The sequence below is a fragment of the Nannobrachium achirus genome, assembly GCF_963921795.1.
Source record: "Nannobrachium achirus genome assembly, chromosome: 21".
NCBI classification, from domain to species: domain Eukaryota; kingdom Metazoa; phylum Chordata; class Actinopteri; order Myctophiformes; family Myctophidae; genus Nannobrachium; species Nannobrachium achirus.
Genome location: NC_137828.1, coordinates 13,614,608 through 13,686,696, shown reverse-complemented (window position 1 = coordinate 13,686,696; position 72,089 = coordinate 13,614,608). Strand labels below are relative to the sequence as shown.

The window sequence follows — 72,089 nt, the reverse complement described above, 5'->3', positions numbered from 1 at the left end:
CCACTCAAATAATTGCGATTAACAATTTAATTGTGTTTTTGTCGTTGACAATTACATTTCTGTTTGGCTTTTAGGCTTTGAAGTTGCACATGGCAGATATGACACATAACCTAAATACTCAAAGAAATTACAGGCATAGTTGACAACTTTACACTTAAAAAAAGAACATTGATAGTGGAAATAGCCGATCTACAAGCTCACAACGCGTCGCATCGCGTTGTGAGCTTGTAGATCTGCTATTTCCACTACTTCTTGAAAGTGTTTGAAACTATAGTAACATTTCTCAACATGGAAACGATTATGACAATTATGCAAAATAATTGCGATTACCTCAAATAATTGCGATTAGACGATTATGTAATAATTGTGACAGCACTATAAGAGATAAGAGGTTAATGCCCGACAGCAACAATATTGTCTTTAAGACTACAACAGAATGTTTTTTTTCTACCAAAGGGAATATAAATTTAATTTATTTTTATCAAACCAGCAGTGGTTGGTTCCCTATGGAGACACAAAGAGTCTCTTCAAATTACTGTCTTAGGAATGCGACAAAAACGTCGGAAACGAATTCAAGTCTCCTTGGGTTGAGTAATCGATAGGAAAAAGCAGTCATTCTGAGGGTGAACTACCCCTTTAAGGTTCAAGCCACTGATTATTTGTAACCTGATCTTCAAAGGAAAGGTTTGAAGTAATCAAGTCTTAGTGGTCTTGTGTGCTTCTACGGCTAATTTACAATGGCTTCAAGTACAGGACCTGCTCAAAGCGACCATAAAAGGAGCTTTTCTTGGGGACGGCTTGTAGAATGCAGATTTGGAAGCTTTGCAGTGGATCGCAGCACCCACAGGGACGGTGCTGTCTAAACAGAGCGTGGCTTCAGCCATTGAAGACGTCTGGGATGGGGATGCACAGTGAAATGACCGACCGCGGGCTAATTTTAGGCTGGTATTTCACACGGGGTGATTTAGCCCCAGAGAGTCACTAAAACAAGCATTTTTAGGTTTTCTCTAAGGAACCGAGGCTGAGCCACTTTCCCACATATCCCGCGCTCTCTTGCTGTGTATGCTCTTTATATCAGTGGTTCTCAAACCTTTTCATGCCACTGCCAAGGACCCTCAAATTGGTATGCATTTGGCCGCAGACCCCCCATCTGAACATGTTTTAATCTAAATGATTACAAATATTATATATTATAATAATATGTTATTATTAATAGTATGTCTGCTATAAAAATAGCAGACATACAAGCTTGCAGCATGGCACAAAGTGACACGCTTGTGAGCTTGTACATCTGCTATTTTTGAATAGCCAGGTTAAAATGATTGTTGGGGACCCCCTTGTTTTGGCCGGCTGCCTGGAAATTGTCACTCATTCATCGGTACATTGCAGCGTAGTATTATGCATTACACAACACCTGTGGGTCGTTTCAAGGTGCTACTGGTTAATGATTCAAATCCTAAAGCAACATACAGTGAGAAAGAGGCTGGGGGACACCACTGGCATGAAGTCACAGAGAAAAGTAAAAAAAAGTCCTCCTGCTCAATAGACTGCTGCTGCGGTGAATAACAGTGGTAGTCTCTATTTATGTATTTATTTTTAAGATTTAGTTTTTGGGCCTTTATGGCTTTATTGATAGGACAGTAGACTGACAGGAAATGGGGGGAGAGATGGGGAGTGACACGCAGCAAAGGTTGTCGGGATTGGGATTCGAACCCGCGATACGCTGTCATGGATCAGAGCCTATGTGGTTTGTGCATGGACCGCGCATGAACCCCCGATGTGTATTTTCCAGACTTTGACCACATATATGCTGGGGTTCAAGTGGTTAGTTTATTTGTATTTTTGAGCGGTGGTCACAACGCTCCTATACGTGGCAGTGTGTGTGGGTATGTCTGTCTGTCTGTCTGTCTGTATCCGTGTCTGTATGTAGCCTACAGTACCTTTTGTGACCACACATGTTAAGGGAGGGGCGCTGTTGTTCAGGCCAGGCCAGACACACACACACACACAAACACAATATATATATAGTGTGTATATATATATATTTATTTGTTTTGCTGTTGCGCAGCCTCCACGACCACCGCTCAGTTCACACGGGTGTGATTTTTTTAAAGAGAGAGAGAGAGAGAAATGTCACATCGATTTGGTGGACCCCCCCTGTAGTAACTCTGAGGAGCCTCTAGGGGTCCTGGACCACCTGTTGAAGACCCCTGGCCTAATTTATAAAACAATGTAACATCTTTCTCATGCACAATGTCAATCATTATGTCCCCTCTGAACTAGAGCCCCCGATGCCGCATACATTTCTGGGTCTGATGATGATGATACCCACCAGTCCACCAAGATCCCCCCTTTGCAGGTGTTTTGCCCATTAATTTTGAATTTGAAATCAAGTTGAAAAAAAGAAAACTTAGATTTTGATTTATAAGTTTCGATTTGAGAACATTTAATTAGTAACCAACCACAGTAAATAAGTGGGGAGAAAAAATGTAATAAAATAAAAACACCTCAACAATCAACATCAACCGCATTGCGCGCGCGCGCGCACACACACACGCGCACGCACGCACACACACGCGCACGCACACGCACGCACGCACGCACGCGCGCGCGCGCGCGCGCGCGCGCACACACACACACACACACACACACACACACACCCCTGAGCGCTGTACTAATTGCAAAATATCCAGACAAAAATGTCTCCACAAATAGATGTGGGGGCACATAATGGGGGTTAAACTCACATTTCTTTTCTTTTTTTTCTAGCCCACACCACATCTAGCCCGGTTGACGATCAGGAGCCATTGAGGCAACAAGTGGGCATTTGTTCAGTAGGAATGCTGGGTATGTGGGAGGGGGATGGGGACGGTGCAGCAGTGGATGGATGGATGGGAGGGTTACACAGCTAGTCTCCTGGAGGCACCAGTACAACCAGCGGTTCTCAAACTTTCTCATGCCGAGGATATAGGGATGGGACAATGTCAGAAATGTCATGCCACGATTATTGTGACCAAAGAAATTGCGATTTACGATATTATCGGGATGATCAAAATATCCCCGACGTCCATTATCCTGGGGTGGAACGAACCTGGAAATAATGTACTTGATACATATGTAGTTCTGCAAATAAAAGGTGAATTGATCGCAGTGCATGACGGAGGATAATTCCACGATGAATTTAAATCTCCACGATACGATTATTGTGAGTGTTTTCTATCACGCAAAACGATAACAACGATTATCGTCCCATCCCAAGCCAAGGACCCCCAAATGAATATGTATTTTGGCGGTCGGACCTCCCCATCTGAGAATGTTTTGTGCCGAGGACCCCTGCCCCTCCCCCAGACCCCAGAAGAGAGGTTTTGTGTAAACAAACCCAAAACTAAATTATTCAAACATTTTCAATTGTTATTCGAAAAGAGCAGATGTAAAAGCTCGCAGCACGGCACATGCTGTGAGGGACCACCATTTGATGAGAAGTAGCCTCTCAGACCCTAGATGTTGTGTCGTCGTCGTATAAGATTTTGTCAACAATTCCATGCTGTATTGATGTGCTACCATATAGAGACAACAGGGCAGGCAAACAATTCTTCTCCATTCTCCAATTGTGTAGACTTCTTATACTAAGTAATGCACATGCTCAACAATGATACAACCATTTGGTTTCGTTTTTACGTTCTCAAGAGTTAAAGATCTATAATGGTCCAAGGTTTGGTTACTCCATCATTTAGCTGGGGACCACCTGGAACCTCCCCTCAAGGCAAGGACAAATGGTGGTCCCCGGACCACTAGGGCTGTCACGATGTGACATTTTACATGACGATTAATTGTCACTCAAATAATTGCCGATTAACGATTTAATTGTGTTTTTGACTGAAATTGCCCTTACCCGTTCAAAGATATGAGCTCCGAAATGATGTGCAGTGTGTGGGTTATGGGATGTGCACTGTGCACACAGTATATGAGGGATGGAAAGTAACTTTAACTGGTGCTTGCATGCTAATATGTAGGAGCATCAATGTAAGAAATACCCGTTCCATTTAACGGCTACAGAGATACTGTGTACCGATCTGCATGATTTTTGGACAACATCTGTAACAGTGGCTCCAGCCACTGAGGAGAAACGCTGTTTCAGACAGACAGACAGACAGACAGACACTCACTCACTCACTCAGACAGACAGACAGACAGACAGACAGACAGACAGACACTCACTCACTCACTCAGACATTCGCAAAATTATAGTATAGATATACAAAAGAATTACTGACATATTTGACAACTTTATACTTAAAAAATACATTGATAATGGAAATAGCCGATGCTATTTCCACTATTTTTTTCATTTTTTAAAAATATATGAACATTTTTCAACATGGAAACGATTATGAAAAATAATCACGATTATTTCAAAAAATCACGATTAGACGATTATGTAGTAATTGTGACAGCTCTACGGACCACTGACTGAGAACCAGTGCACTACTAGACAGTCAGGGGGAGAGAGACCCTCCAGCGGTCCTTCCCCCGATCACAATGATTAGCTGGCCCTGGCTGTGGCAACGTCCGCAGCGCTTTCAGGTCAATATTGATAGAGTGGTTAAAGATACACCCAGGCTGTGTGCGTACTGTAGTGTAGTGTAGGGCATTTGGTGAGGCAAAAAAAGACACTTGGAATTTGGGCTGGGGCAAACAACTGAAAAACACATCAAAAGTAGCAGATCCACAAGCATCGAAGCGCGGCGTGAAGCGACACACTTCTGATGCTTGTGTGTGACGCTGTAGTAGGGTGTTGGTTTTACGGAAAAAACGCAACACATTTAGACCTGAACGCAAATCTGTGTCACTTTAGATTTGAACCACTTTAACCATTATTTTATGCTTTAACTAAACAATAGTAGATAGGATCTACAAGCTCACAGCGCTGCGAGCTTCCGCTATTTTTGAAAGATCGTGAACACTTGTGCAAGTATTTTTTACCAGATTCTATGAATGTCTTCTTCTAAATCAGTGGTCCTCAAACTTTTTCATGTCAAAATTACATGTATTTGGCCACGGACCCCCATCTCAAAATAAGTTGTCCAGGGACCACCCAGAAGCAAATATTTGAGTTACAAATCAAGCTTGTATATCTGCTATTTCCAATAGTTAGTAGTATAGTCTTTAAACTTGAAAAGCCAGTTCAGTGGAGTTCATGGAAAACAGGTGAAGGTCAATAATAATGTTCTGTGTGGAACTGAACGTTCCTGAACGTTTTCTCCTACTAAATATGTGTGATGACTGTGTGCCCAGACGGCAGCGCTCCCATCTTCCTTTACTGTAACCCTCGCTTCCTTTTTTGGAATGTGTTTTGAACATTACTGTGTGCGTGCGTGCGTGCGTGCGTGCGTGCGTGCGTGCGTGCGTGCGTTCAGATTCCTCTACACATAGATGTGAGCGTTGTGTGACCTACCTTAACTCACAAACAGCCTGACATTATCAGTGGGAATTAAATTAGTGTTTACTACCCTGACTGGTGTGTGTGTGTGTGTGTGGGGGGGGGTTGGGGGGGGTTAGTTTTACAGCTAGGAAAAGCACACATATTATGGTCATAAATGCACAGAATAACAATGGAGACAGATGACCGTGATGAGGGAAGTACAGATAAACACGGCGTACAATGCAAGTACGTAGGTGGTCTGAAAAAATGAGTTTCACACAGACTAATAGTCCACACAAAGTCAAGACTTCTGCAATATCATGACATAAAGCCCCATTTCAAAACAGGCTGCAGTACATGATCGTCAGCATGGCACAAGATACGGTATAGGCAGGGGTCATATATCACCATGCTGGCTGGTGGATATATTTGTTAAAATGATACTCTGCCACGGACATATAACATAGCAGACATAATATTACCCGATACTCATAGAGAGCTAGCCCTTAACATACCGTATAGCAAGGGTCCGGGACCCCTAGGGGGTCCTCCGAGTTACTACAGGGGGTCCTCCAAATCTTTGAGTGATAGAAACTTTTTTCTCCTTTTTTATATTAAGCACCTTGAACCCTAGCGTCCATATTCTGAGAACTTTAGCCAAAAGAGCAGACTAAGTACAGAGTGAACTGGTCAAGTTTATTAAAGCTATACTATGTAACTTTTTTAATAAAACAAATCTTAAAATTGTCCTAATTATTAAATCGCTAAAGTTTTAGAACACCCACTCTGTTCATTTCAGCTCCCAAAGCCTTTTCTTTATATGTGTTCTACTGAGCCCTGGTGGCCGTGACCGGGGCTGTTTTTCCCGGCAAAATTACGTCATATGCATCATTCTGTACACGTGTCTCCCTACCGGCCAATCAAAGCCCAGATCATACACTGCCGAGATTTTCAGGAAGTACACTGCAGTGTTTACATTGGGCTAGGAGTTTAGCATGTAACTCCCCAACCGAGGCTCGTAGAGGGACACGAAAGACCTCTATGGATAGGTCTCGGCGAGGCGAGGCGGACGCGGTGGTGGCCCGGTCCGCGGCGAAAAACGGACGAAAAAAGCAGACGCGACCGCGGTTTGCTATAACGCTACTGACAACTAGTTGAGCAACTTACACAGTATAGCTTTAAGTATTGACAGGTAAGTGGTTAAATATCTGAAAACACAAATGAACATGAATCCAAAATACACTGATGATTGTGCTGTCAAACGATGAAACTATATGGAATCTATGAAAAGGTTGTGGGGGTCCCTGCTTCATCTCTCTCTCGGGGTCTTTGGCCTGAAAACGTTGAAGACCCCTGCCATATAGTACAGTGGTCAAGGGACCTTCAGGTCTGTAATGCGTACAAATGCTACTATTCCATCCATTGCTACACTCAGCATTATGGGGGCCCTTAAAGTCTAAAAAGTCTGTACTAGTGGACAGAGTAAATCAGTGTCATACTGTACATATTCTGACAGATTACTGACATTCAGTAATTGGGTTTTATGGTCAGCATAACATCATTATAATGTGAAAACAAAATCGTAACATTATGCCCCAAGACCAAAAGCAATGTAATGACTTTGAATGCGGTTCATAACCAATGGACGGATTTCTCAGAGCCGCAGCTACATGGCAGCGCTCTGGAAAAAGGCCATATGTTGTGTGCCCTCTCTATACTGTACTGTAGGGATCGACCGATTATCGAAACGGGCGATAATCAAAGTCGATATTCATAACATTTATTAATATCGTAAAATATCAATATTGGGAAAGAAAAGTTGGTTACTGATTTTCTGCAGAACACGTTTTTAATGCTGAATTTAGAAGACATATTACACAAACAGCACCAATCCATGAATCGGTACAAAACCCATTGCATTACCCAGTAGCAAATAGATAGATAGATGATAAATAGATAGATAGATTATAGATGATAGATATAGATAGATCTTTGCCAATGTCACCAGCTGCTATCAAAAATAACAATAATAATAGTAATAATAAATGTGTTAAATAATGACAAATATTAGTATATATAGCCTATATTCTAGTATGTGGCGACTAGATGTGAGCCTCTCTAGAACATTTAGGATGGGAAAAAATATATAAATTAACCACTTAACCACTATTTCAAATTGGGGGATATATATATTTTTTTTTTTCTTTAAAATGCATATCGGTTCATAATATCGGTTATCGGCCTCTTTGATCACAACTTATCGATATCAAAATCGGACATGAAAATCCCATATCGGTCGACCCCTACTGTACTGTGAAATAAAAGCAAATCGTGCCATAAAGTAATCTCTTGAACAGTACTAATAATGATTACACAGGCTAAACCTTGGACTACGTAAATATGCTGGCAAACAATGGCTTATTATGCAGTCTACAACACCGGTCAACAAGTGCTCCTGTTCAAGGAGAGCAGCTTCAGCTTCACCGAGTACATTTGCACGCTGGTGTTGTTTTCTATCATAAACGGCTGACGCACAAAACAAGCAATCATTCTGCTTCGCCGCGTGAAAGAAGATATAAACACCAATGACACACCTGACCCTAACCAAGCAAGCACAAACAGTACAGTGCAGTACAGTACACACAGAGGCTCTTAAAATAGACCATGCCATTAGAAGTACACCACACAGCTCCTGAATACTCTGAAGTCTGGGCTGGGCAGTTAACTCAGAAAAAACGTATCAAAAGTAAACGTATCACCAACCGACTTATACCCCAATAACTGATAAGCAAGGTTTTTTTTATATATATTTTTTTCTTACGTACCATGAATGGACACAGAGAAATGCCATACAAAAATAGCTGGTCTACAAGCTTGTATGTAGATCCGCTATTTACAATGTTTAAAAGAAACGTTCATTAGACGTGATCGAGATAACAGTTTGGAATAATCGAAGTCATCTGAAGTCGTAATCGCCCAGCCGTAGCCATGCACACCAGGGACTTGCAGAGAATCTTAGAGAGGCAGGGGCTGACTTTTCTAAAAGGGCCTTTTGGTGAAAATATCGAAGATAGCAGACCTTCCAGCTCGAGGTCGGCTATTTTCGATGCTTGATTTCTACACATTTCTTGATTTCAACCTAAGATGCTGCATTCAAGTTCAGGAGAGTTTGGACAAGGCAATTCTCTTGAATGCAGCCTTCAGGTAAAGCATGGAAAGAGGGCATTTGCATTTCTTTCACCATAGTGAAAACTGCATTCATGGTCTGAAGAGCACTTTTTTACAGACAGATAAAAGGGCAGGGGCTCAAGCCCCCTTTGAGTCTATGTGTGCATGTGCCTGATGCACACAGATTGCACAGATTGCTGAACACAAAAACAGTTATTTGGTGAACTCCAGACCTCCTGACAAACGCTAATCTCCTGATGTAGACTCCATTCTTTCTTACCATGGACCACGGAGCTGACCTCCACCTCTCGTCGTCATCAGTTCAGCGAAAGTCCTTCGTGACCTCCAAAGCTGAGACGAAGCAGCTCCACAATAATCCTGTGCAATTACCCACACGTCCCTCACGCGATTGACCCACCGCAACAGGGTTCACGACCTTCAAAGCAATTTAAAAATGGGCCACGGTGTGTTGGAGACGTCATTAAAGACAGAGCTGTCAGGCCCCTCAACTCAACAACGGCGGGTCGGTCTGACAACAATGAAAATCCACACACCCACACTTGCACACACACACAAAAATACAGTCTTCTTCTCAGACAAGTGGCAAGTAGACAAAATTAAGACATGCGTCACTAGCTCGCAGACCAACTGATAATCGCCATTTAAGGTCACCATGCACTGGAGGGAAATAAAACAAACAGTTGCTTTAAAAAAAAAACAAGTCTGGCTGGAGGAACCCTTCCACCCCCCAGAGAGCCACCCCAGGGGCTACAGCTATTCTTAAACATGGGAAAATGTATATTCAGCCCAAAGCCCACCAGCTAGCTAGCTCGCTAGCGTGGGCCTGCGCTGCGTTCTGGGGGACAGTGGGGAGTGGGGATGGCGTGCTGTGACAATGAGTGTCAGCCCTCACATCGCTGGCTGTGAATGCAGGCGCCGTCGTGAGGGGTGAGGGAGTTCTCAACTGAATATATTGGGGGTCTCTTGACCATTGATCTGCGTGGCAAAAGAAAAGAAAAGACCCCCCCCCATCCCACCCCCTCTCAAATGCACGACAGGGTGATGAGATGCGCAGACTATTGTCAAGTGTTGCAGAGACAATATGGTCGTAAATTAGAGAAGGGCGGCGGGGGTTGCTTTGGGGGGTTTTAAATCACTTCCAATCACGGCATAAGCCGGTGATTCCCAAAACAGTGTGTTGTCACGCTCCGCTACAGCCCCGCCCACCAGAGAAAAACCCTTCAGTGCGGCTGGCGCTTTGAAGATGTTTACTGACCCCAAGGTTTTAATAGTAACACCAATCACCCTGATATGATCACCGCCATTAAAGCCCATTTCCTTCTTGTGTCCATGTGGAGCACATGCCACCATCTTTGACCCAGTGTGGTTCTCTCTAAACCAGTGGTTCTCAAACGTACACATTTCAAGGTCTTCCCTTAACTTTGACAGTGTACAAATGGAACCAAATGGACCCTAATGGGTCCATTTGGTTCCGTTTGTACACTGTCAAAGTTACAGACTTGTAATGGTCAATTCAGACCCCCATAAGGGAACCTAGAGGGTCCCTGAAGTCCACTTTGAGAACCACTGCTCTAAACCGTTTCATGATGTCAAGGACCCCAAAAATAATATGTATCAATATTCTGAATATATTTTGTGTCAGGGACCCCCATACAAGATTTGGGTTGTTATTTATTTCGTTTTTATATATTTTTTTGTTTTGAAAATAGCCAATCTACAAGCTACAACCTGTCTCCACACGCTTCGTTGTGAGCTTATAGATTGGTTATTTTCAAATAGTCAATGTATAGGGTTAAGCTGTCTTTGATGCTATATTAACTCATTTTGCTGGGGACCCCCTGGAACCCCTTAATGGTCCCCGGACCCCACTTTGAGAATCATTACTTTAACTAAAGTGTTAGGACATATGATACACATTATTCCTTCTTCTATCATAGAATAGGTAGTTAATTTAAACATGCCAAGCCTTTCTTAGGAATATTAAGCAAAAGTGTCATCCACAAACAAAATAATATATTGTAATAATTATGTCCTTGCGGTCTCTTTTCCTCAACACTGACTGGAGTGCTCTGTATTTACTTTCCTGCAGGGCAATTAGTTGTATTTCCCAAATCTGCCCTTTCCTGTATTTAGCCAATGTGCCTTCTTACTGGAATACACTATTTACGGTCACATGCAGAGGTTTCGGTAACTGCATCCTCATTATCTGGCTCAGTGTTTCTCAAATGGGGGTATGTGTACCCCTAGGGGTACGCGGAGGTACTGCAGGGGGTACTCAGAAAATGCCCCCCCAAAAGAAAAATAGAAGTATAAATCATGATAATATTATTCATAGTTAAATAATTTACTTCAATTGAATTAGAAAAAGAAAAAATATTTACTGTCATGTTTAACTCATTCCCTGCCAGGCCCGATAGTCCCGAGATTATTCCAATGTCTTTCCCCGCCAGGCCCGATAGTCCCGAGAATTAAAAAAAAAAAAAAAAAAAAAATTCAAAAAATTTTTTTTTCAAAAAAAATTTTTGACCCCCAAAAATGGAGTAGGCATGATAGCAATCGCGAAATTGCATGTTTAACCCCCATAGCAACCCCATCTTTCAAGCATGGCAGCCATTTTGGCAGCCATCTTTGTTAAACATAGTGGCTGTTATCTCATGAATGCCTGAACGGATTTCCATTCGGATTTTTTTGTTTGAAAGCTGTGAGCAATGTGGACACACGTGGTGCATTATCTAGGCATGGGTGTGCATGATCCGTGCACACCCAATTACATGGAAGTCTATGGAGACGAATGGCAGGTGGGAGTACGGAGGTATGTTAAAATGGCGGTCAATGTGTTAATGATGACACTTGGAGCCTGATAGATGCTAATAACACAAATTACATGGTACCAGGCAACTGGGATGTGTTTGAATGCAAGTTATTGACATGAAAACTGGACTGAAATGTTATGGCCAGTGTTGAAAATAGATCTGTTCAGGAGGCACCGTTTGAAACTCTCACTCCCTTTCTTATTTTTTGTGATGTTATATTCTTGAAAAGGGGGTTCAACATAGCATCATATACCAAAAGTTATGGTTTTAATTGCAGTTGTATAAGGAAAATGTTGTTGTCGGGTAAAGGGGGTACTTGGAATAAAAAATCAGGGAAAGGGGGTATTCAAGCCAAAAAAGATTGAGAAACACTGATCTGGCTCATGCACATTGGAGGTGTTAATATGTGGACTTTGATTGCGCTGTCAAAGGCAATTAAACGATTAATCAGTAGTTGATTTACAGTATTTAATTTCTTTAACATCACCAACCTGAAATGGTCTCTGCATGATCGTACGCAGCAAAACACAATTTTACAGTACAGCAAATAGAAGTAGATGTTTCAATCCAGATTACAGATTTAATTATTGAATCAACTAACCGATCAATCAAGAAATAATGTTTTATAGTTGAGGACACACCGTAGGTAAAGTAGAGATAATAACACCAAAATAGTTTTATGACAAGTTAGTCATAAACATCCCATTCATTATGTGGTTTTCAAATCACATGTGGTGAGAGGCGCTGCAGACTATTGTCAAGTGCTGCTAGACTACAGTCAAATGTGTTAGCTAGCCCTACTGACAGTGCTATGTTATTTCTGAAAGGGCAGAACAGAACACATACAGTAGTGTGAACCGGTTCTCTGACTGGCACATTGTAAAATAAAATCAGTGAACAAGCAGCAATAACATTTGTAGTATGACAACGATTTATAACACCTGTGTTTGACGTGATGTGCCAAAGGCTAGACTGCGCTGCCAAACAGACTAAACAAGTTATCGCATACAAAGCGGCCTTATCCTAACCAAAATGTAAGCCAAACCAGACCATTCCATGTACTGTGTGCTTGTGTGACACCGAAAAGGCAGTGGTGTAACTGTAAAATAACTAAGTACATTTACACAAGTTCTGTACTTAAGTACTATTTTGAGGTAGTTGTACTTCACTGGAGTATTTCCAATTTCCAATACTTTTACTTCTACTCAACTCCACTACATCTAGGCTATTGTGCCACTACAATTATTTGAAAACTTTAGTTACTAGTTACTTTGTAGATTTGAATTATTTACAAAACATATTAACCACTTCAGCCCTATAGTATATACCTTTTTAGTTTTTAGTTTTGTTTTGTACAATTGAAATGGGACATTCTGCATAATGAATACTTGTACTTTTGCTACTTTTTTGATTCCATTACTTGTGTGCCAACTCGAGTACATTTTGAATTCCCAGACTTTTACTTGTAACAGAGTACATATGCAGTATTGATACTTTACTTAAGTTAAACATTTGAGTACTGTTTTCCACCACTGCTAAAACTCTGAGGGAACCAGATGCATCTCTTCTATCTTGTAAATCAAGGGCTTTCTTCCACCCCATAAACGGAGAGCGCTCTAATGCTCCGGCACATTAATTTACTGCCCGGGAACTCTGGGACCAGGCTGACAGGCCACTCAAAGATCTCTCACCCTAAAGAAAAAGGGCTGGTCACAAGTCCAGCTCTCTGGTCCTCCCAGGCGGGTCAAGCACCCTAACTGACCTCCCTCAGACAAAAAGCCTGGGATTTGTTTCTCGCCACAGCATAGCAGCCAGTACTTGACTAGTGCTAATGAAGGGAAAGGGTACCAGGCAGAGCCTCACCCCTCATCTGACCCCCTCTCTTTCCAAACCACTCTATATCCAGCCTATGAATTAGCAGGACTGCTTTGGTCTGATCCAAAAAGCGATCCCCCACTGTACCAACTAGAGATGCTCTGATTGCGATTTTTGGGGCCGATACCGATCAGCGATCAACTGGAATCAGTATCTGCCGATACCGATATTCCCGATCACAGCGTCAAATCCATAAATTCTTCTATTTATTGTATTACTGTAGCAGCATTTATATATTTAATGATTCTTCTTACAAAACATTGACATTGTATGCTGATCTAGCTTGTAGATCGGCAAAGCCGAAAGAGGCAAAGCCAATAACGATCAAAGCCGATAGAGGCATTATCGTCCGATCGCGATCACTCACCGATCAATCGGTACATCTCTAGTACCAACCAGGCCAGGAATGCGATAATCACACACAAATACACTATAGGGATGGGACAATATGAGAATGTCATGTCACGATAATTGTGACCCAAAAAAATTAAAAATAAACGATTTACGATATTATCGTGATCAAAATATCCCCAACATCCATTATCCTAGGGTGGAACATCTGCCAAAAAGAATAGCAGATCTACAACCTCACTATGGGGCCTTTTCCACGGGCAAAGAACCGGTTCTGGTTCTTTCTCCCGCCTATGGGATGAACCAGAGGTGAGCTTTTCCACCGAGAACCGGAGTTGGTTCTGAACCACCGAACGGGAACCACAAAATTCTTGGTTCCTCTGGTTCAATCATGGTTCAATCTGGTGGAAACGCAAGCCGGTTCGCAAGAACGAACCAAGGTTCCAAGAAAGTTAAACTGGAACTGGTTCTGCAACCGGTTCTTTGCCGGTGGAAAAGGCCCCAATGTTTCCCAACTACAAGGTCACGAATGCAGAACGTGAGCTTGTAGAGAATGAAGTCCCTCAACTCGGCTTAAGAGATTTGGTAGAGAGATACTGAGATACTGATAAAATACTGTATCAAGTACGTTATTTCCAGGTCTGTTTTACCAATTATAAGTGGTACCGGATATGCAGCTCGGCAAATAAAATGTTACTTGATCCCAGTGCATGACAGAGAATAATTTCACGATAAATGTAAATTTCCACGATACCATTATTGTGAATGTTTTTTATCACGATAAACGATAATATTGATTATCGTCCCATCCCTAAAATACACACACACACACACACACACACACACACACACACACACACACACACACACACACACACACACACACACACACACACACACACACACACACACACACACACACACGTCTAGATTACAGTTTACAGTTTAGGCATTTAGCAGACGCTTTTAATCCAAAGCGACTTACAATAAGCAGATACAACATCGCAATAATAAACAAGATAATAGGTCAGTACATTAACAGCAATATAACAATGTAAATGGATATCTATCTATAGAAAAACACAATATAATCAAGTTCTAAAGAAACCTAACAAACAAAGTTAACTAGCTTCATGTATGGTCATTGATTTTACTGTAGTGCTAAGGGTTTAGGTGGAGTCTGAAAAGGTGAGTCTTCAGTCCACGGCGAAAGGTAGCGAGTGAGTCCGTTGTTCTAAGTGCGACAGGGAGTTTATTCCACAACTTGGGAGCCAAGAGGGCAAACTGTCTCGGACGAGTGGATTTTTGCCCTGGAGTTTTTAGCGAGGGTTCGGTCAGCATCCCTGTGTTGGCTGATCTAAGTGAACGAGTGGGGGTGTAGGGGTTGATCAGCTTTTGGAGGTATGGAGGAGCCATACCCTTGATAGATGTGAGAAGAGACTGTATAAAACCTAAAAGTACAACTATGGGGACCACGTGCAAATTTAATACATACAGTCAGTAAGTAAGTATTGTCGGAGTGGCATATTGTCGGTATTGGCCCGAGAACGAGGGACCGGGGTATGTCTGTCCCCTTTTCTGTGTGCTTGACCATTGGCTCTCAAAGTGCGGTCCGGGGACCCCCCCAGGGGCCCTTGTGGGGGCAAATTGAGTTAGTGCAGCATCACAATAACTTTAAGCACTTAATCAATGTACTTACTGTATATGTTGGCTATTCAAAAATAGCAGATCTACAAGCTGACAGCACAAAGCATTTACAGATGGGGGTCCGCCGCCAAATACATTACAAATACATTCAGTTTGGGTGTCCTTGACATGAAAAGCATGAGAACCACATCACTAGAGAGTAGACCCATGGGAGATGGATGGCTGAGGTGCAACAACCTACTATCCTAAGCGGCATTAAAAGTCCACTCGCATCGCGCCACATGTGGCCATGGAATGACTGTAAAGTAAACGTTACCATGCATTCCGTTTCAGGGACAGAGGAGAGAGTGGTAGAGGGAGAGAGAGAGAGAGAGAGAGAGAGAGACAGACAGAGATAAACTAGAGAACGGGAGAGATAAGATTGGTTGACTGACCGCACAGCCAAGGCCAGAGCAGGACAAAACAGGTGTACAGGAGAGGGAGAGACACAGAGAGAGACTCCAGCAAACACTCCAGGCAAACGTTGATCAAAAGAACAATTCTTCTGCATTCTCTAATTGTGTAGACTGCTTGTAAATTAAATAATGCAGACGCTTAACTATAATCAAACTCTTGAGAGCGTACGGGTCCATTTGGTTACCAACTCCCCATCATTTAGTTGGGGACCACCTGGAACCCCCTCATGGTTCACAATAAGAGTCGGCTCACTGGGCGGCTACAGTCCTACAAAACAAACGGCGAGCTGGTGGTTCATATAACATTTCAAGGTCTACACATACCTTTAGAGTAGAACACCTCCTTGAGGTGCAGCAGGACGTCGGCAAACTTGCGCACATCGCTCACTAGCTGCATGATGTAGTCCGGGTCGGCGCCCGTAAAGGGGCCGGGGCTACTCTCCAAGGAGCCCACCACCGAGCAGCTCCTCCGGCCCCCTCCCCGGCCCACCACCCCGCCACAGGGCCCCCCCGAGGAGGAAGCGGCGGCAGTGGTGGTGGTGGTGCTGGGGCCCGCCGATGTCGGGAAGAAATGGGAGTTGGAGAAGCGAGAGATAGACATCTTGGCTCCTCCGCCGCCTCCGCTGCCCGCGTCGCTCCCCGCGCTGCTCTGGCGCAGCATGGCGGCGAGCATGGCTCTTAGGTTTGGTGGTGATGATGACCCCCTATTATAGGTCCCCCCCTTCTCCTATTCCTCCTCCTCCTCCTCCCCAGGTAGCCCGTGGCGGTGACCACCCCGCTGTTTCCGAGACCGACCTCCTCTCAGATGCAATACTTCACAGGAGCGAGGATGGATTGCCCTGTCAGAAACGAAAAGGGAGTGCAAAAAAAAATAATCTCAAAGTCACTTTGAAAACTAGGAAGGAATACGAGTGTTGATTCGCACGTGCAAGTGCAACAGTGTTTTACTGCAATACCAAATTGGCTAAATGATCAAATATTATATAAAAAAAGAGTCAAACATTATGAAAATAGCCGATCTACAAGATAACAATGCCTTGCTGTGCGAGTTCAGAAAGAATTCCACGAAAAAAGACATGTCCCTTTAGGATATTTTATTATTAGGCATAGGCAGGCTCTATTACATACAGATATATACTGTAACTGTATATATAATTGTTCTTCTTTTATTTGTATTTTCAAATATTTCACACCAAACCTCATCTGCAATTTCAACCCAAGACAAGATCTCTACTGTCCCGTGTCCTGGGTGTTAACAGTAGAATTGGATCTTAACAGGCCATAGAAAATGCCAGCAAACCATTGTAATAAAACCATTGTAACCATTATAAAATCCATTGTCCGTGCTCTCTCAATTGTAGAGGCATGTATATTAGTTGATAAGTTGATATGATAAGTTGAAGTGTTGCGCGCCAGAGAATGAAATTCCTCAACTGTAAAAATCTGTAAAGGATTTTTGTGAGGTAAATCATATTTTTGTTGTATTTGATCAATAGACATGAGTGTAGGTTCTAGCAAATAAATACCCTAATCTTGTTATACCACCATCTCTCCAATAACTAAACCCAGGGTCATTGACCCATTCGAACTGGGAAAGCATCCATGTCATTTTAGCGCTGGCTTGCAATGCCACGCTGAGCCACGCTGTGAGCTTGTACATTTGAACATTTGTGATATCGTGAAAGGGTTTGAAAAATGTTGAATCATTACGAAGGCTACCGACTTAGAAGGCATTTGGAGAATCTGCCTCAGGTCAGGGAAGTCTGGATTCCCTTGAATTGAGGTGAGACGACTAGGCGACGTTCATTTATTGGCTCAAGGCCCAGGCAGCAATTTCTGCAATTGCAAGATAACAAACTATCCTACAAAACGGACTTGAAGCGAGTGCTGGTGATCTTTTTTTTTTTAGTAAAAGGAAAATGTGATCCACACCAGGGCATTCACCAAATATTCGAATATCAAAGTCACTATTCGACGTTGTTCACCGAAGTCGAATATTCACTTATTTTCTTTTTTTTTCTTTTTATTGTCAATGCCCCTGGTGGATGAATTTATTAATGCTCTAATACCAGGGCTTCTCAAACCTCTTTAGGCTGTGACACCCAAAATAAACATATTTGAACTGGGGACCCCACCCTGACAAGCACTTGGAATTGTAGGTGACTCGATTCCACAGATAAATATAGTGAAAATAGCAGATCTACATGCTCTACAATGCGAGGCGTTGTGAGCATGTAGATCGGCTATTTTCACAATGTTCGCCTCTTGCTTACTTAATATTTGACAGTTTGGACAGTCCTGTCGAATATTCGACTATTCGAATACTTTGAAGTCGAATAATTCGAATACTAAAAATCACTATTCGTTAATGCCCTAATCCACACCAGAAGAACCTAATGGAATTTCATCACATCATCCTCTCCCAGTCATGACACGTCTAACTTTTCAGGTAGTATCATCAGACCAGCTGTTCAGATAAGGACCCATTAGTCACGCATTTTATTACCTATAAAAATGAACAAGTTGTAGGCTAGTAATTAAGCACTTACTGGGATAGCAAAACAGTGAATCAGAAGTGTTTGGGTTTCAGGGGAAACTAGTGCATTGGTTCTCAAAGTGGTCCAGGGGGTCCCCAGCAAAAGTGGCTAACATAGCATCACAATCATCTTTAACAACCTTATCCATTTATATGTTGGCTATTCAAAAATAGCAGATCTACAAGCTCACAGCACGTCACTTCATGCCACGCTGCGTGCTTGCACATCTGCTATTTTGGGAGTTTCTGGAAAAATATATATATTTGGAAAATTTGGAACAAATTGCCCAAATACACATCATTTTGGGGAATCCTTGGCACCAGAATGTTTGAGAACTAACGGCTAAAGGGAATGTGTGCTTTAAAGCCAGACAGGTTATCAGAGCAGAGTCTACTGTAACAGAACAGGTCAAACAAATGTATGTCTCATCATGAACTCTCTCTCTCTCTCTCTCTCTCTCTCTCTCTCTCTCTCTCTCTCTCTCTCTCTCTCACACACACTCACACACTCACACACACACACACACACACACACACACACACACACACACACACACACAGCTCGAAGTGTGACCCTATGGCCGATATTGTTTATCATTAGACCATTTCAAATATAGGCAAACAGCAGGAATGACCTTAGCAAATAAAGTGATGCAGTGATATTAATCTGTGTGGGTTCTACACGAAATGTTAAGAGAAAACCACCATCCTGAATATGTAGATCTACAAACCTACATTCACTTGTACGTTTATAGCCTCCTGTCCTGGTTGATTTTTAACAGTCACTCAGGGATTGATTGATCATGGGAGACTGCTGCATTGAATGAGCATGGAAGGAGACTGACACCAAAAATCCATGAGGATTGCAAAGTGGATAGAAATATATAAATATACTTGTTCATAAGGATATTAAATGTGCTGCCTAAAAACAACTCCCCAATACCAATTCAATCACAAGTAAAAGTGTAATTAACTATTACTATTGGGGAACTACCTTGAGGTAGTTCCAGCCAGGGGATCCCCAGCTAAATTAACCAAATGGACCCTTATGGGTCTGTAACTCAGAGTGTACAAATGGAACCAAATGGTCATGTGTAGCCTGCTCTGTCAGAGTTAAATTAACATTAACATATTTTACAATATATAAACTGGGGTCTCAGAGATAGAAATGCCATTCAATGACGAGCCGTAGCCTTATGCATGTCAAACTGGGGGTCCTTGAAATTAAAATGGTTGGGTATCACTGCTAGTCTAGAGCCTTAAACATCTTCTCTTATATGAGGGTCCCTACTCCCTGGCATATCTTTGCAAATGGGGGCTAATAAGTGTCCATTTGGGGGTCCTCGATATGAAAACGTTTATTGGAGAACTGCACCAAAGTGTTCATTTAACGCTGAAAGTGCGAACTGCTAAAGTACTTAATCAATAAATCAGTGTAGCCAGTAGCCTTACAAAAATGTAGGCTAACATTTGCACATTGTCAGAGTGACAAATGAATGCATACTGAGGATTAGAGGATCCACGCATAACAAACAAACAAAAATAAGTGATAAAAAACAAAACACACCTGCAGTTGAGTCCTGAAACATTGTAACCAGTCAGTTAGTTATTGATCCCCGGCGGGACGGGTTGCCCGATGTCTGTACACTCCACTGCCCTGGACGATGTATAATCCACTTAGAAAGCCATGTTATTCCTTTGCATTGAGAAGAACCCAATATGACCTGACTGCCGCCTCCCGTCCCATGGAGGTGGAACTTTACTTTAGCATGGATGGGATGGGACCTGTGTATGTGTATGTGTATGTGTGTGTATGTGAGTGTGGACAAAGTGACTGTGAGCTTTCCTAAACTAAACCTCCTCCTCTCTCCATGTGATGTGCAGGGTGACTTGTGATTGGGGGAGGTGATGGTGACAGGCCCCTCCCCTGACAACAGGTGTCTAGTATGTTTGAGTCTGTGTAGTAGACCTATTAGTACAGAGCTGTGATTCTTTGATTGATTGATCGAATACTTTATATTTATTAGAAGTTGGCAAGTGAAAAGCACAGCACAGGTTCAGATACAAGGTCAACCAATAGGATTGAAACCCAGGAAAGCACAATGGCTTGTTTACATTGGGGTCCTTGACCGTCCTTCCTTTTGTAGGCTACTCAATTCATTTCATTCTTAAACTTTTTCGTGCCAATTAGGAAATTGATGTGTATTTGGCATCTGGATTCCCCCCATATCTAAACAAGGGAGTGTGCCAGCAGGGATCCCCAGAAGATAAGTTGTAGGCTATGTAAAAAACAATTGAATATAATTAGAAAGCTCGCAGCGCGGCACAATTAAAGAGACTGTGAACTTGTAGATCTGCTATTTTTTTTAGCCGCAGACCCCAATTTGAAAAGATGTTCTGCAGGGACCCCTGAAAGGATTGTTCTTGTTAAAATCGAAATATTTTCAGAATTTGACCATTCTCCCAACAAGAGGTTTCGAAAATTGTTCGAAAATAGCAGATCCTCCTCCTCACATCGCTATGCTGCCACAGGTTGTAAGCTTAAAGGAGTAGTTCACCCCAAAAATTACTTTCTTTCTATCGATTGCTCAACCCATGGAGACTTAATGTTTTAGTTTTTGTCGTATTCCTAGGACCATAATTTGATTATAATCAAATCAGTGGGGGTACATTTATTATAATCAAATTTAGGAATGCCACAAAAACAAAAAAAAGAATCCATGAATTCAAGTCTGAATGTAGTAAGGGGAACATAAGAAAATCTGCAAAGTAAATCGTTACCAAGAAATGTCTTCACCAATGTGTTTCTAAAGGTGTGTAATAATATATACTAAAAGGTTGAAATTCAACTTCTGGGGGAAACCTCATAAAAAATGATTTGTGTTTGTGTCCCATTAACTTTACTAGCTTTACTAAAAAAAATACAAAAAATAAATATGCTTTAAGTAGCATGTGAGGGGCCAAATTAGGGGTTTTTCATGATGCTGAATCCATTGCAAGCATTTTGCATGAAAAACATTCCTTGGGCTAAAAACGGACCCACAAAACGATGGTTTAGTGATGAATCATCACTTTTCGCCGTTTCGTAGGGGCCATTTGTAGCCCATGGAATTTTTAAAAATGATTTTTTTTTCGCATCAGCATCATGAAAAACCCCTAGTTTGACCCCTCACATGCTACTTAAAGCATATTCATTTTTTGTATTTTTTTTCCTGCAGTAAATTAATGGGACACAAACACAAATCAGTATTTTTATGAGGTTTCCCCCAGGAGTTGAATTTCAACCTTTTAGTAGCCTACATATTATTACACACCTTTAGAAACACATTGGCGAAGAAATTTCTTGGTAACGATTTACTTCGCAGATTGGTCAAATATCTTATAAAATCCCCTTACTAATGGGGTGAGTAATAAAAAAAAAAGGATGAACTATTCCTTTAAGTAGACTATCTGCTATTTTTTAATAGGAAAGTAGGGTAAATGGGGTTAGAATGGTATAACTGCTATATTAATTCATGATATATTAAATCTCAATCAAATGGTGGTCCGAGGCTCAAATGCTGAATACAGTCAATGGACCTTGATATGAAAAGGGTTGAAAAGCATTGTGTACTTTAATGGCTGATGCTTCAGGGTTTAGGTTGGTTGGATGGATATGGCTCATCACACACATGGACCATGGACTCCATCAGGTGGTAGAAATTGTGCCGTTTTCACTCAGCACTAGAAAGGTGCCTGTTTTATGCCTGAGTTTGGCAACCAGCAGTGGTGGGAAAAGTACTCTCATTTTTGAGTGGTGGTAATTACTATGTTAGTATGTTTGTAACTTTGTAGCATGAGCTGCAATACCCTGGGTGACCAAATGGCACTGTTGAGTCACACACACACACACACACACACACACACACACACACACACACACACACACACACACACACACACACACACACACACACTGACACACACACACACACACACACACACACACACACACACACACACACACACACACACACACACACATGCAGAAGACCCACGACCCCCCCCCTCCCTCCCTCCCCGCGCACGTACATATTCCTCTCTCACACACGGTGCACCCACAGGGTATACAGGCCAGGCCTATAGCAAATAATGAAATTAACTGCTCACATCCACCGCTCACTTGGTTAGATTTTTGAAGCGGTGAAAGCCGCTTCCAAGGTGTGGCTTTGTCTGTCCCGTACATGTCCCGTGCATGTAGAATTGAGGATTGGTCAAGCTTCACATGACAATTTGACCCTCCAGACAAAATCATTCATTCATTCAGAATTCATGAAAATATAGAAAAGCACATAGAAAGTATAGATCTAGAAGATATAATGTATAGATCTAGAACACAGATCTCATAGCTCTAAAAGTTGTCTAGAACACATAGAATAAGAATTCACCACTTCACTTCAAACCGAGGTTCGATTTTTTACTTAAGTAAAAGTATCAATACTGCCATGTAGAAACACTCTGTTACAAGTAAAAGTCTGGAATTCAAAGTGTACTTGAGTAAAAGTACAAAGGTATTGGTATAAAAATGTACTTTAAAAGTACCAAATATACATCATTTAAATATTTATTCATACTGTCACTGTGACATCACAGGTGATATCACAGTGCAGTCCACATATGGGTATCCCTTTTATGCCCATATATGAAGATCCCTGATGTCATCACTGATATACAGTATATATATATATATATATATATATATATATATAGATCCCTGATGTCATCACTGATATATATATATATATATATATATATTAATGGTGTCCAAAATAACGCGTTATTAACGAGTTAACGCACTAGCCTATTAACGGCGTTAAAATATTTAACTCAATTAACGCAAAAAAAAAAAAAAAAATGTTTTTTTTTTTTTTTTTTGCCTTTTTTTTGTAACCTTTGAGGCTTCCGTAGCGCTCCCTATAAGCTCCGCATCTGTCATTTGTCAACATTAGCTTGGTGAGCCCAGACCCAGAGCAGAGCTCAGCTCAGCTCAAAGTCAGGAACGGAGCTCAAGCTCACTGTGTGTGTGAGACCATGAGTGTGTGTGTTTGTCTGGAAGCTGGGTTGAATGAATGATGAAAAAACACAGTGGAATTACTCATCTACAGGTGCCTTTAGGATGCAACCTTCCCCTGCAGTTAGCAAGTTCGCTAACAGTTAGCCTCCAGATAGCCAGGACTACACTGTAGGAACGAAATGGTGTGTGTGTGTGTGTGTGTGTGTGTGTGTGTGTGTGTGTGTGTGTGTGTGTGTGTGTGTGTGTGTGTGTGTGTGTGTTAGTTATTTAGTCAGCATTTGAGCCACAGACCACCATTTGATTAGATTTATTCTCCCAGACCCCCAAAATAAGAGTGAAAGATCTATGAGGGTCCATTTGGTTTACCAACTCTCCATCATTTAGCTGCAGTGGTGGAAAAAGTACTCACATATTTTACTTGAGTAAAACCAATACTACAATGTAGAGATACTCTGTTTCAATTATAAAAGCCCAGAATTCAAAATGTAAAAGTATGAAAGTGTTGAAAAGTAACTAGTAACTAAAGTTTTCAAATAAATGTAGTGGAGTAAAAGTGCAATATTTCGATCTGAGATGTAGTGGAGTAGAAGTAAAAGTATTGGAAAATTGGAAATACTCAAGTAAAGTACAAATACCTAAAAATTGTACTTAAGTAAATGTACCTAGTTACTTTACACCACTGTTTAGCTGGAACCCCCTCAAGGACCACTGGTTGAAAACCACCACTGCCTTAAATTATGTAGTGCAGAGGGGTTATAATTTATAATATAATGGAATAAATAACATTGAGTTTATAATGTATTGGATACATAATAAAAGTATAGTATAATTATTTAAAAAAAATACATTTATTTGGATGCATCCTGCACCAAATACACAATATATTATGCAAGTTTGAGCCAATAAAAAATATATTTTTATTATGCGATTAATCGCGCGATTAACTACAGAAATCATGCGATTAATCGAGATTAAAAATTGTAATCGTTGGACAGCACTAATATATATATATATATATATATATTAGGGCTGGGACTTTAACTGATTAATTGCGATTAATTAATTACAGAAAATTAACACGATTAAAAAAATTAACGAATTTTAATCGCACTTAGTTTTTGCACCACAGAACCTTCAGTTTTGGGCATACTGATCATAGCGATGCACCAACCAAGAAGATAAAAACAAACGCAAAGGGAGAAGTAGCCAATCAGAGCGCTTTGCTTGGCCCAGTGGATCAGAATTTAGATTTAAAAAACTCACTCGTTGATTCACTCATACAACAAAATGTGTTTTACTTGAAAAAAAAGCTTCCCAGGTCAAATATCGATGTGCGATTAAAATGCGATTAATTGCGATTAATTAATCACAGAGCCTGTAATTAATTAGATTAAAAATTTTAATCGCATCCCAGCCCTAATATATATATATATATATATATATATATATATATATATATATATATATATATATATCACTGGTCAGATGGCAAAGGCATGGCCCATATCGTGGCTGGTTCAGATAGGGATCTCCATGTATGGGCATAAAATATATTGTATGTATATGGATACATATTATTTATTATTAATAAAGGATGAAATAAAATAAAAAGGCCATATGGTCATTCCCAGAAAAAAAAGAATACCAGAAAACTCGCCCTAAAACAAACTCGCCCCAAACTCGTTTCCCAACGGATCTGTGGCCTTAAAGGGATAGTCCACTTTCAAAAAAACGTTTGGTCATTTTATCGTCTAATCAGGCTTTTATGAACACCCTGAACAGATATTTAGTTGCTTCATTCAATATTTATATATTTGATGTAAATGTTATCAGGCCCTCCAGGCCCAGGGCCTCTCCCCATACACACCCATTGTAACTTCAAACTCCATTTTAACCGTGACAGATTCAATAAAAACACCCTTTATTTTTTCTGGTGACTCATACTACCCTCCTAATACGTGAGCAGGACGTGTTTTTTCGATAACTTTTTTCATTTATCTTTAATAATTACGTTTTGTATTAAATATTTTTCACTTTCCCAAAGAATTATTACAAATAAATGAAAAATGTTATCGAAAAAACACGGCCTGCTCACGTATTAGGAGGATAGTATGAGTCATCAGAAAAATAAAATGGGTGTTTTTAATGAATCTATCATGGTTAAAATGGAGTTTGAAGTATGGGTGTGTGTGTGGAGAGGCTCTGGATCAAGCCTGCTGATAACATTTACATCAAATATCTTAATATTGAATCAAGCAAATTAAAAACTGTTCATGGTGTTCATAAAAGCCTGATTAGACGATAAAATGACAGAAAGTTATTTTGAAAGTGAAATATCCCTTTAAGCTAGATGCAGATTAGACTAAAATCAAATCTGTGCTTCTGGGGGTCCCTGGAACAAAAACGTTTGCGATACGGGTCCATCCGTGGAACAAAATATTTTGAGATGGGGGTCCACGGCCAAAAACACATTTTGGGGGTCCTTAACCACTCTACAAATGTCTTCTAAATCATAACAATTTTCTGAAAAAAACTTATGTTGCCATCAGTGTTTCTCAAACTTTGTCATGTGAAGGACCCCCAGAATGATATGTATTTGGCCACGGACCCCCATCACAAAATATTTTGTTCCAGGGACCCCAGAAGCAAATATTTGATTTTTAGTCTATTCTGCATATAGCTTAAGGCCACAGACCCGTTGGGAAATGAGTTTGGGGCGAGTTTGTTTAAGGCGAGTTTTCCGGTTACCATTGTATTAACATAGGCTACTCTAGTCTAGCATACTTCGACAAAATTACATTTTATTCATTCAGTAAATGTTACCTATTGAGGCTTAAACACGTTTATTTCATCAGTTCAGTCTCCCCCAGTCCCACTGTTCCCCATATGTCTTATTTATGTTATGCTGATTTAACCTACTTTTTATCATATTATTGTGATCCTGCAAGAGACTTGGGAGGACTTTGACCTCAGTGTAACAGGAGTGACAAAATAATGAACCATTGAGATGTACTATTCTTTCAACATACTGCATTCCTTGTTTAACAGCGCCCTCTTCTGGTGGAGGTTGTGCATGCTGCGTTGTTGCCCTTCCGTTTGGTAACCATGTGGCGCCAGGGGGAGATTGTGTTTATTGTGACCGTAGGTCGCATTTACTACCAAAACCTCCACCGGCTGTCTGTCAGTCTGTCCGTCATGTCACACTTTTCCCCAACTCATATCTCCGCCACCGTTGCCCCAAGACATGCCAAACTTTGCACACACACTCCTTGCCTGCCAATCCACAACCTCCACCTCTCACGTCATACGGGCAGCCATAGTTACACCTGGAATGTTGAATCTCCATATATGGAGATAACCTACGCATCACACAAAGTCTGACCTCACCAGCCCATACTTGGGCATGGACGACTTATATGACATCACAGAGTCCACAGCTGATGATGTGGCGTGATGTCATACAATACACAAACAAGCCCTATATAAAGGGGCAATTCTCACCAGGGAAGAGAGCATTCCCTACTAGCTGAGTATCTTAAGATGGTTGGATGTGATGATAAGCTATAAGCTTAGTTGATCCTGGCGATAAGGTCTGAGTCGAGGAATGCTCTCTTCCCTGGTGAGAATTGCCCCTTTATATAGGGCTTGTTTGTGTATTGTATGACATCACGCCACATCATCAGCTGTGGACTCTGTGATGTCATCGTATCTCCATATATGGCCATCTCCGTATATGGAGATATAAGTCGTGGTCAGACTTTGTGTGATGCGTAGGTTATCTCCATATATGGAGATTCAACATTCCAGGTGTAACTATGGCTGCCCGTATGACGTGAGAGGTGGAGGTTGTGGATTGGCAGGCAAGGAGTGTGTGTGCAAAGTTTGGCATGTCTTGGGGCAACGGTGGCGGAGATATGAGTTGGGGAAAAGTGTGACATGACGGACAGACTATGGGCAGCCATAGTTACAACATTCCAGGTGTAACTATGGCTGCCCGTATGACGTGAGAGGTTGAGGTTGTGATATTTGTGGAGATAAGCGACCAACGGTCGCTTATCTCCCGATTAGGGAGTCTTACTGGTAAGCGTAGGAGATAGACTTGAGAAAACTCAATTAAAATGCAATTCAGCCATTGCTGAGACACAGATGCAACAGACTTGTACACAGTCATAACTAAACACTTTGCAAAGTATTTACGTAGCTCCTAGTAGGCTAGACAATTCAAATCCACCTGAAACAGACAAAGCTACATTTTGACAATTACCCAGGGGGCAAACCAGCCTTTTTTTAGGAAACCTGCATTTCCCCTGACATAAAAGGTTGTCCACCAGAAATATTATCTATGACCCAGTAGGATCACAACCTATATGGACAACCCGGTCAATTTGTACGGAAAAGTTCCAATATGGCCGCCTCAATATTAGCCCCTATTAGTTTTAATGGGGGGTGAATAGGGAACATTTTTAAACTGAGGGATATTTCCACGAAACTTCACAGGTTGATCAATGGTATACATATGAACATTTTTTGTATTGCAAGTTTCCATGAAATCCAATATGGCCGCCATAATGTAAGGACCCAGAAAATAGGTTTTGCCTCTAACTTCTGAACCAGATGAGCTAGAAACGCAAACTTGGTGTCTATTTCATGGTGTCTGACCATGGGAGACTCAATGGAATAGCTAATTTTATTATTGGGTGTGTCTGGACCTTTATTGTGCATATTTGCAAGATGGTGGATTCCCAAAATAGAGCTTTAACATAATTTCTACCATGATTGTTGACTGCTTTTGCAAATACAAGCAATATGAATCCATTTGCTAAGATTTATGGCACAGAAGGGACTTATACCTGTATTATTCTTGAGTTTGCATGTTGTCAAAAACGAGATATTATATTTCCTGTCCGATTCTACTGTATGTAGTTGTAGCAATGACTTCAGATAAAATCAGAGACCAAAACAATGTATCTTAGAAAAAAAAAAATATTTAAAAAATTAATAAAAAAAGAGAGAGATTATCTCAATGAAATGAATGCAACTGCCTTTTTGGGTCTTTCACACATAGACATGCACATGCTTTCCAACAACTTCAGCTTCAGGGAAATTATAATGAACACATGATTAAAACAGGCTGCATTATAATGCAAATAATTGCTAGTCACTATCACGGTCATGTGTACCTATCCTGCTGCATCGTCTCCAGTCCTTGGCAACGACACCCCAAGTAGCATGCAATTCCCTTCTTCGCACATGAAGTTCAATCACCCGAGAGAGACTTGGAGTAGAACCGCTGCTCCTTCACTTGGAAAGGAGTCAGCTTAGGTGGTTCGGGCATCTAGTACGGATGCCCCCGAGCGCCTTCCTAGGAAGGTCCTCGATGCACGTCCCACTGGGAGGAGACCCCGTGGCAGACCTAAGACCAGATGGAAGGATTATATCTCCAGACTGGCCTGGGAACGCCTCGGTATACTCCCAGAGGGAGTGGAGGAAGTTACGCAGGATAAGGAAATCTGGAAGTCTCAGTTGGAACCGTTACCCCCGCGACCCGATTCCGGATAAGCGGTTGAAGATGGATGGATGGATGGATGGCACATGAACAGTTTTTCTGGCAGCCTTTGATACAGCTACATGATATTGCCTTGTCCATTGATATAGGCCAGGCTGGCTCTGTAGATGGACAGGGGACTGCCTTCCCATCACTGAGAGACCATCCATATTCAGTGAAGCAAGGGATGTCTGGCTTCGCGATGTGTGCAGTTTTATCTATTATGGCTGCAAGAGCAGCTCTTTTCAGGTGCAGGCCAAAGGCATTTTCTGTAGGTGGCAGCAGCTTCAACAGGGTTGATCGGTTATTTAGGAACTTGTACACTCTCAGCTTTGCCAGGTCAAAGTCCTCCGAATGGTCAGCTTTTGATGCATATACAGCTATCGTGAGGTCTCTAGCCTGATTCTTGACATCCTCTGAGAGGGAATAAGAGGAATTTTCACCAAACTCCTGAAGTGCAGGGAGATCTAGACCCATGCTGGTCTTGAACCATGCCTTCTTTCCAGTGAAAAAGGGATAGCTGGTGGTATCTCTGCCACTCAGGCTGTGAATAAAGGGCAGGGCACGACACTGTGCGAGTCCAAGGGCTGAGACCATGTGATGGATAGGAAGATATGCATCCTGCTCTGTTCTCACCCACAGCTCTGGAAGGTCTAGGAGGTGGGTGGCAGCATGATATAGATGCCTATATCATGCTGCCGCCATGGGAAGGCAGTCCCCTGTCCATCTACAGAGTCAGCCTGGCCTATATCAATGGACAAGGCAATATCATGTAGCTGTATCAAAGGCTGCCAGAAAAACTGTTCATGTGCGAAGAAGGGAATTGCATGCTACTTGGGGTGTCGTTGCCAAGGACTGGAGACAAGATGCAGCAGGATAGGTACACATGACAGTGATAGTGACTAGCAATTATTTGCATTATAATGCAGCCTGTTTTAATCATGTGTTCATTATAATTTCCCTGAAGCTGAAGTTGTTGGAAAGCATGTGCATGTCTATGTGTGAAAGACCCAAAAAGGCAGTTGCATTCATTTCATTGAGATAATCTCTCTCTTTTTTATTAATTTTTTTAATAAAAGAATAATTTCTAAGATACATTGTTTTGGTCTCTGATTTTATCTGAAGTCATTGCTACAACTACATACAGTAGAATCGGACAGGAAATATAATATCTCGTTTACAGCCATTTTGACAACATGCAAACTCAAGAATAATACAGGTATAAGTCCCTTCTGTGCCATAAATCTTAGCAAATGGATTCATATTGCTTGTATTTGCAAAAGCAGTCAACAATCATGGTAGAAATTATGTTAAAGCTCTATTTTGGGAGTCCACCATCTTGCAAATATGCACAATAAAGGTCCAGACACACCCAATAATAAAATTAGCTATTCCATTGAGTCTCCCATGGTCAGACACCATGAAATAGACACCAAGTTTGCGTTTCTAGCTCATCTGGTTCAGAAGTTAGAGGCAAAACCTATTTTCTGGGTCCTTACATTATGGCGGCCATATTGTGGCGGCCATATTGGATTTCATGGAAACTTGCAATACAAAAAATGTTCATATGTATACCATTGATCAACCTGTGAAGTTTCGTGGAAATATCCCTCAGTTTAAACATGTTCCCTATTCACCCCCCATTAAAACTAATAGGGGCTAATATTGAGGCGGCCATATTGGAACTTTTCCGTACAAATTGACCGGGTTGTCCATATAGGTTGTGATCCTACTCAGCCTACTGGGTCATAGATAATATTTCTGGTGGACAACCTTTTATGTCGGGGCAAATGCAGCACACCTTCCTTTGCCCCCTGGGTAAATGGACATTATAGCCTACATAGGCCTATAATTATTTTTAGAACATAGGCCTATAGGTTCTCAAACATTTCTTGGCACAGGGAACCCCTGAAATAATGTTTTCATCCATGCACCCGGATTCTTACTTTAAAAAGTTATGTGATATTGATCAATTCCAAATCATATCAAAGTATCCCCGACTCGAGGCACCCCTGGACTTGCATCATAGCAGCCACTTTCAGAAACCATGGTTTAGAATACTATGTTCAGTGCTGCTGCACAATATAGGCCGGGGGTCAGCAACCTGTGGCTCTAGAGCCGCATGCGGCTCTTTAGCGCCACCCTAGTGGCTCCCTGGAGCTTTTTAAAAAATGTATGAAAAAGAAAAAAAGATGGGGGGAAAAAATGTATTTTTTGTTTTAACGATTTTTTTTATCGTCACTGTCGGGCAGAAACCAGGTATCTCCAAGTTTCAAATTTGTATGTTTTTTTTCGCAAAGTAAAGTCCTGCTTCATCATACAAGACTGACGCACAAAAGTAGTGAAAACAGCAGATCTACAAGCACACAACGCCTCGCGGTGCGAGGCGTTGTGTGCTTGTAGATCGTCTGTTTTCACTAGTTTAGTTCATTTTTTAAATGATTATACAAAACGAAATTTTGGACATACAAGGTTTCCACCCGACAACAACGATTTATAAGGCTTTTATAATTTTTTGCAGCTCCAGACAGATTTGTTTTGGGGTTTTTTGGTCCAATATGGCTCTTTCAACATTTTGGGTTGCCGACCCCTGATATAGGCTATGAACTACGGACCTGACCGTGTCCTCCTCAGTAGCCTACTGAAACGCTGAATAGTAACTATTATCTAAAGTAAAAGTGCAATATTTGGCCCAGAGATGTAGCGGAGTAGAGATATACAAACTAGAAAATTGTTAAATACAAGCTCGAAAAGCTCTGCTACTTGTGATGTTTCTGTGTGCCGCTGTAGTTGGTCATTCATGCATTTATGAGAAAAAAAAAAGTTAGAATATGGAGATAAGGTTTCTGCCCAACGGCGACGAGATGTTACATTGCATCAGTGTTGACCCTTTACACACATTGCCAAGTGTCATGTTGTCACCTGGGACCTGGACGACGACACAAAGTCGAGTTGACAACCTCTCCTCTCGTCACAATGACTGACACGAGTCTCAGATTTCACCAGGAAAGGTTTCCTGGTCAAACAATGTCTTGGAGAAAGAAAGAAAAAAGCCTCAAAGAAAATGCACTGTTGAGTTTATTTTGCAGGTCCATGCGCGAGTGCAGAATCACATCATTAATACCGTAAATCATTATTCATACAAAACCAGGGAGTTCTCTACAAGTTGCTTTACATTTCAAAAAAATAATAGTGTTATCTTACAGTGGCAAACAGAGAAGGATGGGGATGGCAGGGTTAAGGAAAGGCTTTCGGCCACACATGTGCCTCTGAGAAAGTACTGAACGATCCTAAACCCCAATTCAATTACATCCATTGGCAACGTTTCACCCCCCCCCCCCCCCTAAATCCCGGAATAACCTGATTCCATTACCCAAAGTACACACACACACACACGTTAATGTAAATATGTTATATAGTCGCTGTTGTGCGCACACCATGTCACAAACTGTCTTGTGTGCATATAATGAATGTAGTTATTTAGTTGTAAGCTCTTGTTAATACTGCTCATAAATAGCAGATCTACAAGATCACACAAGCTGTGTGTGTGTGTGTGTGTGTGTGTGTGTGTGTGTGTGTGTGTGCGCGTGTGTGATTCTATCCTCATTAGACAAACATCCTATCAAACACCGATCAAATCCTTCATACAGTTCAGAAAACAGCTCAGACAAAGAGTTGGCTCCTGTACAAGGCTATTCGGTAACTGCAGGGAGTACCGCACCGCCTCACTGGCAGAGACTTTCAGCTCTATACAGTTGGCAGCAGTCACACACGTACACGCACGCACACGCACACACACACACACACACACACACACACACACACACACACACACACACACACACACACACACAGAACGCTGGCTATAAGAGACGGCACTTTAAAATGGGGTTTCACAGATTAAACCATTATATCCCCCATGGGGGTTACAGTAGCCAGCAGAATACACTTGTGCAACTGGAGCAGCGAAAACAAAACAAATCAACAACATTTCATCATGTTGCGCTTCTTTCTTGCATATAACTATTGTACTGTGATCAGGACCACGACAACAACACGTGATTCTGAGGGGTGACCTGTTGCTTTTGCAGAACGATAGGGCAGGCTAGCTCCACCTAGAGTTACATCGATTGAGACATGATTTCAGTCCTCATGGCGTGTGTGTGTGATGCAAAAGAATTATTCTAGATTTTAGCCCCTTGCGTCTACAAGCTCTACAAGTCTGGTCCAGACTGACCACTAACAGGCCGTTACATTTCAAAGTTACATTCTGTACAATCAACTTACATTTATTATCAATAATCTATTAATCACAACTAAAGACTCTTTTTTTTTTTTTTAAATAACATCTCGTAAAACAGAGTTACGGTTGATTAAAAACGGCACAGTCTATGATTTCTTTTTTTAAAGTTTCCGAAATTTTTGAGTGCAGGGGATTTGTGGCTGTGAGAGCTGGGGTCGAGGCATAGTGAAAATCCACTAGGAGCCAAACTCCACCGTCTCCTCCGTGATGGGCTTGAAGTCGTAGTTCCCTCTGCCGTCCATGTGCAGGTAGTACTGTGTGAGACGGAGGACAAGATGTTGTCAGTATCAAGACGGTAGGGATGGGACGAGAATCGCTATTATCGTTTATCGCGGTGTTTCTCAAACTTTCTCAAATTTCAAGGTCTCCCCTTAACTCTGACAGTGAACAAATGGAACCAAATGGACCCGTCAGGGTTCATTTGGTTCCAGTTGTATGCTGTTTAGAGTTAGAGACTTGTATGGGTCAATTTAGACCCCTATAAAGGAACCCACAGAGTCCCTGGAAGACACTTTTGAGAACCACTGGTGTATCGTGATAAATAAATACATTATTTATCGTGAAATTGTCCTCCGTCATACACTAGCATGAATTCACTTTTGTTGAGCTGCAAATTCAGTAATGGTTACAGTTCCAAATAGGCTGAAGAAACTGCAGAACTGGGCAGACCCAAATTACGCTGAAGAAACTCAAATCAAAGCCCGGAGGGACCCAAATTAGGCTGAAGAAACTACAAATAATAGCCTTCGCTTTTATTTGGGACCCCAGCAGCGTTTATTTGAACCGGCATTTAATATGCAAAATGGTGTCAGACCCTCCCGCTACTATTTGATAATACGGTAGTGTTTATTAGGAGTTGTGAAAAGAATCACTGATAAAGGAGATCTCTTACCTTGTGGTGTTTCCACAGAGACTTTCTGTGGGACACAGTGAACAGGGTGATGCCAACCTGGGGACCAAACAAAAAGTGAAAGACATTAGAGCTTCTCCTACTGTAGCACCATTCAAACTGCTGTCACTTTCATAACGGTGTCCCTATGTCATGTCTAAAACGTGTTTTTTCCCCCCCTCCAAAATAGTGAAAATAGTCAATCTTGAAGCTCACAAAGCATCACAATGCAATGAGTTGGGAGCTTGTACAGTAGCTATTTTCACTGGACAACAGTGTCATGCAAGAAAGTATAAATGAAGTGGTTAAAACGGTTCAAATAAGTGTTTACATTGTTTTAACAACAAAAAGTGGTTATCCACTTAAACCCTAGCATCCGTATTGTAGGGAAAGCTTTCGCAGAAAAGAGCAGATCGACAAGGGACGCAGTCACGCGCTGTGAGCATGTCGTCCGGCTACTTTCAGCGAAAGCTTTCCACAAAATAATGGAAAACAGAAAATACACTAGTATAAAGCCCTGAAGGACTCCGCTCAACGATATACTGTAGGGTTTAAGACGTGGTTAAGTAAAATCCGTCTTTCTAAGGCATGTGTAGAACCTACTGTTTTGCAGTGGCTGTAGATGAAGTCCTCCACGTCGACGCTCACTGCGCTGGTGCACTCGTCCAGGATGGCAAACTGGGGCTTGTGGTAGAACAGCCTGGCCATCTGCACACAAGAGCCATATGGGAAGAAGCAAAGTTGAATATTACTTGAATATAACTTCAACAACACAGAATAAATATTAACACGAAAAAGACATGAAAAAGAAGATCGTTTTTGGCACAACGCTAGAGATACACAGATCCCCCATTACTACTCATAGTGAACAGATCAGCCAGGTATGTTCGTATACATGCCTAGGAGTAGCAATAGACCACCTTTTGTCATGGCAAGAGGAGATTGAAAACAAAGCAAAGATTCCATTTTCATTGCTGTCCAAGATATTTTGGTGCTAGCAGACAGATTCTTATGAGTGTTCTTCAGTACTGTAATACCGCCTGGTATGGATGTTTGTCTGTAACCTGAAAGTCCCAACTGCTGCAACAACTGAACATTTGTTCAAAGCTTGTTGGGCAACCACTTCAGAGGCTCTATAAATCGCAGGATGGCAAGGAATATCACCTCAAACACTAGCCATGAATGGAGATTATAGGTTGTGCTTTCAGGAAGGAGATACACTGTTCCAGCATACAATAAGGTCACGTCCATCAGACGACTTTGAGGCTTAATCAGGAGTTTGGCCAGGGAGTGGTGGACATTGCTCTTGTCTTTATATATACAGATCCTTTTATTAGAATATTGTATAAAAGTACATTTTCTTGAAACGTTCATATATTTCTTGAAACTTTCATATATTCTAGATACATTGGACAGTCATTGAATTATTCCAAACCTTTTTTTGTTAAAACTTTGAATTTTTATGGCATACAGCTCATGAATATCAAAAGTCCATATTTCAAAATATTACAATATTACACGAGACCACTCAAAACAAGGATTTATAATAGAGAAATGTCATCCTGCTGAAGGCAGAGTTGCTTGAACTCCAGTGGGAAGTTTCTGAAGTCAGTTATGATTTGGGGTGCTAAGGCATCTACAATGCCTTTTTACACAATATTCAAATTTTGTGTATATTTTTTATGCATGTAATTTTGTTTTTGTTTTCAGTGTTATGTCAAATGTGTGTATATGTCTTGCGTACAGGGCTGTGAGCTGACAATAAAGCACTGTGGCATCGTAATAAAATAAAGAAAACCGGTTGGACAGAATTGAGTCTTACAGCCATCCTCTGCTTCTCTCCTCCACTGAGCACGTCCATCCAGTCCTGGACGATGTCCCAGTTGCCCTCTCTCTCCAGGATGTGACCCAGCTGGACGTTGTCCAGATACTCCTTCAACACCTACCCCACACACACACACACACACACACACACACACACACACACACACACACACACACACACACACACACACACGCACACACACACACACACACACACACAGAGAGAGAAATAAAATCACTTAACAAGGAATACTAAAGGACGTAGCAGCTTTTTCCACAAGGGTTTGTGATTTGTGATTTGTTGTTGTTGCTACATAGTAGGGCATTCACCAAATATTCGAATATCAAAGTCACTATTCAACGTTGTTCACCCAAAGTCGAATATTCGCTTTTTTTCCTTTTTTTTCTCTCTCTTTAAAAAATATATATAGTTTATAAAGCTTGGCTAGATAGGAAGTCATAAGAATGTGTTGTCAATGCCCCTGGTGGATGAATTTGTTAATGCTCTATACCAGGGGTTCTCAAACCTTTTTAGGCCGTGACCCCCAAAATAAACCTATTTTGAACTGGGGACCCCCACCCCGACAAGCACTTGGAATTGTAGGTATTACATTTAATGTGACTCGGTTCCGCAGATAAATATTGTGAAAATAGCAGATTGTTCGACACTTGCTTACTTAATATTTGACAGTTTGGCCAGTCGTGTCGAATATTCGACTATTCGAATACTTTGAGGTTGAATAATTCGAATACTAAAAATCACTATTCGTGAATGCCCTACTACATAGTGTGTCGCGATTTGCACCTGATCAGAGATGCCCTTCCTCTTCTGTTCTTCGAATGTGTCTGGGTAGATGACCTGGTCCCTCAGTGTGCCTATGGTCATGTAGGGCCTCTGGACGGACACACACACGGACACACACACACACACGGACACACACACACACACCAGTGTTAATTTCGACGACTATGGCGAAAAAATGTTCGTTGACTACTTTTTCACTGGGGAAAAAGAAATAAATACTAAGCCATGGTAACTAAAACTATGACTTAATATATTGACAATTCCGTCAACAACTTAAAAAAACTAGATTAAATGTTATGGAGGGGCTAGTGGAGAAGAGATCCATTAGAACACGGCAGATTCAATTGTAATGGTACTTATGTGCCTCAGAGAGGCGCTGTGGGACTTCGACAGATAGAGAATGTCATACTTGGATCTGAAACAGACATCTTATCTGAAGTCATTCTATAGAAAAATGGCTAAATATAAAAGGATAAACACTTTCATCGTCATGTTCAGGGCTCTCACAACAAGACCACAAAGAAGAGTTTTACCTGGGGAACATAGAAGAGCTTTCCTCTTTCAGGTTTAGTGAGCTGCCCTCCAAACAATGGCCAAAGCTGAAAAGCACACATATATACTGTACATTAGAAAGATGCAGTTCAGATTCTTGCCAGTATATGAATATGGATTAGGGAATGGGTGAAAACATTCTGAAAAGGTCCTAACCTCTCCGAGGACTCTGAAGAGTGAGCTTTTGCCGCAGCCGTTGGGCCCGCACACCAAGACGTTGGTGCCTGATGTCACCTGCACATGATACACAGACAGTTACATCTATAGGAAGTCTCATATGTTATATGTCCAATACTTGTACTTTTCAGCAGGATTCAAATTCAAAAGTAGAAGATCCACAAGTTTGAAACGCTGTTAGGCCTTACCTCAAACGTCAGATCTCTGATCAGGATGTCTCCGTTGGGTGTAGCTAGTGGCGTGTGATCAAACCTGACAAAAAGGGACGCACAGCCACTTAATAACACAGAACTTGTGAAAAGAATGTTAAATATTTGTTACTTTTCAGGATTCAAAAATAGCAAAAGTAGCAGCTCTACTTCTAGATCTACCTCCAGCATATCTTGTCAATTATTGCTCTGAGTTTCGAGCTTGCAGATCTGCTACTTTGGATAGTGTTGTGACGCTGCAGTATGGTCAAGTAGGGCGTTGACACAAAAAGCTAGAATATGGAGATAGATGAGAGGGTTGCGTGTCACACGTACTTGATAATGTGGTCCGCATTGATGACCCGGCCACTTCCTGGTACCAACGTCAGTTTCTCAACGGCGTCCGAATCTACGGCGGAAACAATCGCAGAGGATTCGATTAAAGGTTCACCGCTGCACATTAATCACGAAGATACCATACAGCAGTGTTTTTCAACCAGTGGTCCGGGGACCACCAGTGGTCTTTGAGGGGGTTCCAGGTGGTCCCCAGCTATAGCTCTTTAACTCTTGAGAGTGTAAAATGAAACCAAACGGACCCTTTACGGGTCCATTTGGTTTCATTTCACGATTAGACAATTAGACTTTTATTTTCCTTTTTGGGTCATCGTTTGCCTGTTATTTCTCCTATAGTACCACATCAAAACAGCGTGGAATTGTGGACAAAATCTTATCCAATGATAACAAAATATTCTTTCCAAGTGTTGGGTCTGAGAGGCTACATCTCATCAAATGGTGGTCTGTGGCTCAAATGCCAAATAAATAACGGACCTTGATATGAAAAAGGTTGAAAAGCAATGCCTTACAGTAACTGCTCAGCGACTTTCTTCTATTCTAGATGGAGTTACCTCTCTCTTGGTGGGTGACCATAGTACGCTCGTATTTGCCACTGTTGAGGTCCTTCAGCACCTTCATCAGTTCAGTGATTCGAGCAGTAAATCTGGTGGGATAGTAGAGACATAAGTTAATTCTAATATAAGGATGTCCGATATTGGCTATTGCTAATGATTATAAATTATATTTGTCACACACTTTATATTTGACACAAATCTTATGCTTATTATGCTACATTGCATAATATGAGGGTCATCTGGTTTTTCCCATACTATAGTCCGGTTCTTTCATTTAATACCACAGTCGTTATGATTTGATAGGAGTGAGTGCTCACCCTGAGAGGCGGGTCATTTCCCTGCCAGCCAGGACGATCCTCCCCAGGGCCTGGGACATCCGGAGCAGCATCCTACCACTCTGGTAGTAGTCCTGCAAGAACAACGTCAATACATACTGTTAAAGAGGCTTTCAAGTCACACCATACCATCGTTGGAGGTCGCTACTAGTTACCCTCTAGATCAGTGGTTTTCAACCTTTTCAGGCCACGACCAAAATAATCATATTTTAACTGGGGACCCCCCCACCCTGACGAGCACTAACTTAACTCATTTAATGCCAGCCTATCACCACTAGAGGGCGCCCAGTGGCCAGAGAATAATAGAGATATGCTGGTAATGCATGCCCAAGCCCTGGAGCCATGACTTGCCAGAACACTTTCCTTTGTGCATGTACAGGAAGAGGATGAAGTTAGCTTGAAGTTAGCTATTGGCTACCAAGCATTTTAGATTTAGATTTTCGTCAACTTAGCCATGATTAAACCTTGCACACCTCATGCATGGGAGAAAAAACAGAGAAAATTAGCTCTAAAGATCCTGGATTGCATTGGAGTGGATGGTAAATATCAGCAAATATCGGCAAATATCGTCCTCTGTAAACAGAGGACAAAAAAAAAAAATTGAAAAAAGATTTTTTTTTTCAATTCTTTTTTTAATTAAAAAGCCGAACTAGTTCGGGATTGGCACTCTGGGATGCGATAATAAAGCCGAACTAGTTCGGGATAGGCACTCAATGAATTAAGACATTACAATTTGTATAACACCGTTCTAGTGTGAAAATATCTATTTTCACAATTTCTGTCAATTTTGACAAATTTAACATGTCATTTCAGAGGTATTAAAAAGTCCTTAAATTGTCACTTTAGAAATGTGCAGAATGCAGATACCCTCTATACACTTAAACTTTATTTTGTTGTTTTTCTTTTTACTTTTGAGAGAGAGAACAATGTTTCACATTAAGCTAATCATCTGGGGACCTCACAAAATAATTTGGGGACCCTCCTGGGGGTCCCGACCCACAGGTTGAGAACCACTGCTCTAGATCAGTGGTTTTCAACCAGTGGTCCGGGACCACGAGTGGTCCTTGAGGGGGTTCCAGGTGGTCCCCAGCTAAATGATGGAGAGTTGGTAACCAAATGGTCCCTTATACAGTAGATCTTTAACTCTTGAAAGCGTAAAATGAAACTTTATTTTGATCAATGTGTGCCTTTCATCTCTCTTATTGTGCCACATTAATTATATCATGGAATTGTGGACAAAATGTTATCCATTGATAACAAAGTATTCTAAGTTTTGGGTCTGAGAGGCTAAATCTCATCAAATGGTGGTCCGTGGCTCAAATGCAGAATAAATAATGGTCCTTAATTTGAAAAAGGTTGAAAACCACTGCTGTAATTATTTGCTGGTCCTTTGCTTGGACAGTGGACACCATTGCAGCGGGTCTCGTCTTAAGCCCCTTATCAGAGTCGGTACCGCGGTGAAGAGCTATCCACCGCGGTGTAGTCTTTTTGAGTCATAAAACTACAACGTTACGTCATTCCTCGGGGTTAAGAGCTTTCCACCGCGAGTCCCGACACATCTCTCTGTTTTTACTTTCAGACAGATAGGCTCTTCACCCCGTTCACTGATTGGTCGATCTAGACCAGTCAGTCACAGTGAATAGGACTTCACCGTGACTGACTATGATGGCCTTCACATATTTTCTGACTTGAGGTGGAAAGCTTTCCACCTAAAATTTGCGGTGGATAGCTCTTCACCCTGGACTCTGATAGGGGCTTTAGGCTTAGATAACCAGTCGAGCTTTGGATCTTTTTCACATTTCACAGTACAGCAAAATCAATCTGCTAGTAAACCTACAACATCAATAATACGTACAGTATTATCCCTCTGGTAGTAGTCCTACAAGCACAACAGGTTTTTATGGGAAAATGTGTTGGCCCATGAGCAACTATTATGGGGATGTGTGTGCAATTGCTTTGCATTTCCTTGTTAGAAACAGAGCAACAGCCTGGCAGAGCTGACGTGGTGGCATTTTCTGTTATTTACCACCCCGTTTTTTTCCCCACTGTTGACCTACTGCCATGTATTTCCTCAATGGAGGCAAAATATGTCCAATAATTGGCACTTCAAAGCTTAAGAGCGTAGCTGGTCACACCCCTACTCGTAAAGCGTCATCGTAATATGTTCAGTGATCAAAATACTTCTATCTCAGCGCCAACAGGATATTTGGTTAGCGGAGAAAACAATGCCATTGGCAGAGTGTGCCAGACGACAGGCCTCAGTCGTGTGTGTGTGTGTGTGTGTGTGTGTGTGTGTGTGTGTTCATTCTGACCTCCAGCAGCTCAGAGTGTTGGCTGTGAAGGTGTCTGGTGCTGTTCGGGTCCAGGAAGGGTCGACTGACCACCAGGTAGCCCACCACCGTGGCCAGGTCTGTGGGAGGAGCAGGAGGAGGTCGAGGAGAAGTCAAGTCCAGTTTATTTATGCAACGCATTTCATATGACTGGCATAGATTCAATGTGCTTCAAAACAGAAACTAAATATAGGTAAAGCTCAAACATGACAAAACAATAAAGATAGGTGAATAGGGCTGTTAACATTCCCCAGAAATTAAATTAGAATATTGGTCTTAGAAATTGGCCCGAATATCTAATATATTTGATAGACTATAGTACAACTGACTCTGTCCCTCTTCTGCTGGTATCCAAAATAAAATGTTTTTTTTTTTTTTTGCATTGTATTAAAAAATAAATATATACAAAAATTAAAAAATAATGGAATATAAATTGTTATATTGGAATATAATAAATGTATTCCTGAATATTCGAAGATTATTCAAAATTAGAATATTCGTTAACCAGCCCTAGTAGATGAAAGAACATGTATTATGCGTCTGTCTGTGTGTCGTCATCATAGGACTGATGGGAAAAATGTATTGCTGAATGATGGACCCAAGTGGGAGCATAATAATACATGGTGCAACAACGCATTCACCTGGAAATGATATCGCACAAGCAAGCCAGGTGTACATTCAACATTAACCTACAGCATTTACCCACTTCAGCTTGGCAAGTCCAAGCAAAAAATTGTACTGACTCCACGACACATTGGCATTGGCAACAACGGTATGTGACAGAAGGCACTGGCAGTTGTGGAGACTGGATGGACTGGACTTACACTTGGCAATGATGCTGTCCACGAAGCCCATTGAGAAGCGGAAGAAGATGAAATTATGCAAGTGGTCGACCTGAAGACAAAAGAACAACATTCACTTACTGAAATTGAGTGACGTCTAGACCTACTGCACATACAGTATAAACCAGAGCTGCTACCTTTAACACATTTGAAAATCGGAGGCTTTTTTGTATACTATTTAAATCCTTTTGAGAAAAGAAATACTGCTATTTGTCCCAAAGCGACTGCAAAAGATTGCTGCCATTTGTTTCAAAAAGCTTTATACCCTGTATATAACAAAGACATTTGACAGATCTCTTGTTTACACAACCTCCAACTGTATATACGTTCCCCCTTTTCAACTGTTCTTAATATATTTTGACACTTGCTTTGGCAATGTAAACATATGTTTTCTCATGCCAATAAAGATCCTTTGAATTGAAATCAAACATGAGACCCATGAAAACCAAGCAAACAAAAACGTATAACCTACCAGTTTCTTGAAGGTGCCATAAATGGTTTGTTTTTCTCTCAGGTTCCCGTTGTAGAAGGCGATCTCCTCACTGAGGCAGTGAACACAGAACATCCACACATCAGATATTGCCATTGATGGGGGGTTGGAGGACATGGAATTAGCTCTAAAAAAAAGGTATCACGGGTGGGTTACCTGTTGGTGATGAGGCGGGAGTTGACATAGCGGTACTCTCCCTCGTAGCGTTGCTCTATGACTGTCATCTTCCCTATGGGTCTCCTGACTCTGGTCAGGATCAAGCCTGAGATCAGCAGATAGGCCATCATACTGGCTGGGCCCTGTGGGGAGGAGGGGAGACGGTGACACCAGATGTCCTGTTTTTGTGAAGAGGGCCTGGAATACATGTGGGTTTGTAAAGCTGTACGCTACAATCAAGTTAACAGTACCTGGGCACCGATGGCACTTGTCAGCTTGAAGATATACAGTCCAATGTCCAACAGAGGCTGAGGGATAGAGAAGACATGATAATAAACTCATTGACTGCTTTCATTTAACTTCTGGTGCAACTTCTGGTGCACGGATCACGCACGATCCTCGCGCATGCCGCGGAATAGAGCCGAAGGGAAAAATAATCCATGTTGACGTGACCAAATGTTCCACAGCTACAAGCTGACTAGTACATGCTACAGGACATGTGGCAGGTTGAGGAAACAGAGAAATGGGCGTTTTCCTGCTAAATTTAACATGGGAGCCAATGCAGATCATTTTTTGTTTTTTTCATATCCGGTTTGAACTGTTTCCGGGTCAAAACAAGATCAACACCAGCGTAATGTTTGATTAAATGAAATAAAACAAATATCTCTGGAATTTTGGGCATGGTGGCCAGGAACATCGGGAATATCTCGGGAATCTATCGAAGGTTTATGCAGCTCAATACCTTGCTGAGGTTGGAGTAGAGTTCCACCACACTGTTGCAGAACTTCTCCACATCCTGTGTGAGCAGCTGGTCAGGGTTGGCTATCCGGTTGTCCAGGTTACCCATCTTGTAATATGTGTAACCTCTGCAGAAGCACGGCACACACAATTCAGTACTCTTATTGTATTGTCTCATCACAAGTTTCTTGCAACCTATGTTTTTAGGTTAATGCTGATCACACAAACAAGGCTCACGCTAGGAAAGTCTGTACATGAATACTGATCATAAAATCAATGCTCGCCTGGAAATCTTCACAAGAATCGATATGTTTAAATTGAAACATTGTGTAGAGTCTGTAGACTATGATACATGAGAGAAGGTTGAAATAGAACAAAGGCAAAACAACAGCATTCTGAATCAATCTAACCGGCATTAAGTCCCCCCCAAACAGATTTTAGAGGGGACCAGCACACTTGTATATCGTGGGAGTGAACATGAGTACACATACTGCATAGATATAAAATGTGACTTTGTATGGTCACTTCATGCAGTATGTATTTTAGGTTGACAGGTGACAGTTAAGAAAAGGTGGCGTGTTATCAGCTGTTCACCGACTCAGCAGGGAGGTTGTGAGTGACAGTACTGTGACCGGAAAGATCTTAAATAAGAACAGATATCCAAAACTGTTACTTTTCAGGATTCAAATTCAAAAACAGCAAAAGTAGCAGGTCTACGAGCTCAAGCTTGTGGATCTGCTACTTTTGTGTGACGCTCTAGTATGGTCAAGTAGGGCATTCATTTAGTTTAACGGGTTGGTTTAAGTTACAATATTGAGATAAGAGGTTTCTGCCCGACAGCAACGATATGCATTTTTCCCGCACCACATCTGCGGTAGACCTGTGCAAAAAAATAGATTTACTATATTATCGTGATGTTAATGCCGGCGATTCAATTAATCGATTTTCAAAGTTCAGAATCGATTTTCCCGATTTTATTTATTTATTTAAAAAAAATAAACCTGAAGGTGAAATTAACCACTTTCAGTCAGAGTAAGTACAGGTCCTAAAGGAACAGTTTTAGGTCATGAGGATGTCATGTTATGGCTAGGCCTGCAGCACAGCTGTTGTGTTCTGTGTTTTCTGGCATCTTGACCAGGAACATGTTGTTGTAATGTTGTACCACTGGCACTTTGGCTGAAATAAATGTCAGAAAGATTGACTGACTTTATTTGGCTGCATTGATTTGAAGTATATGATTCAACTTTTAATGTTTTATATTGTTTAGAATTGTTTTAAAATGTTTCAATATAAAAAAGCTGTAATTTTTGGGGAAAAATCGCAATAATCGTGACACGAATCGCAAATCGCAGGAAAACGCAATAATCGTGATATAATCAAATCGTCACCCTATGAATCGAAATCGAATCGAATCGGGAGGTAAGTGAATCGTCACAGGCCTAATCTGCGGTCCAGAAACAAACCCTTCTCCAAGCGTGGTCAGACAGAACACGGTCAGTGTACTGAGAGAGGACTTACTTGAGGTACTGGTCGTACAGGTGCTTCGTGAGCCTTTCACGGAACCTCAGCTTCAGCTCGTTCAGGCCCAACTTGAGGAAGTTGTTCACCAAGGCAATCTGCAATAGGCCAACCACACACACACACCTCACCATGTGCTCCATCATTCAAGCATGGCACTTAGGCTATGCTTTGCAGTATTGTTTTCTATTTCATTTACTCATGCATTTGAAGACACTTAGGATGAATTGTAATTGCAATGATAAAACAATAGGAAATAAACAAGATTGTAAAAAAGGCAGATTGCAAAGCAGGAAAGTACACAGATGTATTGAGTTGACTGACATTGATTTGGTTGATTTGATAACAGCTCATCAAACACGAGCAATATGTTAATCATGCAATAAGCAGGTTTTCCAATGAATGTATGCGAGCATTAAGATCAGTAGGAAATGATGTATTGGAGGTAGGGATGCACAATAAATCGCTAAAATTATAAATCGCAATTATTAGAGTACAATAATTGACCATGAAAATCTTTGACGGTTTTTTGTTTGCATTTTAAACATTTTCTTAAATACTACTCATTTTGTTTAGGGCCAAATATCTGGCTATATGGTATGTAAATGACCTCTAGTATTTTCCTGAGTGTGTGTGATCCCAATGGATGGGGAGATGGGCTGTAAAATGTTCTGGTTACTACTAACCAGAACATTGATGAGGAAGAGGACAAGCAGACCAAATGAGATGTAGAATTACTTTTCCAGGTTTCCCAATTACATAATTGGGAAACATAAAATCAGACGATTCCGATTACTTTCGATTAATTGTGCAGACCCAAAATGAAGGTCATATTAAGAGAAAGGTTAATGTTAGTAATCATATTAGGTGGGTTTCTAACATTAATCAGGCCTCCTCTGAATTGTTCACTAACAATCTACAATGCAATCTCAAAGAAAGATGAATTACATCACAGTCGGCACACTCGACTAAAGAGTGCGACAAAAACAAGAGATGAGGGAACAAAAAAGAACTTACAACTGGCATGAATTTCATAAAGCTGAACAAGAACTTCTTGAAATCTTTAGTCGATCGACCGATAATTGCACTGCAAACCACAACATGCACAAGAATGAGCCAACATTTCGACACAGCATGGCTGGTGGAACAGATAACTGATGCAACTTAGGGGAGATGCACATTGCACACTCCACTTTTAGAGTTTAATTTGGTGCGGTGCGGGGTCACAACATCACGGCAGCACCGAACAGCCAAATGTATGACCGTACCCGCCCCTACGAACCTCTGAATGATGTCATATTGTAGTCTGGACAGAGCCGAACGAATTTAAACTCAGCTCTAAAAGTGGAGTATGCATCGGCCCATAACGTTTATCTAGGTTGGACAACTCTGAGGGGAAAAAAACAATAGTGACGCTTTTTATATTTAGGTCCTTCTTCTGGCTTGTAAACTTAAAGGTTTACCTTTGAATAAAAAAGAAGAAGAAAAAACCCTCCACTGAATCAAGCTTTGTAATTCTCTGCATTGGCAGAATCTGCTGCTACATGTATATTCACATAATTTATGTGCAAAAAGTGTGAATTTTTAGACTTGTTTCACTGCGCAATGCAAGTCAAAGGGGATTTTGGGAATTATCAATTGTTAATCTATGCAGGACTATTGAAGATATCGTGCCAAATTAAAGACAACATTTTCAAATCACCTGCTGGTCTTATTAACACATAATGCAAATAAAACCTAATACACTTCTGATAAGATAAGGACTTATAAAGGGACCTATTAAGTCGTGCTTTGTACAAGAACTTTTAACAAAACAACCAATCAGTGTGCTGATGACTAAAGGGTACCAGAGGAGTTGACAGGGATGTAAAAGGGGAATACAGCCCAGTTTAACAATGTTATTTGTATGGCATGATCCATTGATAAATAATTCAATTCATGCTAATAAAGTATTCAATCAATAGCCATAAGAAAAACATACTTAAACATATACATTTGATGGAATTCCCCTTTGAGACATCTACAGTACTAACAGACCCATAGATTCATTGCATGGAAGCAGTTTGTTGTAAACTATGTTCAACTTTAAGGCCCCACTGGCCTTCATAGGCCAGTTACTCATTCTCTGCCAAAAACATCTTATCACGTTTTTTTTTTAACGCCCAGACCACCAAACATGTATTTTTTTTCTCCATTTTTCAAAAGCCAGCAAACATCTCCATCTTCCTGTTTAATTTCGTTTTCGTTCTGTGTTTGTCAAAACGGCCATAACTAACGAATGCATGGCCCAAACGACCAGTTATTCCCCCACGGAAGCACAGAAAGCGTGTCCGTGTCCGTAAGAATATTCTAAGGTAAGGAAGAACGAAAAAAATAGCTGGCAGTGGTTAGTGGTTTGGTTAAATATTCTCGGCAGTGAATGAGTTGAAGAATGTTCAGCGACGGACACATCAAAATAATATACCATTAAAAAGGAGATGTTAACCACCACAATGTTACTGGTTAAAAGGGTTTGGGGAATGCATTTATATGAGAATCAATCACTTTGACGGTCAAATTACCCCGGGGATGGCAGCACAGTAGGAATAAAAGTGTGTCTTGAACAGAGTTATATCTCTGCTTATGATCCCGCTGTGGGGAATTAAGACAAAAGGCATCATCAGTGCCTGCAAAGACAATATAACAGCAATGCCACCCACCCACCCACATTGAAATCAAGCACAATAGAGTGCTACACAATAGAGTGCTACAGTTTACTTAGTTTGTTGTCAGTTCTTACTAAAACTCAAAAGTGAGTTTGCAATGGGTTCCCTTAGCCAGATTCCCAATTCTTAAATGGGGTTCAACCACTTAAACCCTATATGGTTCACTGGAGTCCCTCAGGGTGCTATACTTAGGGTATTTTCTCTTCACTGTAGTGCTTATTCTGTATATATATAAAAAATAAAGAATAAACTAGAAATGAACAACAGGTGATTCAGTAATACAGGTGATTCAGTAATACAACTCTCAGCTGAATGGGTGTGTCTACTGTATATCAGTGGTTCTCAAAGGGAGGTCAGGGACACTCAAGGTTACATCAGGGGGTTGTAACTATGAGATAACTTTACAGTTTAAAGTTATACCATGTAACTTTTTTTATAAAACAAATCTTAAAATTGTCCTAACTGTTAAATCGCTTAAGTTTTAGAACACCCACTCCGTTATTTTCAGCTTCTAAAGCCTTCTCTTTATATGTTTTCTATGATCCTTGCCGGGGTCCGGATTTCGCAGAAAAATGACGTCATCTGCATCATCCGTATACGTTGTGTATACGTTGGCCAATCACATTGCGGATCATACACACATGATACACTACCGGCCAATTACAGTGCATCTTGCGTCTCTTCAGGAAATAGCTTGCTTCAACAGCTTTGTTTACGCTGGTCTAGAAGTCTAGCATGTAACTCCCCAACCGCTGCTCGTAGAGGGACACGAGAGACCTCTATGGATGCGTCTCGGCGTGGCGGACGCGGTGGTCTGAAGGCCCGGTCCGCGGCGAAAAACGGCCGAAAAAAGCAGACGCGACCGCGGTTTGCTATACTGCTACAGACCACTAGTTGAGCAACTTACACAGTATAGCTTTAAGGTTTACAGTTTTAAGAAACAGTTTACAAATGTGGTCCTTAAAATGAACATTTGAGAACAACTGGTCTATATCAACAACAATACAAGTGTCCCCCACAAACAGACTGTACTCCTGACCTTTCAATCATTGTACCGTTCTGGATCATCCACACGTCACAGTAGGTCCTGGCCACAAGCATGGCAGCAATGAAGATAAGGTATCCTGTCTGTGGTGAGAACAGCACAATATGAGAATGGTTAGCCAAGGCAAACCCAATTATACAATGACATTGGGACGCATAAAACAGAATAAGTAAAAATAACAGATTTGGTTTTATGGACAGAAAGCAGACCTTTCCCGGATGACCTGAGAGATCTGGATGGTTCATGATATTGCACAAGATAAGAAATGTTCAGCATTTTGAACATAAGCCATTCAAAGCTTTGTAGACCAACAGTAGTGTTTTGAAACCAATTCTTTTACACACAGGGAGCCAGTGTATGGATCTAAGGAGTGGGACTAGACTAGAGTGATATGCTCCACTGTCTTGATATTAGTCAGGACTCGAACAGCAGAGTTCTGAATCAACTGCAGTCGTCTGATAGATTGTTTTAGGGGATCTGTAAAGACACGTTACAGTATAGTACGGTACAGTACAGTCAAGTCTACTGAAAATGAATGCATGGACAGGTTTTTCTAGATCCTGCTGTGACATAAGTCCTTTAACCCATGCTATATTCTTGAGGTGATAGCAGACTGACTTTGCAGTTTGCGATTGGGTTCATGTTTAAATTCAGGTCCCAGTCCATGACTATGCCATATGCCAAGGTTAGCGTGTCTACAAGCAACTGTATATCGTTGCTGTCGCACAGAACATCTTATTTCATCACGAAAAAGTAGTAGAAAATAGCAGATCTACATGCTCACAACGCGTCACATTATTATTCATAAACAAAATGAGTAGGACGTGCAAGTATTCCACCCAACAGCAACAATATCGTAATTCTGTGCTATTTTATTTAATTTTGTTGTCCAGGAGATAATGGTCTAACCCAGATATTTATTTTCAATGTCATTCTTTGGCATTAGGGTTGCACGCTTGCAGCCATAAACGAGCACCTGTCTGCAATTTCCAACTGGACCTAGGCAAGTCTTCTAGCTTGCCAAAAGAAATGACCCCCACTGTTTTTCTGTAAATATACCTTGACTGCTCTTAGACTTGATGATACCTTGTATAGTATTGTATGTCTTTATACGACTTGATGAATTGAATACACAGGACCACACGGACCACTTGGCATAATGACACAGCATGTGAGCAGTCAGAGAATCACAGACAACGGAGCGAGGTACATTACAATGGAAAAAGATAAAGTCATACTGAATGTTATATCGTCGCTGTCGGGGTGGAAACCTGATCTGTGCGAATAAAAAATGGCTAAAGTAGCAGATCTTCAAGCCTGCAGATCTGCCACTTTTGATGTATTTTGTGTGATGCTGTAGTAATGATCAAGTAGGGCATTCATTTATGAAAAAACAAAAAGTTAGAATATGCAGATAAGAGGTTTCTGACTGACAGTAACGATATTCATTGTGTTTGACACCATTTCTGCTAGCTTTCTTCAGGAGCTTGTCAGACTCAGGAGGATGATGGTGGAAAGCCAATCGGTTTTGATTACAGAACACAGCGCTGAATGAACCAGCCCTTTGGCCTGTCTTCACCGACCCTCTCTGGATTGATTACACATGACATGAACGATAAGTTGAAGTGTGTAAAAATGACGCAATGACACGTGTGCACATGAAAACACGCCCATGTGCTCTCACACACACACACACACACACACACACACACACACACACACACACACACACACACACACACACACACACACACACACACACACACACACACACACACACACACACACACACACACATTTGTGACCTACTTAGGACATTACATAGACTTCCATTCATTTTTATGCAAGTCCTGTGGCCTTACCCTAACCTCTATCCCTAAACCTAACCCCTAACCCTTATGGGGACCTACTATTGGTCCTCACATTGTCTATTTTTTCCAATTCTACTATACTTGTGAGGACATCTGGTCCTCACATGGTAATATAAACGGACACACACACACACACACACACACACACACACACACACACACACACACACACACACACACACACACACACACACACACACACACACACACACACACACACACACACACACACACACACACACACACACACACACATTTCCTCTATCTACTCTTGCAGTCCACCCAGAGATTTGTGCAAGGCCAGTTTCAGCAATAGAATCAATTACTTCAAGGTCAACCTCCGTAAGGAGAGACTATGGCAGGTTCTTGCCAGAATAGACTGTGTCATGGTGGTTACACTGTCAGCTGATTATGGTCTAGGTCAGGGGTCTTCTACAGGGGGTCTGGGACCACTAGGGGGTCATCAAGAGATAATGCAGGGGGGGGGGGGGGGGATAAGGGACTTTTTTCTTTAACCACTTGCACCCTCACATCCCTATTCTGGGGGGAACTTTAGCAAAAACAGCAGATCTACAAGCTCACAATGCTCCTTGTAGATCGTCTATTTTAGAGGTTTGGTGTACAGGGGGAAAGAAAAGAGTAGACAGAGCCAAAGGTCAAGTTTACAAAGCATTGAGGGTTTAAGTTGAAAATACACATTTAACATGAATCCAATACGTAGTGGGGGTCCCTGCTTCGTCTCTCTCTCAGCAAAGGGGTTCTTGGCCTGAGAAACGTTGAATTCCCCTGCTCTAGGTTTATGCATAGCTGTTGGCAAAGACATCTGTATGTTCCTAATGTATGTAGCCTAACAGAGGCTTGCACTATACATTTAATTAACCACATAAACACTGGTGTCCCTAATTTGAGAAACACTGAAAACAGCATACAGTATCTAAAAGCACACATCAAATTGCAGTTCAAGCTTGTGTATTCGTCTGTTTTCGCTGCAGTACCTCACGACTCTACACTAGTGTATTTTCTGTTTTCTGTTATTGCGGGGAAAGCTTCCACTGAAAATAGCCCATCGACAAGCTTGTCGATCTGCCATTTTCTGCAGCAAAAGCTTTCCCTAAAATATGAATGTTGGGGTTTAAGTGGTTAAGCACGCTGGGCGAGACCTGCTAGTGAGTGTCTAACCAGAAGTACTGGAAGCAGCTGCACCGCCCCAAGAAGGAAGTTACACTGATGCTTTGCACATCTGGTTAAATTCCACGTTGAAGAATGAAACCTGTGTTGTAATCGGTTGTCAAGGACAGCTTCCGGGGGAAGTGCATGCCTACAACACAAGTCCCGCCCTACTATACACGTGCTCAGCATTAGGTGGTTACCAGGCTTTACTCCTCAAGAGATGAGAAAAGGCTAGAAGGAACCATACGCGGATAACTAGATGATAATTAGGACGACTGCTACGTAATGAATATCCAACACATTATGTAGATCAGAGGTCTTCAACAGGGGGTCCGGGACCCCTAAGGGGTCCTCAGAGTTACTACAGGGGGTCCGCCAAATCTTTGTGATACGTTAATTATTTTAAATTAACAACTTTAACCCTCACATCCCTATTCTGAGGAGAGCTTTAGCCACAAACAGCGGATTGGCTATTTTTGGCAAATAGGTTTCGTGTAGAGGTTAAAAAAGAGGAGATCAAATTGACTACTATTGACGATTTAAGTGGTTAAATGGCTGAAAAAATACATTAACACAAATCCAACATAGACTGATGACCGTGCTGTCAAACAAGTCTATGAATCTATCTATGAAATCGATGAAAATCTGCAACACAATTTTATACAATATGTAGTGGGGGTCCCTGCTTCATCTCTCTCTCTCAACTAAGGGGTCCTTGGCCTGAAAACGTTGAAGACCCCTGATGTAGATGGTACTGTCGAAAGAATTATTAAGAAGACCCACCTCCATGCAGAGAAATCGAGGCACCATGACCCGCACGATTTGGGCGATTCGGAGGAAGAACGCCTTGTCCACAGCCGCCCGGTCTTTTTTGGCATCTTTCTGCGTGAACAGAGTCAACAAAAGATGTCACACACATGTACCCACACATCTCTGGAACTAAGCCAATATTGACAATCAATAGGCTATATGGCACAGCAGACATCTGACATATTGGAAAGAATTTGGGCCTCTTCCTTATTTCCTTCAGGTGTTACAAATGATACTAATGAAGGCTCGGTTCTATTCTGGTCCAACAGTGTAAAGCTGCATTCACACTGCAGATATATAGTTGAACGTTTAGCTTGCTTGGTCAATGTAATCTCAATGGAAACCAGCTTTAAAGCTTCCAAACCTTCGTTCTTTGTGTGTCCTGTATCTTTAAAGCTGGTTTCCATTGAGATTACATTGACCAAGCAAGCAAAACGTTCAACTATATATCTGTAGTGTGAATGCAGCATAAGAGTGCTGATATTGTGCATGTTGGCTTATATCACTGGAAACAACCATGGGTAAATGGTAAATGGTGAACAGGCATTGACACTAAGGCTTGCCCACCTGCCCCCGGCAGGTAAATAAAACGTCAGGGCAGGTGAAGTTTGCTTTCAGGTTGACCGACAGGGCAAGGTGCTAATTTGAGAGGGGACACAAATGTCTATAAACACAACACAAGATATCTGTCTAAACACCTGAACGTGGCCAGTGCGCTGTCTTCTGGTCTGTGGAATGTAAAATAAGAGCACTATTTACCTATAATGTGCTGTTTTTACTGTTGCTACATTTAAAAATATTTTTAAAAAAAAGTGTGAAACCACAGACATATTCAATCATAGCTAAAGTATTTGGTATTTGGATTTGGAGGTATTGAGGTATGACATTTTATCGCACAGCCCCAGAAAGTAAAGAAATAAGTGTTAAATTGAGCGGTAATTAAAATCGTACCTATCATTTTATAAGGGACGATTTACTTTTCGGGCAAGTGGGCATTACCTTCGGGCAAGTAGAACATGACCTGTACTTGCCCGATGGGCAAGTGCCTCTGAGACCTTAGTGTCAACCCCTGGTGCATTTACAGTATATAGCGCCTTTATCCAAGGCGCTTTACAATCAATGATTGTTCATTAAAGTCACCTATTCATACACCAATGGCGGAGGAAACCATGCAAGGCACCAACCTGCTCATCGAGAGCAACTAGGGGTTCAGCGTCTTGCTCAAGGACACTTGGACACCAACTCTGGGGGCGGGATGGGGTCGAACTGAGAACCTTTCGGTTCACAAGCCACTACTACCCTCATGCGTCTCAAATTATGGGTCCAGGTACCCTAACGGTTTGTAACTCTTAAAGTGTACAAATGGAATCAAATGGAACCTTTGAACACACTCAGAGTTATGGGGGTCCTTGAAATTAAAAAAATTGAGAAGAGAACCACTGTGGTACACTAAATGGAACAGAGCCTAAGTATAATTGGTAAGACCTGGGAAGGAAGGAAAGAATTGGCCCACTTTCTTTCCAATATGGCTCTGTTGTAAAGCCTGTTGCCAAAGTATTTGTCTCTGAGGAGTTCTTAATGTTGTCGAACTTGAAATGGTAAACTTACTTCATTGTTCAGCAACAGCTCAGAGCCCCTCGCTTTACTGCAATGGGAAAAGGTAATTCTCAACATCAGTGATCAGTGATGATGTAGTACATTCAATATAACACAGCAATATTTTCATTCACAACGGTGAATACACTCATTCAATAATACAACAGTCTGAAGCAAGAAACAACCAAACGCACTTTGACCAATTTCAGTGTGTAAATAAACACAGGCCATGGACAAGTTCAATCACCCTTTAATGCAACAAAGGCGCAATAAATTTGCAATTAACACATGTGTGCTACTATGTGTAATGTGTGACACAATGTGTAATTAATAGTATTGTATAGTAATAGTATATGTAATTACAGGTTACTACTATTAATGTGTAATTATGTATAAGCCTACTGTTTGCCTATATATGTGTAACAAACATAAGTAAATGGGAAATTAATATAGGCCTATTTCTTATTTTTTTGTAAGTTGTTGGAAACTACAACTATGTGTGTGATTGATTGACCTGTGTCCATCCATCCATCTTCAACCGCTTATCCGGAATCGGGTCGCGGGGGTAACAGTTCCAACTGAGACCTCCAGATTTCCTTATTCTGAGCAACTTCCTCCACTCCATCAGGGAGTATACCGAGGCGTTCCCAAGCCAGTTTGGAGATATAATCCCTCCATCTGGTCTTTGGTCTGCCACAGGGTCTCCTCCCAGTGGGACGTGCATCGAGGACCTTCCTAGGAAGGCGCTCGGGGGGCATCCGTACTAGATGCCCGAACCACCTAAGCTGACTCCTTTCCAAGTCAGGGCCGTGCTTACCATACAGGCAAAATAGGCAGCCGCCTGGGGCCCCCTCACAGCCTGGGGGCCTCATGAGATTATTATTATTATTTTATTTTTTAACCAACATGGCCATCAGGGGGCCCCAGTTGAGCTCTCAACTGTGAGACAGAGAACAGTTGAAGTGAGGGTGAGGGTTAACATTAGCTCATTAGAATCTGAAAAGAGCGTGGCTCTCAAAGGTGTGACCAGAGAACAATGGTCCTGATTACCCAAGCGGTTCTTTTGTGTCTGTTCTGTGATGTCACGTACATTACTTTAACTTTAAGAAGGATCGATGCAGGGAATGGATACATTATTTCTAATGTGTGTATATATTTATATTTAAAAAAAGTTTTGAGGGCCCCCATATTTATATATACATATAATATATGTGTATCAATTCCATTTCATTTTGGGGGCCCCAGATAGTTTGAAGTGGGGCCCGGGATGAGATCAATATAAAAGAAGGGTAAATAAAAAAGGGCCTTAACATGAAATGTGATGTTTAACTTGAAATACTTTCACAGGGTTTACTGGGGCTTCTTAAAGATGGCACGCATAGTTTGTATACTGTTTATTTATATTTAACATTTTGAGGGGCCCAAATATATCCATTTGGGGCCTCTCAATCTCTCAAACAGAAACACCCAGGGGGCTCCATGAGTTATCGTCAAATATAAATAAACAGTAAAAAGGCCCTTAACATAGTCATGTAATGTATGTGTTTAACTTCGAATGGATATGTATAGCTTTAACCCACTGACTGTCCTGTGAGACAAACTTTGTCTTTGAAAACCACTGCAAAACATGCACTTAAAAGTTATTTATATTCTTATTATAATTACGTTTTTTTAAAACACTATAAGTAATAAAACTGATTCAATTCATAGGTTTAATAGTGTATGAAACGTGAGCTGAAGTGTGTTATTTAACATGAAGCAACCATCCTTAGGCTTAGATGACATTTCTGCCACAGACATGCAGCTAATTACCACCTGAAAGAAGTTGGCCTGTCGCTGCAACAATGGGCTCTGATTATCTGAAAAGAGCTTTAATGTCACAAGTTACTTTAGTCTCCTTAAAAATATAAACAAGATTTATACTGTATATATTTATATTTAACGTTTTGAGGGCCCCCAAATTCATTTGGTGCCCCACCAGCTCTCAAACTCAAGCTCTCAATACCCTCATATATAAATAGTAAAAGGGCCCTTAACAAAAGGATGTTAACATGGTCATGTAATGTAATGTTTAACTCAGTATTCTTATTCTTATTACTTTACCTGTCCTGTGTAAGTTGCTTCTGGTGAGAGAAGTTGAAGCTCATTCTTTATCTTCTATATGTCAAACATTGTGGCCATCCATAGCTGAGTGGTTAGTGAGCCTGCCAAGGGAACCAGATCCCTGGTTGTCACAGGTACGATTCCAGGCCAGGTTAGCAATGTGTTGCAGTGTCCCTGAGTAAAACACTCAACCCCTGTTTTCTCCCTCCTCCTCTTATTATTTTCTCTGGAATTCTTTTGAAAAAGTGCTAGAGTTTATAGGCTATTAAACTTGTGTTATTAACTCATTGAGTGCCAATCCCGAACTAGTTCGGCTTTATTAGCGTATCGTAGAGTGCCGATCCCGAACAAGTTCGGCTTTTTTAAAAAAAAAAAAAAAAAAAAAAATTTGAAAATTTTTTTTTTGATTTTTTTTTTTTTTTTTTTGGACCCCATCAAATCTGGTGAACATGATTTCAATCGCGATTTTGCATGTTCCACCCCCATACAACCCCATCTAACATACAGGGCAGCCATTTTTGTTTACATTACATGTAAAACATAATGGCGATTATCTCAAGAATGCCTGAACGGATTTCCAATCGGATTTTTTTGTTTGAAAGCTGTGAACAAACTGCACAAATCCACTCCAATGCAATCCAGGATTGCATTGGATTTTTTAGAGCTCATTCTTCTCTGTTTTTTTCCCATGCATGAGGTGTGCAAGGTTTAATCATGGCTAAGTTGACGAAAATAAGGCTTCTAAAATGCTTGGTAGCCAATAGCTAACTTCAAGCTAACTTCATCCTCTTCCTGTACATGCACAAAGGAAAGTGTTCAGGCAAGTAGGGCTTGGGCTTGGGCTCCAGGGCTTGGGCATGCATTACCAGCATATCTCTATTATTCTCTGGTCACTGGGCGCCCTCTAGTGGTGATAGGCTGGCACTCAAAAAAAAAATATATATATATATATTTTCAAATAATTAAAAGCTAAAATATAGGAAACAAAACATAAGGGAGTATTTATTCGCGACCCCTAGAAATTGGTCCGCGACCCGCATATGGCTCCCGACCCAGGGGCCTCAAACTGGGGTTTGCCTGGGGCCTCCAAATCGCTAAGCACGGCCCTGTTCCAAGTGTAGGAGCAGCAGTTCTACTGACCTGTGTAACCTGTGTAATTACTATCTGCATGCATATTAAAAAATTAACATGTTTGATTTGATTGATCGAATACTTAATTCGAAGCTCAGGACAGTACAGTTCAGATAAAAGTTCTACTAATTGGATTTTCAACCCAAGAAAGCACACTGGCTGGTTTACATTGGGGTCCTTTGTACTCAATACATTGAATGATGACAGACAAATATAATGTGTAAAATATTAACATAATGTATAATATATTAAATGTGCAACTCCTAGTATGTGTAATAACAATAACATACAGTATGTGTAATAATCACTATAGACTACCAGTATACGTGCATAAAATCCCAGTCAGTTGAGGTTGCCTGCAGGTCACAAAGACCCCCATTGTCCTCAAAGATATGAGGCCAGCAAATGAATGAGCAACGTGGCTGGGAGGTGCAACCACTAAACGAACACAAATAAACACACACTTTCCTATCATTATATCATCATTATAACGGCACACTCCTCCTCCCCACTATACTAACAGTGAGTACACCTGTCCTGTACTCAACATCCGTCCTGTTTGACACTCAAGACAGCAACACACACACACACAACACCCGGACGGGAAACAAAGGTGTCTTGTACGCGTTTCAGAGCAAACAAACACACTCCACGTCGGTTGCTTAACGTTCCATTAAACCTACCCGTGTGCGCTGGCCTGCCTCCGTCGTCTCTTCAGCAGGTACAGGAGGAGCAGAACGCCGCCGGCTACGGAGGAGTTCTTCGCTGTCAGATACTTACTGACGGCCGCCATGTTCGCTCTGACAGCACTGAGGGGCGAAGTGCATTGTGGGGCGAGCAGGAAGAGAGAGGAGAAAAGATCAATGTCCAAGATCCCATAGGCCAGAAGGATCTGCCTGATACTTCAGTCCGCACCACCCCCTGTTGGTGGGTGGTAACGAAGTGTGTGCTCGCGTGATTGAAAAATACCTAGTCAAAGAAAAGTCTTGACTAGGTACAGACTCAGTGAGCACAGTCTTGCAATCGAGAAAGGACGTCACAGGCATACCCGGCTCCCTAGAGAAAACAGACTTTGCACCCACTGCACACAAAATGAAGTGGAAACTGAGCTACACTTTCTAACCACCTGTCCGCTGTACCAAGACATCAGAGACACATACTTCCCACAGATCATAACCACCCAAGGAGAGTTTCAAAATATGACCAATGACGAAAAACTCCCATACCTGCTGGGGGAAGTAAAACAATGTGCAAACACAGCAGCAAGATTCGTGAGCTGCTGTGACAAGAGAAGGATATCAAATGGAACCCAACCACCTTAAAAACCATTGTATATATCACTGCTCTGCCTGCACGTTACCGTGATGCATGAAAACTGTTTTCACCTGTACATATTTTGTTCTGATTGTATTGTATTGTATTGTATTGTATTGTATTGTGTACACTTCTGCTTTGGCAATGTAAACGTATGTTTTCTCATGCCAATAAAGCCCCTTGAATTGAAATTGCTCGCGTGATTGAGTCTGACGCTTGCAGTCAGGCTAGCTCTGAATGGCTGGTTGGTTGTCACGGCAACCCAGTGGCGTCCGTTCAGCAAAGCTAAGATATGGCAACATGACTGGTGTCTTGTACGCGCGCGATGTTGCCATACCTTAGCAACAGGCACAATGAAAAGTAGCTGCCATAGCTTGCCATACCTAATTGGCGCCTCTGCGGGAACCGTAGAGTGACCGCATCTTGAATTATTTTATATTATTTTACATTTTAAAATGGATGAAATAAAACAAAATAAAATCCCTATAGGTAGGACTGGAAGGTAACAACCATTCTGAAATAGGCCTACTGTGTGACAACCAAACCAAGTGAACCAACTAGCCAATCATAAGTGCTGCCGAGCGAGCCTCCAGGCTATGGGATGAAGACCCAGCATAAACGACATGCGACTCCGTTTAGCGGCCAGTTTGTGCACATTTTAGCCCAATAATAACCTTGATTTGACACTCGACACTTTCAAAAATCAAATCATCATGGGCAGTGATGAAAGAAGTACTGAAATGTTTTATGTTCTGTAAAAGTATCAACGAACACCACAATGTAGACAAGTACATGTAAAGTCCTGGATTCACAATTTACTTGAGTAAAGTATTCACATTAAAATATATTTAAGTATTGAAATTAAAGTACTCTAGTATTATGCAGAACGTCCCATTTCACAAGTTTCCAAATGTATAAAAATACTTTGAAAATAGCCGAAGTATAGGGCTGAAGTTGTTAATGCATGTTTTGTAATAATAATCCAAATCAACAACTAAAGTTTTCAAATAATTTCGTAAAAAGTACAATATTTGCCTCTGAGATGTGGATTGGAAGTAAAAGTATTAAAAATTGGAAACCCTCCAGTAGGCCTATTATAAATTCCTCAAAAGTTTAGGCAAGTACAACTTGAGTAAATGTACATAGGCCTAGGCATAATAGGCCTTAAGACCACTGATCATGGCCCGGGCTTGTAATGAACAAAACCAATAACATTTTTGTACTAATTATTATTATTATAGCCAATATATATGGTAGAGTTTGTTGGTACATATGTATCCCTCCTGAAACTTTTACATCTGCAGTAGTTGGAGGTGATCTGGTCTCCCATTGACCCATGTTGGTAAAAGTAGGACACTTACTGGTTGACTTGTGGTACTGTGGAAACTGCATTTCCAATAGAAGTCAACACAACCTGAAACTACTCTGTGCTGTTTAACAACATTAGTTGCATTGCTCTCTCATCTCTATTTACCTCTCATGGACAGAAGCGACGTTGCTTTTGAGTCCAAAATGAACCTCTGAAAGGCCAAAGACTTCACAGACAGTCAAAGTGGTCGACAATATCATCACCAGTGGTGTAAAATAACTAAGTACATTTACTCAAGTACTGTAGGCTACTTAAGTACAATGTTTAGGTATTTTTACATTACAATTAGGCCTATTTCCAATTTCTAATACTTTTACTTCTACTCCACTACAGCTTGGGTCCAAATATTGTACTTTTATGTCCATTATGTTTATTGAAAACTTGAGTTGCTGGTTGCTTTGTAGATTTTGATTATCATTACAAAACATACATTAACCACTTCAGCTCTGTATACATTTCGACCATTTGAAAACTTTCTACTTTTGTTACTTTAAGACAGTTTTGATACCAATACTTTTGTGCTTTTACTCAATACATTTTGAATTCCATACTTTTACTTGTAACAGATTTCTATATTGCATAGCAGTATTACTTTTACTTGTACTTAAAAAAAAATCTAGAGGTCAATGTCTCAAGTGGAAAAAATGGCAACAAAAGTCATCAGAAAAGACAACCAAAGAACACGTTGTCTATTCTGGATCTCCTCTGTGGTAGGTAGGAACACACTGAGGACACTATAGCAGCAGCACTCATCCATATGCCATTTATACTGTATGCACTATTCATCCACCTTGTGGTACGTTAGCACATCAAAGGCATTAAAAACAAAAATACCTCTCAAAACAAACTGGTCAGGTTACTTCTAGACCTGAACTCGCCTAGCCCCTTCTCATTATGCAAGGGTGGGATGGCTCAGGGACCAGGGTAGAGGACAGAGTAAAGAAACTGGCATTGGGCCTGGTCTTCAAGATACGCAATAAAACAGATAGGCCATGTACCCAGGGGCGTCACACCAAATTCTGGGCCCTGGGTACAAGGATTCACTGCGGGCCCCCCATGAATGTTAACTATTGAAAAATAGCAGATATACAAGCTCACAGCGCGGCACCGAGTGCCGCGCTGCGAGCTTGTATATCTGCTATTTTTGAGAAATCGTGAAAATGTGTGCAAGAAACCTATATCAAGGACCCCCAAGATGATATGTATTTGGCCACGGACCCCCATCTCAAAATATTTAGTTCCAGGGACCCCCCAGAAGCAAAATTTGAGTTAGAAATGTTCGCTTAAAAAATACATTATATTCAAAGATTTTCACACATTTTCACAACTTTTCAAAAATAGCAGATCTACAAGCTCGCAGCGCGGCACTCGGTGCCGCGCTATGAGCTTGTATATGTGCTATTTTTCAATAGCTAAAGTATGAAATAATTAAGGCCCCTCCACCACCTTGGGCCCTAGTAACTCAGTCCCACTTTCCTACCCCTTGTGATGCCCCTGCATGTACCTGTGAGACTACTTCATTAGCATCATAACAGATGTCAAGTCCACATACAAGATCTCAGCTCTGACGGTGTGATAAAACCGGTTTTGGAAATGGTTCTAAATGTGATGGAACCCATTCTGGTTCCTCAATGTTGGATCCGGTTCCTCCGGTTCTGGATCCCAACCCTAATCCTGATCAATCAAATATTAACTTTTTGTCAGTGTGTGGATATTTCTTTGTTTTGCAGTTATTATTATGGATGTATATTGGATGTAACAACCAGTTCACCTTTTCCCCAAACAATGTCTCTGTACCAATGAAGATTGCCCAATACAATGCTCTGTGCAAAGAGGAACCGTATTCTGGCAGGAAGCACAGGTGATTGTGTGCTGCTGCTTATCTACACAAGCTCTGTGAAATCAATTGCCACATTTCCTTCAAATGTATATTTAAACCGACCCTTGTTAGAAATAAAATTAGCCAGAAGTAAATGCTTTCTTCGCACACAAACACACACTTCCCATTCTCTCAAGATGCATGCATGATGGATGATGAACATAAAAATATACAATTTCCTTAATATGTGGTCTTCTTTGAGACCACATATGACCATTTGGATGAACCAAATGGAAATGAAACGCACCTGGCAGGGGACGTAATAATTGTATCATAATTTTGGCAGTGGCTTGCCCTTGATTGTGATCTTGACAAGCCAACAAATGAATGGTCTTCGAGGTATGGCCAACTGATCATTCCCACTACGTTTCATGTAAATACACCCATCAAGCTATGTTGTTGGCAGACAGACAGATGTCAGACAGACAGTCAGCGATGGCTGGCATGCTTCAATGCACGGTCACGGTCCAAAGGTTGTTTTGTCGTGAAACAGGAAGTGACGCTCCAAGTGTGAACCCATTCCAACAGCTTCTCAGAGCGGTGGTGGAAAGTAACTAAGTACATTTACTCAGGTACTGTTAGTTAAGTACATCTTTAAAGTATTTTTGAGCGATGCTAACCGCTCCAATACATTACTTTGTGTGTATGTCCATGTGTTTTCCCAAGGGTTTTCCCCTGTGCTATCAAATACTGATGTTGTAATGTCCTTGTGTTTTTTTCAAGGGTTTTCCCCGTGCTATCAAATATTGATGTCTAATGTCCTTGTGTTTTTCCAAGGCTTTTCCCATTTACTTTACAGGAGCTGATCTGCTATTTTTGAATTTGAATATGGACACACTACGAGACTACCGTATTTTCCTATACTTTTTTAAATGTTTTGAAACCCTGTAATTCAAAGGTTACTAAAACCTGTCTTAATGTGAGTTTATGAACAGTGTGATCAGGGGTGATAATATCTGGATGGCGATGAGACCCACTTAAGATGATCGTTAAGCCTCATTTATATGCCTGTGTGGCGTGCCGAAAAACACTGACCGACAAGTTCGAACGTGTAGCACTAGTGGCGCGTTGTGAGCTTGTCGATCTGCTATTTTCGGCGAGCAACACTGCTGCACAACTAAGTATAAATCAGGTTTATAGATTAAAGATAAGTCACTTAGTGGTTACCTTTGCCCCAGTTCCAAACCCTGGTTCAGCACACCACACCCCATGCAGGCAGGAAGGTCAAAGGTCACACAGTAGCCTACAACTGCATTTTACAGTACAATTATATTTACGTGTGAGGTTTGTGCTCACAGAATTACACTCTTAACTCAAATGAGTTTTTACTGTCTGTATGATGTAGCACTATAATTATAAAAGAAACTTAGAGAGTCGTCAGGGGAGGGGGGGGCTTGTAGTAAAAATGTCATTTATTTTCATATCAAGATATCGTCGCTGTCTTTTCAGGAATCAAATTCGAAAACAGCAAAAGTAGCAGATTAGAGATTAGAGAGTTGTGAGATGTCACAAGTCTCTAATGTCATGCTTTGGAATGCTATAATATTGTTATTTTAAATTTCATTGAAATACCAAACGGGACATCCTGGAGTTTAAATCAATATAAGGATCTTTAAAATGTGTGTCAAGAGGGAGACCTATGGAATGCAACCCATCAGGCACATGCTTTACACTGAAGAGGCCAAGGAAGGGCCTACAGCTAGTATGCGACTCCTATTGTTATCATGAGTTAATGACATGTCTGAGTTGCTCTTTGTTTATTGAGCGTAGATAATATTAACAAGCGTCGGCTGATCAGCTGACGCCCGCGCATTGCTGCTCACACAGCACAAAACAGGAAGCAATAGTAGACCTACAAGCCACAAAACCTTCCAACAGCATGTAATAACCAAGAAACAGAAAGTAAGTGTTTTGTTCTCTGTCCTATATAATGACACATGGACTGTTTTGTTAGTTGTCTAGAAAATGACAGGTTGAAACAGCAACGGACAGGATGAATTTTGTGCTGTTAATGTGCTGCTTCCAGGCCACATTGCATCTCAGCCACCCTCTGGAACAAGGTAAGAACCAGTGGTGGAAAAAAACGTATTCACATGTTTTACTTAATCATGATGCTTCCTTGTATTTCTGTGCATCGGGGTGGGGTGGCACTGGGCAGGGTTAGGTGGGGGGGTTAGGAGGGAGGGGGTTTAGGAGGGGGGCTTCGGAAGGGGGGGGGGGGTGTTAGGAGGGGGGGGTGAAGTCTGTGTTTCGGCATACTACTGTGTATTTCTGTGCATGGGTCAAATGACCAGCGAACACCTTTAGATGGTCAAAAAATATTGGGGGGGGGGGGGGGGGGGGTGTGTCAGTGAGTTTCAGGTGGAAGAACTTCTACCCTTTTTTCTTTTCTTTTTTCCAATGGAAAATTTAAAACGGGGCAAAATGACCCGAACAGAACAGGGTTTCAAATGTTTCAATTGTATAAAAAACGTGTAATTTTGGCGTTGTTTTCTACAGCAGTGCCGCTGCGTTTCATTGGTCTGGGGGACTGGGGTGGCTTACCGTTGCCTCCCTATTATACCCCTCATGAGAAGGCCATCGCGGTGGAGGCTGATTGGCTGGCCCGGAACGCCGGCTTAGACCTGGTCCTCAGCCTGGGCGACCACTTCTACGTCAGCGGGGTCACGGACGTGGACGACCCGCGCTTCAAGGCTAGTCCACACCCCAACACACATGCAGCGGTGCAGGCACGTGCACACATAGACATCAAAGGGGGCTTGAGCCAAGCCCCTAGAACCACGGTAGAGCATTGAAGCAGCCATTAGCCTAGTGGTCAAACATGGGACTGCAGTTAAACCGAGTTAAACGCTACTGCGCATGCTAACGTTAAGGCTACTGTTTACCCTAGTGTGCATGCTCAGGCCTCGGCCAGTCTAACATTTGGTTCTTAAAACCGCACGTGATCCGCACCTACCAATCAGGGTGCCGTATTTTGGTTCCAAAACGGCTCCTCCTGTAGTCTTCCGGGTGCTTCAAACGCCACTGAGCAACTTGCATTGACATGATAGCTGGGGGCGGGGCTGGTCTGCTCTCTATTATATATATATATATAGGTCTATACTCTATGGCTTGAGCCCCTGCCCTTTTATGCCTCTGTAAAAATTGCCCTCTCCAGACCATGAATGCAGTTTTTACTATGGTGAAAGAAACACAAATTCAAGAGAACTGCCTTGTCCAAACTCTCAGTATTCACTTAATTATGCTTAGTTTAGTGTGGGTTCAAGCACCGAAAATAGCCGACCTCCAAGTTCACAACGCGTCACAGCGTGAGGCGTTGGGAGCTTGGAGGTCTGCTATTTTCGATATTTCCACCAAAAGGCTCTTTTAGGAATTCCAGCCTCTGCCTCTCTAACATTCTCTGCACATCCCTGCAGCGGTGGAAAAAGTATAGCCTACTCACATATGTTACATATGTTAAGTAGGCTATACTTTTTCCACCGCTGCACAAGTAAAAGCAATACTGCAATGTAGAAATACTCTGTTGTCTATCATCATCAGCACTGCTCACTTCACACAGGTGGGATTTACAACAAACATTGAATAGAACGCTTTGTGCCAAGATGTAGGCCAGATGTGTAGGCCATATATACCATTTGGGTTCATATATCTTCCATTTGTACACTCTCAGGGGTCCGTGGTCTATTGCAGTCAGGGGTTCTCAAAGTGGGGTCTGGGGACTCCCAGCGGTCCATGAGTGGGTTCCAGGGGGTCCCCAGCAAAATGTGTTAAAACTATATCAAAATCACTTTGACCTTTTGAAAGTTTTTTTTAAATTCTTAACACCCCAAATCTTGTTTGGTGTCCTTGGCAGAAAATATTTTCAGATGGGGGTCCACGGCACTTATATTTAAGGGTCCTTGGCATGAAAAAGTTTGAGGACTACTGGTGTACTGTACACCGTATGGATTTACAATAAACATATCAGTTGTCAGAGAACTAGATGACAGGCTACAGTGTCACACAACATGGTCTGAAACATTTGCACCGGAAGAGGTGTGAGTTGAGTTATGACTGATATACGTTAGCAAGACAACAGGAACAGGAACTGAAAAAATGTGGTGCAAACTGTTTAGTCACACTAAGCTTTAACTATAATGATAAGTATAAAACTATATTGTTAAATGTAGTTATAGCCTAGGATAACAGATACTAGCCTAGCTGCAGCTAGACATCCCCACACATGTTAAAACAAGGAGGGGATGTTAGCTGCATTAGTATATAGGCTGGCCCCAGGCTAAACAGATACTGGGATGTGGGTCCAGCCTTGAGCAGCATTATGCATCATGTATTTGAATATCGTCTCTGTCAGGTGGAAACCTCATATGTCCAAAAGCGTTACGTTCAGGATTCAAATACAAAAACAGCAAAAGTAGCTGTTTTTACAAGCTAAAAACGTGGCACAAAGATCTGCTACTTTTGTGTGATGCTGTAATGTGATCAAGTAGGGCATTATAATTTATGAAAAAAAAAATGAATATGGAGATAGTTTCTGCCCAACAGCAACATTGTGGAATTTGCAAATCACCACTGTCACATTATCTCTTGTATCTTGTCAGTGGTCAGCACTGGCAGCTGTTGTGAAAAACGATCTAGCACTCCCAGTGCCTTAAGAACAAAGCAGAAATGAAAGGCCTTTCAAAATGTTATCTAGAGAATGTGGTCTGTTGAGATGTACTGAAGGACTACTGTGATGCAACCTCCCTGGCAGTTGGACAAGTTGTGTTAGGTGCAACAACATGTGTTCAACAGACAACAGAAAGAGAGGGCATGTTTGGCCATTCAACTGCTTTCACCTCGACGCTAGGGTTCACTGGCTCATCCATACAGAGTGGAACCACCGCCCCTTGTGGAAGCAAATTGACGGTGAAAGTAGAATCACTTTTCTGTCAACATGAGCAGTGGTACAGTGGCTCAGTAGAGTGCCCAGTTGAACTGTCGGATGGTTCGATCCCGGGCTTCCCCAGAGTTAGTGTCGAAGTGTCCTTGAGCAAGACGCTGAACCACAAATTGCTCCTGATGAGCAGGTTGGTGCCTTGCATGGTTTCCTCCGCCATCTGTGTATGAATGTGTGTGTGAATGGGTGAATGTAAAGCACAATACAGTATATGTAAAGCGCTTCGGATAAAAAGCACTATATAAATTGCACCATACAATTAAACATGAATCCGTGTTCTCACTTCTCATGTAGCAGTGGTGGAAGAGGTAGAGAGTCAGAGTTTTAAAGAGTAAAAGTAGCAATACCATATACCACAGTATAAAAAATACTGTTAAAAGTAAAAACATAGACTAAGTAAATGCACTTAACTTTCCACCACTGGCTCTCAGTGGTTGATCAGGGCTACAGTATAGGCATATGCTGCAAAAGTCAAAGCCGATAAATGTTAATGGATTTTATACAGTGCCTCTACAAATAAAACATATGAATCTTTCCTTCAGCGTATTAGCATATTAAATGTAGGGTACGTGAATTATTGTTTGAGTTAAGTGTTAAATAACCAAATTGTTTTGCTACAGTGTTTGTTCAATAACTCTCCCAGTCTCTCCAGCTCTTTTAGTAAACAGAAAATGCTTACAGGTCGGGATACGAATTCTATCCTATCAGGATAGAGAAAAATTGGAACTGGAACACATACCCTCTTCTGATTGGCTGCAACCCACCTGAAAATGTATTCTCTGTTTGAGACAGCGAGTCTCCTGTTACTGAACAAAAACTCTATAGCATCAAAATATAATGCTTTTTAACCTTTTAACAAAAAGGTTTTCGCTTTAGCCCAAAACATCACTTAGCCTACCCATACCTTTAATAACTGTTTCCTCCAACAGCATACATTTGAGAATGTCTTCTCTCATGCGTCCCTGCTCAACATCCCCTGGTATCTGGTTGGAGGGAACCACGACCACAGGGGAAACATCTCGGCGCAGATCGCTTACTCCAACAGATCCCACAGATGGTAGGCTAAATGACCAACTGGCTCTGCGTGCCACATATTTGATTATTTTTGTTTATTTGTCACTATTTTAACTATTAGCACTATGTGACCTATATCATGGACTTTAAACCCAGTGGTTCTCAAACGATTTCATGCCAAGGAAAACTCAAAAAAATAAAACTAAATGGCAGATGTACAAGCTTGTAGATGAGATGAGCTTATAGATCTGCTATTTTTAAATAGCCATATAAATGATAAAGTAAAGTAGTGATGAATCATAGGGAGTCCTCAGGGAGTTATTAGTCCAAAATGTAAACAGCATGGTACATCCATGCTTCCATTGTGATCCTATGACCACCTCTACTATACTGTGTTTGCTTTGTAGGAACTACCCGGCCCTCTACTATGACCTGCTGTTCACTGTTCCAGACACCAACGTGTCGGTGTCTGTCCTAATGATTGACACTGTGGTGCTGTGTGGGAACACCTATGATGAACTGCAGCCTAGAGAACCCCAGGATCCTAAAGCAGCGGAGAAGCATTGGCAATGGATCAGTGACACACTGGCTAACAGCAAGTAAGTCTCTCTCCCTGGTCCATGGTTGTATAGCTGAACAGATGAGTAGGACCACTAGGTGGTAGCAGAGACTCAATGAAAGTACTGCAGAGATTAAGGTAGGCTACATGTAAGTGATTTCCGGTCCCATCCTAATTTACAGTACACTTTAAGACAGAATAAGACATAATAAAGCCATAATAAGAAATAATGTGTTGGTAATTAGAACTAATATGTTTTATTGGACAGAAACAAAGACAGAATAGCAGAAAGAGCGAATACATTCTCTGGCACCGGCACCTGCCGACTGGCAGTTCGACCGTCAGTCGTGCTGCATCACCCGGCGATAGGACCGGCGGCGGAACTGTAGGTAGGACCAGCATCGCTGGTAACTGCCGCGGCAGCCACCACCGCACGGAACGGCATTTTATCGCGACGGGACCAGCCGGTCCGTGCGGCGGCCACCGGTCCTACTGCCAGGCCTATCGCCGGCGATGGAGTGCGACTGCCGGTCGAACTGCCGGTCATGCGGCGGTACCTGCCGCGGTAGTTCCCGGCAGGTGCCGGTGCCAGAGAATGTATCCGCTCTTTCTGCTATTCTGTCTTTGTTTCTGTCTAATAAAACATATTAGTTCTAATTACCAACACATTATTTGTTATTATGGCTTTATTATGTCTTATTCGGTCTTAAAGTGTACTGTACATTAGGATGGGACCTGATTTCCTTTGGTTAAAATAAGTAAATAGCTCTATATTCTGATAGTACTCATGCATTGCCATAGTATAGCAATGGAGTCTCCATATCTCTCTCCAGCTCTTTAATAAACAGAAAATGTGTTTTCAGGTCGGGATACCAATGTGATCCAATCAGGATAGGGAACTCAGTCAGGATACAGGTTTAGTGAAATTGGAAGAGCTGAAACAAAGAAATTAGCAATCTGGAACATTATAAAACTAGAAGAAGTGCTCTTCCGAGCACAGGTCTCCTCCACCAGCCACGCGTCCTGGTGGTGCTATAATAGGCCAATGTAAAAAGGGTGGCATGTGTTCTTCACCAATCTTAGACCTTTCATGGCGCCACCATGAGGCTGATTTGAAAATTTTGTAGTGTAATTTCTTCCTTGGCCTTTTGCGAATCTGCGTGCACAAATTCATTACAATTGCATGCACGCTGTGTTTGATTTGAGGCATTTTGTTTGAAACGGATCAATCCTGCAAAGTTTGGAGGCCAATCTTAGCCAATCAGGATGGAATATTTATGGGACAGATCCGTCTTGATCATATGACTGTAGAGATACTGTGTACTGATTTGTGTTAATTTTGGGTAAAATCTGAAGGAGTAATATCCAAAAATGTGTCTTACATAAGTCGGCCTCCCGGTGACGCTATAAAAGGCTGATGTGAAAAATACAAGGAAAGGGGTTTCCTTGGCCTATAGGGAGTGCGCTTACAAAGTTTAAAACTGATCGGTGGAGTTATAGGTAAAACCACAAATTGGCCTGTTATAGCACCACCATGAGGCATTTTTCCTCGGCCTAGTGGGAATGTGTGTGCACGATTTCATGTTAATTGCACTCTGCGTTTGTGATTTGAGGCATTTTGTCCAAAACGGACCAATCATACTAACTTTGAAAGCCAATCTCAGCCAATCAGGATGGAATATGGACAATCAGACAGATCAATGTCGATCACATGACTGTAGAGATACTGTCTACCGATTTGCGTGATTTTTGGACAAAATCTGTAGGAGTACTGGCCAAAAGGTAGTTTTGCACAAATTGGCCTCCTGGTGGCGCTAGAACAGGCCCATGTGAAAAATGTGGAGCAGAGGTTCTGAATTGACATCCAGGGAGTGCACTTACAAAGTTTGAAACTGGAGTTATAGGTAAAACCACGAATCGGCCTGTTATAGCGCCACCATGAGGCTGATTTCAAAAATTAGAAGTGGCATTTCTTCCTCTGCCTAGTGGGAACCTGTGTGCGTGTTTTTATGTTAATTGCACTCTGCATTTGTGATTTGAGGCATTTTGTCCAAAACTGACCAATCTTACAAACGTTGAAAGCCAATATCAGCCAATCAGGATGGAATATGGACAATCAGACAGATCCGTGTTGATCACATGACTGTAGAGATGCTGTCTACCGATTTGCATGATTTTTGGACAAAATCTGTAGGAGTATTGTACAGAAATGTGTTTTGCAAACATCGGCCTCATGGTGGCGCTAGAACAGGGCCATTTGAAAAATGTGGGGCAGAGGTTCTGAATTGGCATCCAGGGAGTGTGTGTGCTCATTTTGGCAGCGACCGGGCCAACGGCGCCGGAGATTAGCTGGTAACAAACTCGGAGGACGGACGCACGGACGCACGCACAGACGCACGGACGCACGGACGCACGGACAGGGGCGAAAACATACTCTCTCCCTGCCTTCGGCTGGTGGAGACAACAATAGCTGTTAACTGGGTACTCTCTCATGATTGGCTTACATCAGTTTACAGTTTACAGTTTAGGCATTTAGCAGACGCTTTTAATCCAAAGCGACTTACAATAAGCAGATAACACATCACTATAATAAACAAGATATGTCAGTACATCAACAGCAATATAACAAATGCATATGAATATCAATCTAGAAAAAACGATATAATCAGTAAAGAAAAAAAGGTTCTAAAAAAAACCTAAAAACAAATGCTAACTAGCTTCGTGTATGGTCATTGAGTGCATGTTTCAGTAGTGCTAAGGGTTTAGGTGGAGTCTGAAAAGGTGAGTCTTCAGTCCACGGCGAAAGCTAAGGAGTCCGTTGTTCTAAGTGCGACAGGGAGTTTATTCCACAACTTGGGGGCCAGGAGGGCAATATATGTTGTCACCTGCCTGAAAATGTATTTTCTGTTTATTAAATGGCATGCCAATTTACAGGCTATGGGCATATACTACTGACATGCGACCTCGCCCTAAAGGGCGAGGTCGCGCCAATTCTTGACAATCAGGCCAACCACAGCGTTTCTCTGACGATTCTAGTTGTTGTCATTCTGGGGGGAGTTTGTTCATGTTTTTGTGAGGGTATCAACTCTAGGAGACACGAGGAGAACATGCAAACTCCACACAGAAAGGCCCTATCGCCCACACCCTAGTTGGGGTTGGCGATAGGGCCTTTCTGTGTGGAGTTTGCCTAAACATGGAGATGTGGTACAGAATGACTCATATATGGGCATAAAAAGTATGTCATGTGACATCATTTCCTGTACAGACAGTCAGACAGACAGCCATTGACTCCGGCCTAACAATTGCTACTGTCTATGACGGTAGTCCATATGACATGATGGACTGGACTATCTCCATATATAGTGTTCTCCACATCTCCATGTTTAGGCCAAACAGGTTTTCTCCATTTCTCCATGTATAGGTCCAAATGCCCAACGTTGAGCTTGACAACGAAACGTTCTTAACACAGACCCCATATTTACTTTAGAAAATATTTTAAATTCTAAGAACGTTTCGAGTACCGGTTTGATACAAGAGCGAATAAGCGCTACACTTCTGGAATCCTGTGCGTCGACTTAAAGTCGGATCCAGGCCTAATAACTTTATCTGGCCGCCCCGTTGCCACCTCCTTGTTACATTGTCTTTT

At 41.6% G+C, this 72,089-nt stretch overlaps 3 protein-coding genes across 5 annotated transcripts in view; 1 reads left to right on the top strand and 2 right to left on the bottom strand.

Moving 5' to 3' along the window:
- LOC308306563 (rho GTPase-activating protein 29-like) overlaps positions 1-20,094 on the bottom strand; it is a 95,926-nt gene extending 75,832 nt beyond the window's left edge. For both annotated transcript variants that reach the window (XM_080751599.1, XM_080751600.1), the window contains exons 1-2: positions 19,856-20,094; positions 16,077-16,591 (exon numbers count right to left, since the gene is read on the bottom strand). In XM_080751599.1, the coding sequence (XP_080607725.1) occupies positions 16,077-16,425 (349 nt within the window). In that variant the 5' untranslated portion in view covers positions 16,426-16,591; positions 19,856-20,094. The remainder of the gene's footprint in view (positions 1-16,076; positions 16,592-19,855) is intronic.
- An 11,852-nt stretch (positions 20,095-31,946) lies between these two features.
- LOC308306465 (ATP-binding cassette sub-family D member 3-like) lies at positions 31,947-58,186 on the bottom strand. Its single transcript, XM_080751477.1, has 23 exons — positions 58,056-58,186; positions 54,151-54,187; positions 52,516-52,614; positions 48,686-48,774; positions 45,959-46,028; positions 44,942-45,039; positions 43,428-43,551; positions 42,937-42,993; positions 42,686-42,828; positions 42,512-42,581; positions 42,022-42,091; positions 41,180-41,277; positions 38,850-38,941; positions 38,530-38,621; positions 37,961-38,033; positions 37,625-37,688; positions 37,416-37,493; positions 37,241-37,306; positions 36,708-36,797; positions 35,901-36,020; positions 34,682-34,786; positions 34,082-34,138; positions 31,947-33,443 (listed from the first exon to the last, which is right to left on the bottom strand). Exons 1-23 carry the CDS (start codon positions 58,163-58,165, stop codon positions 33,366-33,368), a joined length of 1,980 nt encoding a protein of 659 aa, XP_080607603.1. The 5' UTR covers positions 58,166-58,186; the 3' UTR covers positions 31,947-33,365.
- A 4,275-nt stretch (positions 58,187-62,461) lies between these two features.
- Positions 62,462-72,089, top strand: part of LOC308307151 (tartrate-resistant acid phosphatase type 5-like) — a 16,293-nt gene continuing 6,665 nt past the window's right edge. The window contains exons 1-5 of one of the 2 annotated variants that reach the window (XM_080752316.1): positions 62,462-62,506; positions 63,889-63,994; positions 64,434-64,627; positions 67,800-67,927; positions 68,292-68,483. In XM_080752316.1, the coding sequence (XP_080608442.1) occupies positions 63,928-63,994; positions 64,434-64,627; positions 67,800-67,927; positions 68,292-68,483 (581 nt within the window). In that variant the 5' untranslated portion in view covers positions 62,462-62,506; positions 63,889-63,927. Of the gene's footprint in view, positions 62,507-63,839; positions 63,995-64,433; positions 64,628-67,799; positions 67,928-68,291; positions 68,484-72,089 lie in introns of those variants that run through there. The other variant, XM_080752315.1, reaches the window with a different exon arrangement.

Bases quoted from the DNA above. Each gene is read 5' to 3' on its own strand.
- LOC308306465 (XM_080751477.1), bottom strand. From the start codon at position 58,165: ATGGCGGCCGTCAGTAAGTATCTGACAGCGAAGAACTCCTCCGTAGCC. The intron at 46,029-48,685 runs GTCAGGAGTACA...TGTGGTTTGCAG, and splicing joins AACGGTACAATGATTGAAAG to TGCAATTATCGGTCGATCGA. The intron at 38,942-41,179 runs GTCAGAATGAAC...TTGTTCTTGCAG, and splicing joins AACACTCTGAGCTGCTGGAG to GACTACTACCAGAGTGGTAG.